Source organism: Chenopodium quinoa, unplaced genomic scaffold (genome assembly GCF_001683475.1).
Source record: "Chenopodium quinoa cultivar QQ74 unplaced genomic scaffold, ASM168347v1, whole genome shotgun sequence".
In the NCBI taxonomy this organism is placed as follows: domain Eukaryota; kingdom Viridiplantae; phylum Streptophyta; class Magnoliopsida; order Caryophyllales; family Amaranthaceae; genus Chenopodium; species Chenopodium quinoa.
Genome location: NW_018745448.1, coordinates 961,605 through 1,033,693, shown reverse-complemented (window position 1 = coordinate 1,033,693; position 72,089 = coordinate 961,605). Strand labels below are relative to the sequence as shown.

Genomic DNA, 72,089 nt, shown 5'->3' with positions numbered 1-72,089 from the left:
CATAATTGCGCGTAGGAGGATCATAAGTGCTAAATTGGCTGAGTTTTCCAGCAACGAGGAGGAGAAACCAGTGGTTTCTTCTAGATCTAAAAGGCCTGCTCCACCTTCCGAGTTTAAGATCTGGACCCACAACCTATCGTCGTCGTTCATCCTATTGAAAAACCTGCCGAAGATGATGTTTCTGTTGTCGTTGTACCTGCTGCTGGGGTTCCAGACACCGAATCTGAGACTGGGGAGTCTGAACCCGTTGAATTAACTGCTGAGGAGGTTCTCCGGCCACCTGAGTCCTACCCCATGATGACTGTGATAGATGTTGGGCCTAGTTCTAGTGCAAAGCGCATAAGGTCTGGGCTCCCTGCTGGTTAGGAGCCGGACGACGTGTACATGACTTATCACTAGATCTACTATCCCCAGTACTCAAATCCCCATAACTAATTGGGAAGTGTAATCTCTTAAACCCTAAATTCAATTTATTTGCATATATTCATTTGTTTGAGTTTGATAAGTGGCTACATTGCTGGGTGATAATTGGCTATGTATGTTGTTTGAGTCCTTTTTTAGGATGTGATTAGATTTTGAAGTTCATTTGTTATAATCCTGTTTCATTTGATTAAGCTATTCACAGGACACTGCTCCTCTGTATGTTGTGTCTATTGTGTTGGTTTGGCGTATTACCCTCTGTTTGTTGGCTTGATGATGTGATGGTAATTCCTGTTGTTGTTGGCTGTTTTGATTCTCACCTTAGTTGGCTGTGTTGGCTTTGTTGGTTGATACTTTACTTGGATGTGTTGGCTATGTTGGTTCTTGCCTTTGTTGGTTGTGTTGGTTCTTACCTTAGTTGGCTGTGCTGGTTCTTACCTTAATTGGGTGGACTGATTTAGGGTGGATTGTTGTTTATATGGGCTACCTGTAGAATGTTGATTTGAGTGGGTGTTCTTGTTGTTGCCTGATATGTGTATGTATGTGTATTGGCAAATGAGTCCCCAAATAGGCCCCTTAGATGCATTGAGTCCCAAAACATGTAATGCATCACTGACACTTACCTCTAAATGATGAAGGGACTCAACTGATAGCTCATTGTTCAGTGTGAATGCTCTAGTGACTTCTTTTTGTAGTTGTTGTTGAGGTACCCACTGTCAAGATTGCTTTGAGTGACAAATAACCCTGTCTGATGGACTACTTTAATTTTTTCATTCGTTCAAAAAATTGTTTTACTTACAAAAGTTAGGACAATAGTCTTTTGAGCCTTAATACATGACTGCCTATAAATGAGGGCTAAGTATTTACCAAAATACACATAACCAACACTTAAACTAAAACAAAAAAAGAGTTTAGGGTACCATGGTTATGTGTGGCTGTCTGTGAGTCCCAAAAGCATCTTCATTGTTCCAAGTTTGCCTAGTCTGCATCCACCTCCATGTTGGCTTCTTCATGATGGTTGCTATTTGTTGTTGCCACTTCTATTGTGTCCAAATACTGTATCACTGTGTTCAAAAGCTCCTTGTCTACCTGTAGCAAGTCTGGAAGTAGGCCTAGCCTGTCCAAGTGTCTTTTTTCATGTGTGGGGGGGGGGAGAGAAGTTGTTGTTACCCTTCCTTGCTAGAATTTCAAGCATGACAGACTGTAGGGTAATCCATGTATACTTGTTCACTGTTAGATCAAATTCCTCCCATGCTTCTTTCACTTTTTGAAGTAATTCATCAATGTTTGTAGGGAATGATTGATATTGAATTGATTGTATCACCATAAACAAGCCTAAATCTAACACATTTAAGTCTGGACTTTGTGCTGGTTGATACACAAACTGGATATTGAACCCATATGCTTCACATGCTGCTTTAAATTCTGTATCTTTAGGTACTTGATGTGGCCTAGCATTGTCCCATTGGATGATGATATCCTTTGGTAATTGGGGGGCCATTTCTCATGTATAGTTGGAATAACATGATTGAGGAGCATGTCCCTTATAGCATCCTTGTTAACACACTGGACTGCCTTTGTGTTCTAGTGTTCCCTTATCTCTGTTCTTGCTTTTTTTCTTTGCTATTTCATACTTGACAAAAGGGAACAACCCATACTTCCCATCATGCAAAAGGTTCTTGTTGTTATCATACAGTGGTTTCCCTACCATACCCATGAACATAGCCTTAAGTTTAAATCTCTTAGATTGTTGTGCTCTATATGGATCTTGTTCATTTGGTAGCGGATAAAAGGTTCTGGTTTCTGGGTTCAAGTAGAACCATTTCTCATCTATGTGGATTGTGTACTGCATGTCTCTAAATGTAGGGTCCCCTACAGCTGGAATAGGGTTCATAAAGCTTAGAACCCACTTCAATCTAGCAATTTTGTGATTGTCTGTCAGGGCAGGGTGATTGGTTGAAGTGTGTGTTCTAAGCCTACCTTTTTTTAACCTATGAATAACTGAGGAAGACACATGAAGGGCAGCAGCATAGCTCCTTTCAGTTGTCCTCTTATACAATGGGACAGAGACCAACCACTCATCTAAATAGACTTTGAGTTTGGGGCCTGTTTTGCCAAGTTTTTTGGTCCTAGCATCAATAACAATCCCCTCCCCTAAGTGTTTCTTAATTACCTGGAACCATCTTGTTGTTGTGGATATGTGAACTTTGTGTTTCTTGGCCAACTTGGATAAAAATCCAAAAGGCAATGAGTCCCCCTCCATGTTCACCAAGATTTCATCAAGTTGCCTTTTTTCATCTAGTGACATTTCTCTGTTGGCCCTTCTATGACCTTGTTGTTCTTGTGGAGTCCCATCCTCTTGTTCTTCCCCTGTTTGTGCATCATCATCATCTGCATCATAACCAATATCTGAATTTTCATTTTGTACTTCCTGGTTTGTTATGTCTGATTCATCATGGTATGTTTCATCATGAAGTCCCATGTTGTAATAATCCCAATGTTGTTGTTCCTCTTCATACAGTCGATGCATTCCAAAACAATCAGATTCAAAGAATTCCATGAGACCCTTTTTTTTTTTTTTCTTTTTTTTGCAGAGCAGGTGAAGGTGATGAAAGGGTGGCTGTAGTTTTTTTTTTTTTTTTTTTTTTTTTTTTTTTTTTTTTTTTTGCGGTCTTCAATGGAGCCTAATTTCAATACATATGGTTGTTGTTGGTTCTAACAGAGCATTTAGAAATTAGGATTATTAACAACTAATTGCAGGGAAAAGTAATTTACTAGGGCTACTTGTATCTTTTGAAGAAATAATGTGTTGGTTTTTTTTTTTGTTACTCTTTGAATTCCCCGCCCCCCAACCCAGGTATTGAGTTTGAAAATTAACAAAAAAAAGGGTTCATTTCAAGGGGAGGCCACCTTATAAAGGGGTCATTTTGGCTGAAAATTATGAAAACTTTTGAATTTGGGTGAATTTGGCAAAAAAATTGAAATTTCATATAAAAATAAGGGAGGGAAAAATTTACTCTCCAAAAACTCACATTCCCTTTCATGTGATGCAGAGTTAGGGTGGGATATTTCCCACTAAAAAAGATCCCCCCCACCCACATGGGTGGTAAAGCTAAATATGAGACCACTACTTTTCCCACCAATTTATCTCTCCTAATACTATACCCCTCACCTTAATTTATCTACTTTCAATCTTTTGCCTCGGCCTCCGCAAACATGTCCTTTGTTGCGAGTAACATGAAGTGGAGGGAGTATTATGATAGTACTTATTGAGACGAATACAAAAAGATCATACATGAATATATTTTTCCTTACATATTATTCACAAAAGACGGTCAAAGGAGGGATGGTGAATAGTGTAAAAGTCAAAACAGGTCAAGTAATAAAGAACGGAGGAAGTATATCTCAAACGCATATGATTAAATGAACTCACGCACTGCATATAATGTAACCCAACTACAAAAATAGGCTCAATTGGCAAAGTTTTCTTTTTTAAATACCTTAAATTGGTTAAAACTTTTTAATATACCAATGTGGTAAATACTACTCCCTCCGTCCCTAAATTACATTCATGTTTGTAAAATTACACGAGAATTAAGGAGGAAAAAAATAATACAAATAGCAATAATGAAATATTTCAATGGGAAATACAAAACATTAAATAATGTCTTTGAGTAAAACAAAGATAGATTAATGATGTATGATGTCATGTCATCAATCCTTTGCAAAAAAAAAGGACCAATAACATGCTTCTAATTGAAAATTAAGAACCAATCATATTCATTAGGTTAGTTATAAAAAGTATAAACTTGAGAAAAACGATGGAGACAGAAAATATGAGTGAGATTAGGATAGTAAGAGTGAGAAATCATTAAATATACAACAGAAAGAGAGAGTTGATTTGGAATATTTAGAAAAAAAAAATACTAAAAATGAAAAGGAGAAATGTAATTTTGGAATACCCAAAATAGAAACTAGGATGTAATTTAGGGACAGAGGGAGTATATATTTTTTTATACCAATTTGGTAATTTGGCCTTAATCTTTTTTTTTAAAAAAAATAGAACGATTTCCATAAAAATTGTTGAATTGTAAATTAATCCCCTATTTGCGTCGGTTTAAAAACTTATTCCCACAACATTGTCCACGTAGGATTGGAAGAAGTTTTTTTTTAAACAAAGAACCGCTAACGGTGATAGCGGTTCTATACTTGTTATAAAACCGCTAACGTCGTTAGCGGTTCTTATATTAAGTTTTAACTCGTGATGTTTTTTCATACAAGAACCTAATACAGGAACCGCTAACGACATTAGCGATTTTATAATTATAGAACCGCTATCACCGTTAGCGAAAATTGATTTTGGCACACCCTTTATTGATTTTGGCACACCCCTATGTGAGAAGAGCATAGAAAACTGTGCTCTCACATAGGGGTGTGCCAAAATCATTTCCCCCGTTAGCGGTTCTTTGCAATATATATATATATATATATATATATATATATATATATATATATATATATATATATATATATATATATATATATATATATATATATATATATATATATATATACGGGGAGGTTCCGCTAAAAACAGAGCTTATGGTGAAAACTAAAACTAAAAACAAGCAATCTTAGCCATTGGATGTTCACTAGATAATCTGATGGTGTAAAACAACCCAGGGGTCACTATATACAAAAATAAGGTAATTATATCAAATTATACTAATTTTGATGACATTTGCACCGAGGTCACTATATATAGAAATATGGTAACTATATCAATTTTTACAATATTTACTTAGAGGTCACTATATACAAAAATAGGGTAATTATATCAATTTTGACCACATTTACATAAAGGTCACTATATACAAAAATAAGGTAACTATATCAATTTTGACCACATTTATATAGAGGCCATTATATATTAAAATGACGAAGGTCACTATATATAAAAATAAGGTAATTATATCAATTTTGACAACATTGACCACATTTATAAAGAAGTCACTATTTACAAAAATAAGATAACTATCTATTTTGACCACATTTACACAAAGGTCACTCCCCAATCTCCTACACTTCGCTTCCATATACCGACTCTTTATCTCCAAATCCTTGACATACATCTTCTTCCTTTCCCTTGATCTCATCGCGACATCTCTATTTCTCAATTGTCTGAAACAACAACCATCTCACATTGTTACACAATCTTCGCAATAGAGACAATTCAATAATAAATGCTCAATTCCAATAGCAAACAAATTATCCCAGTCAATATGGATGAAGGATCTGCCATAAAACTCTCTCAGAAATGTGTTTTCAAAGTTGTTAGATATTAGTCGCGCAAGAAAAAAAATACCCCAACTCTATCTCCAAAAGTTAGTATGCAACTGCAGCATATTGACACTATAGATAAAAGAACACCAAGTATAATATACAATCAGTAACGAAATTCATTTTGTTTTATATAACCTCAACACCTGATAAATGATGACAGATTGACAAACGATAAAAGGTGGACAAACACAAGGTACAGAAAAATATAAATCGCTATAACACGGCGCCAAACACAAGGTACAGAAAAATATAAATCGCTTCCCATCTTCTCTAAGATCAATAATGTATGCCTCTGCAATCTAACATTCTTTAAGGGTTTCCTAGCAAGTTGTTCCTTTAAGTTTGGTGCACTCGGCTTTACAAACCCTAATTCCTTATCCGCCATCACCAATAACTCAAAACAGAAATTGAAACTTCTACCAAATTTCCACAGCACAAACCCTAGAATCTACAGAAAAACTATAACGTAATCATATCAACCGAAATCCCCAATTAACAGTATAATTAACACTTAGATGTTCATAATTGCAGAAAAATTCAACGAAATCCAGTTTTTCTTGAACTAAAATCGCAAGAAATTCTCATTGACATTTTAACAAACACTTAGCAGGCAATTGATAGACTGACCTCGAACAAAGGCTTTAGCAGCATTTTCTCTCATCAAGGATCGTTTCGAGAACGAGTGCGAGAGAAATATGTGAGAATTATTGCTCAGTAAGCCTCGATAAACATTCGCATTTTTCGAATTTCGACTCGTCTGCTCACTCGATCAAGAATTTCCAAATTTATATTCTAATCAATATTAGAATTGAAACAACAAAATTTTGATTTTAAAATTGATAGAGTAAGAAGATGAAGATGACATCAAACCAGAGGAAGATCGAAGATCGGAGCTCGAACCTATTGGAAATCAGCCAGAAATTGTGAATTTTTTAGAAAGAGAATGAGAAGAACTTAAAGAGAAGAGAGAGAAAAAGGACCTAAGAAGGAGATAGAATGTCAGCATAACTTTTTTTCCTCTAATCTCAGCCGTTGATTTTTATGGACGATGGAGATTGTCCGTTTTCAGTTTTTAGATTTAATCTTGTTTTTACATGATCCTCTTCCTATATATATATATATATATATGGAAAAAAGCCACATAGGATTCCATTACCCGATTGAGTCGGCAAAAAAAGTCCCCTTTACCCACATTTCCCCATCACAACATAACGGCTCTTTTTTCTAAGATCACACTCTCAACGCCTCTTCCCATTGCACTCCAGCTTTAAGGTAATTCATTTCCATTTCCATTTAGAGACAACACACCCCAACAAAACTAACCGTTAAATAACTTAATCAATTGACTGAACCTCTTCAGCTTCTCCCATTTTTGTCTCTCTTCTTATTCTCTACTCATCTTCTCTCCGTTCACTGCGAAACCGAGTCAGTGACTCAGTGAGTGAGTACGAGTAGGAGAGAGAAAATAATGTCTGTTGCTTATGCAGTGAGAACCCATTGCAAGAAACTCGCAAAATTGGGGGCTTATTTTCGACGAGACTTCAATTCTTCCAAATGGTATTTACCCCTTTTATTTTGTTTTTCTCTGTTTTATTCTGATTTGATTGAATTGAATTTGGTTTCTGAATTGTTGGGTTATTATAGTAAGACATGGGCTCGGATGACGACGGCTCGAATTAAGCTGTTGCGGAATAAGAGAGAGACGGTGGTTCGCCAAATGAGACGGGATGTTGCGTTGCTTCTTCAATCGGGTCAGGATGCTACTGCTCGAATTCGGGTAATTTTTCACCATTTTTGAATTTCTATTTTTAAGGGTTTTGGTGGGTTTATTTTGGGGTTACGAATTTGATGAGTTTTGTTCTTGATTAGTGTTAATTAGAAATTTTCTATATATGGAATTGGTTTGTTTGAAATTAGAGCATTGAGCCTTGATTAGCTTTGTACTTCCCCTGTTGCTTGTTGTTGGACACATTTTGACCTTAACACTATTTTCATGATTTACTCCGACTTTGTTCCGTGATTTATAAATATATACTAGTATTTATACATCAAGGGTATGTTTGATTCGTCTCAATGTATATTTTCCTTATATTAACTCGTTAAGTTATTGTAATTTTTTTCAATTAATAACTTTAGACATTGATAATATGGCTTTACTTTCATCATTTTGTATTTTTCTCTCTTTCCTAGCTCATTTCATCCTTACATTTTCTCATTGTATTGCTCTCCAAAACATAGCAAAAGCACACCAAAAGTCTATAAAGAAGCTTCTCAAAGAAGTTTTAGATATTGGGTTGAAAATTACACAAGGTGCCCTAAATTAATATAAGGAAAATTTACTCTTTGGTGTCCCAACGTTTAAGTAAATTCCACTTTGGTGACCCATGGTTTCAATATTCCCACTTTAGTGTCCTGTCATTAGATAATTGTTCAATATTAGTGCCTAATAGTTAACGGTGTTAAATTCTCCATTAAATTTTTTTTTTATGAAAAATATCATAATTTTTTTTTTATTAAACTAAAGCAATAAAGCCACATATTAGCATAAAAACGTAATCAGACCATTATATATATATATAAGATGTCCATATATATGTACATGAACCAATAGTAGTGGAACTTTTTTCTCCTCATGAAACTAAGAGGCCATGAAACTAAGATTACAGCTAATAAAACAAAAATATATCCTTAGTCATGCATAAATTAATTAAAAAGTCAATGTACTGCACTTTCAACATCATTGTTTGTAACCCAAAAAATTTCATGACTAAATGCCCAAAAAGTAATATTAATAATTTTAAAAAAAAACTAGAATACTACTGTTCAGTGAGGAACTTGGTGTATTGCGACGATACAACTGTTGTAAGATCTTGATTTGTTCAGGTTCTCGTCTGATTCCCACTGTTGTTTAGCTTGCTCGACTTTTTTTTTTTTTTTTTAGTTTCTCCTCCTTGACAACCTCTTTTTTTGTGTCCAAGACACTTGCAAATGCTACATCGAACAACTGTGGACCTTTTCATATTAGGAGTCTCACCTTTTTCTTTGTGCCTCTGAGTTTTAGGTCTCCCAGCTCTCCTAGTCAACTCGGGATGAGTAAGTCGTGGTTGATCATCTTCTGGCCACATATTTATGTCTGGAATTGGGTGTATGAAACCTTTGTAAGTCCTTAAATAGGCTTCCTTAGAGTAACAAAAATGCACAAAATCAGTAATCTCCTTCCTTAGATACCTGATAGCAAATGCAGCATGTTTGCAAGGGATTCCCACATTTTGCCATGCCTGACACATACAAGTCCACTTATTCAAATCCACACAAAAGTAAACATGCATATCTTTGACTTCAAATACTCCATAGCCGGAAGCAGTTGGTTTACAAAAATATCCATCACCCCAAGCCGAATCTACCATCTTCTTTACTCTAGGGCACAGTTTGCCATCCCATTTCAGTGCAAACCTTCTTTTTTTTCCAATTTCTTCATACATCGTTTTCTAAGTCCCTCAAGCATTGTCAAAATAGGTTGGCTTCTCAATTCTCTAATTTTTCCATTAAGAGACTCGACAAAATTGCTAGTCAATTCTGGAACCTATATTTATAAGAATGGGTTATGTTCATGGAATTTGGATGAAAATGATAAAAATATAGAAATTAAAACAATTAAAAAAAAATACTTGAGTTTAATAAATTTGATACCTTGAGTTATGTCTAGTCCATAATTCCAAAGGTACGTCATTCAAATAATTATAAGCATTTGTATTATTCTTTTTTATTTGTGCCATTGCCTTAAGGAATACATATGGAGAGTGTGCTTTTGTGGCTACCCAAAAGTAGTTCTTCATTAAATCTCTTGGCCATTGCTGCTTAAAATTGGCGTACAAATGCCTTGCACAAACCCTCCTTGATACTTCAATTGTTCATCCAACGCAATGTCTAACCCCTAACATCATATGTAAGTGATGCAAAAACGTTAAGAAAAAAATTTAATAAAAAGTATTGATAAAAATATTATAGGTCGTTACCTTTTGTCTGTCACTCATGATCACCCATGTCTTTCTAGTTTCCTCATCCGCCATTCTCTTTAAATGATAAAAAAGGACCAATTCTCTTTAGTTTCTTTATCCACCACCGCATATGCAATGGGAAGAATCCCATTGTCACCATCTAAAGATGCAGCAACCAGTAGAGAGCCCCCATATCTACCCCGCAAGTGTGTACCATCTACACCTATGAAAGGTCTACAACCACTAAGAAACCCATTATAAAGAGCGTCAAAACTAATGAAAATTTTCTTGAACATAGGATTTGCAGAAGGCACTTCAGGCGTTCTCCATGTAATCCCACAAATTGCACGACACTCTCTATGATCATTTGTATGTAAGTGGTTAACCTAGCATAAGACTCCTGATGAGACCCATCCATCATATCCTTTAATATGCTCCTTGCTCTATATAATTGACTATTCTTACACCTAATCCCATGTCTTTGTATAATCAATTCTTTCATTCCCTTGACCGTGATTTCAGGGTTGGCCCTAAAATCATCCTTTAGAGATTCAGCAATCCAAGGAGATTTTATTGTAGGGTTCTTATCAAGCCTCACACAAGTGTGCTCAGATCGAAAGGTCTTGCTTTGGAATGTAATACCATCAGCCAATAAACTTGCATATACTCTCCATGGACATGAACCCTTAATCTTGTTTCCTATTCTATTATCTTCAAGATCATATCAAAAACAATTTTCTTACAAGTGGCCCAAAATTTGACCTTAGTGCTTCTTTTTTTTTCAAGACAAAATCCCTCTTGTATTGCATAAGACTGAAGTACACTTAGAAACTTAGCCTTATTCTCAAACATTTGGCCGACTTCAAGTTTTATGGTACTGTCATCTTTCAAAGAAAACCACTTTCCATTCTTCGTAAACTTAGGAATATTATCTGTTTCTCCTTCACTATTACTTACATAAGACTTCTCATCATCCCAACCATCATCACTCGTATCATCTAAATGTATATCTTCCTCATTTCCCTCATACTCGCTAGATTGGGGTTCATCCTCACACTCTGAATCCCATGAATCCCACTCATCCCTGGTACTAACTAATGAATATCCGCCCAAATCAACCACATCGCTATGAGATCGTACAATTATACTTCCATCATCCTTAAAAAACCTTTTGCCTCTCTTTTGTTTACTTAAAATATGGTGTTTATTAGGTGTGTGAGTTGGTACAGGTTTTTTGATATCGATACAATGTCTTTTTTTAGGGGCTATCAGAGTTGGAGCTTCTAAGATGGGAACATGATCTTCAACTACTAATGACATAGGCTCACTTTGAACCCCACTACTATCAACCTCAGTATCTTTAGCGAACCATGTAAGCTCTTGTTCAGTAGGCCATAGTAGCTCTATAGGAATCTCATGAACTTCCGCCTCATGCATATAACCATTTTTAGGCCACGACACCTCCTCAACAATCTTCTCATTATCATGTATTTTCTTCCATTCCTCATAAGCCCTTCTTGCTCCTTCAAAATATAATGAAGATGACTCACTCTCCTCTATAATCAGATTAATTTCTTCTTTATTTTCACACAAGCTAAACACCATCATCAAATTTTTATCACAATCTATTGTCGAATAATTGTCAATCCCTTGTTTAAAAATAACTTTTGGAGACTTAGGATCATGCCCAATTTGGCTAGCTGCTTGTATCGGGATCCACAACATCAATAAGCAAATCCACACTGAATATTTATCGGGATCCACTCCTTGTATGATAAAACATTTCTCGTAATAACGACACAAAAGTTTATGCTGTTGCAATGTACAAAGCAGAGTATTAAATAAACAAATTATGATCCTAGACAATATACAATCATATTCAATAATCAAGCATGTTATCATGCATAAAAAAACTAAACATCAACGAATGACATTGATATTAATGCCATAGATTACATTTTACTTTGATTTTTCCACTAATATCGATCACTTCAAAACCATTAAATTGTTTACTGTACACATATAAATATAATTTTAAACTCACAAATTGAAGTTCCCAAACAAATTCATGATGATATCAACAGTTATGTATGTAATTGATAAATTATGACAAATTCCACTAAGAGATACCAACCTTAAATCTACTTTATTTTATAATTTAACAAATATTACCTTCATTTGCACCGCAATTGCTTGTTTGCTACTTTGCTTGGATTGAGTTTTACGATTTCGGCATTATCTTTACCAATGAATGAGACATATTTTATTTGATTAGAGGAGATACTTAGTTTGTGATGAATTATGGAGTTGAGTAGAAGTGTAGAACCCTAGAGGCGTAGAAGTTAGAGGGAAATTTTGAGAGAGATGAGGTAAAATGGTTTTGGGGGAAAACTAGACCCTAATATAACTAATTAATTATACAGCTTTAAGTTTTTTTTTTCTTTTTTTGTTAACGGAGAATTTAAAACCATTAACTATTAGGCACTAATATTGAACCATTATCTAATGACTGGAAATTGAAACCATGGGTCACCAAAGTGGAATTTACCTAAACGTTGGGACACCAAAGTGTAAATTTTCCTTAATATAACTAAAATGGGCCTCTCCACATAAGAAAGGACTCATAGCCTAATGGATATTAAGCAATTTGAACAACCGGAGGGATTCAAATACAATGCAAAGGAAAAGTGTGCAGATTCAAGATGATCTTATATTGCCTTAAGCGGTGGGTGGGTGGGTGTCTGTTGGGGGGGGGGGGACAAAGGCTATAAGTAGACCTTTTGTGATCGCTTTGCGCCTTTAAGAAATAATGTGACAAAGATTTTATAATTTTGCTACAAATGTTGGTAACATGCTAAAAAGGGTTATTTTTGGCCAGGCTAGGTCATTATATAATATATATTAAAAATGAGTTTTTTTACATATTAAAATTATGTGATGAAATTAATTAGTTACATATAGTGTAGTACTCGTATTATTTGAAATATATTTTTCCAATCACTATTAAAAATCAATACATATTTAGGGATACATGTATGAAAAGTAGCTATAGTTTTATTTTATGTAAGAGAAAATTAAATAAATTAGATTATTTTTTGTTATTATAGCTTGTTTTTGAATATCTATGTATAAAATTAAACATTAATGTTCAAGTTTATGAATATGGTTAAGTGTTTTGAACATAAGATGTGTTATTGAAATAGTGGTTAAAAATAAGTATAATTAGCATGAGGTCATGGGTTCGAACATTAATGTAAACAATTCATCATTTTTATTTGATGAATAACACTAATCATATGACGAAACTTAGGCTAGCAAAAAACATTTTAGGAGAACATTTTAGGCAAGCGGATCAATCATGATTCAGATTATAAGGGTTCAAGGTTGTGGTTGTCACACAAAACATATGTTCACAAAAAGCATATGTTTAGAAGGTTTGGAGTAAGCAAACCAATGAATTCTCCTTTTGCTTTGCATCATAGGCTGAATTCAAGCCAAAGTTCTATGGAAGAGAGAAAGCACGTTGCATATCCCATATTCTTTAGTCATGGGTAGTTTGATGGTTTGCACTGGGTTAGATATAGCTTGTGTGTAGTTAGTTGTTTGCGGTTGGGATAAAGAATTGGAATAATACGAAATGTATTATGAGATATCTACAAGGTATTAGCGATAAGCCTATACTTTTTGAGTATTTTGGTTCTAACTTGTTGGGTGATATTACTTGGCTCCTCTTTTTTTTAACCTATTTTTAAACTACTCAACAAAAAAATTAAAATATTATAGAAGGGTGCTTTTAAGTTTGAAAAAAACTCAAAGTTCCTCTTAAGCTTTAGGGGATCTCCACAAGCAATGTAGAAAGAGTAGTCGAGGAAGTCTACTTTGGGTTATTTGATCACTTTTGCATGAGGTTATAGATTTGTGTGGCATTATCCATCATTCAATTAGAGTTCAAAGAGAGGCATGTAAGTGATCGACTTAGGTTTACATAAAAGAGATGTGTGATGTATAGTGATGGTAAAATTGCTATTCATATTGCTAAGAATTTTTCCATTTATGCAAAGCCATAACACATTGATGTGAGCTATCATTGGATACAAGATGTTCTTGATGCTAAGTTTCTTGAGCTTGAGTAAATCCATACCGATGATAAATTACTCCGACATGATGCAAAAAGCATCGCCAAGAGGCAAGTTTTAGACTTGTTATTCGATTGTCGGAGTGGAAACCACCTCTATATATTTGGGAGGGGAAGATTTGTTAGGATATGGGTCCATTCCTATAAGAAGAAACTCATATTCCTTAATGTTATTTTTCCATTTATGCAAAGCCATAACACATTGATGTGAGCTATCATTGGATACAAGATGTTCTTGATGCTAAGTTTCTTGAGCTTGAGTAAATCCATACCGATGATAAATTACTCCGACATGATGCAAAAAGTACCGCCAAGAGGCAAGTTTTAGACTTGTTATTCGATTGTCAGAGTGGAAACCACCTCTATATATTTGGGAGGGGAAGATTTGTTAGGATATGGGTCCATTCCTATAAGAAGAAACTCATATTCCTTAATGTTATTTTTGGGGCAAGTTGTGTAAATTTCAGCTTAAGTTCTGACTTTTGGTGTGCAGTTTTCATGTACTGGGGGAGCACCAAAAGGCGTAGGGGTGTGTCTAAATTGAGGAGAAAAGAGAGGGAGAAAATCAGTGAAACCAGATAGTAAAATACAGATTTTTAGTGTAGCCATTTCATGTTTCTCAAAGAGCAGTCTCACGAATCACCTCCAATCGTAGTTCATCCGTAGACCGATGTTGCTCAAATGTTGACAACTTGTGTGGGACATCAAGGATTTCATCTTCACCATTATAATTGTTGTTTGTTGCGAGTAATTGTGAGATATTGCTCCTATACCACCCTGTTTCTTGTGGCAAATCTTAATTATTACCTTCGCAGAGTAGTTCTCAATTGCTGTTGTACCTTGTCTTCTAACATTCTTCTTTCTTTTTTTTTCTTTTTTTTTTTCTTTTTTTTTTTTTTTTATTTTTTTATAAAAAAAAAAAGAAAAAAACAAACAAATAAGAGCAATTGGGTAGAATCCCTCATCATGCTGTGGTTTTTACTTTTATAGGGGCTTTCCACATAAACATTGTGTGTCATTTGCTTGATTGTTTACGGTTGTTCAATTGCTATATTGTTGCATTTTATACGTTGATATTGTTGGTGTACTATCTTAGAGAACATAATATATTGCTTGTATTGGAGTGACGTTAAACTTGCTGGTAATTTCCCTCTATGTTGCAGTATCAAAGAAACAGAGGAAGTAATTTTCTGCACATAAGATACAATATTTAATCATTGCCTCAATGTCTTGAACAAGGCAGAGTGACAGCCCTTTGACCATTACCTCAAAGTACTGGACTGCTTCATAGTACAATTTATTTATAGCTTCCCAATCTGAAGCTATAAAAAATTGCGACAATCTTTTAGCCATACTCTTTATATTTGCAAAAACATTGATAATATTACTCTTCAGAAGCAAAATGAGAATTATTGAGTAGCTTATTGACGCATTCAACTTAGGGAAGTGTAATAGTAGAAGCATTGCCATTGCTTTAAATAAACTCTTAACTACATAGAGTTTTTAACTTTTTGTGGGAATACTTGCCTAACTGCACTTTCCTCCATAAACTTGTTATATATATGTGTTTACACTGAGTCAGTTGCAGATTTATCTGAAGCTTGAACTGTTGAGTAGCTGAAGGGTCTTTATCTTCTGCTGTAGGTTGAACATGTCATCCGGGAGCAAAATATGATGGCTGCAAATGAGATTCTTGAGCTCTTCTGTGAAAGGCTAGTTACAAGACTTTCTATAGTTGCAAAGCAGAGGTACGATCTTATTCCCAAATTTGAACCTGTGTTATTGTTAAAAAAAATAGACATTCTCAATTATTTTGTTTGTTTTTACTTGTAGGGACTGCCCTTCGGACTTGAAGGAAGCCATCTCTAGTTTAATATTTGCAGGACCAAGATGCTCAGACATTCCAGAACTTCTAGCAATACAGGATATATTTCAGAAAAAATATGGAAAAGATTTTGTAGATTCAGCTACAGACTTGCGTCCTGACAGTGGTGTAAATCGTTTGGTATATGATTTTGCTGAAATTCTTTTTGTTGCTTTGGATAAAATGTGTTAAGTAACAAAACTGCACGCCTAAGTCTTTAGTTAATATGAGACTACTCGATAACAATGACTTTGTTTCGTAAGTATTTTGTTGCAGTTGCAATTGCATATCATTCCCATCAGTTTCCTATTTCAATGATGGTGGTGAATTTTCCATAATTACCTTTGAGAATGATCATCCTTAAAATATGTTGTACTGATTTGTACTGATGTAATTTAATATTTTTTTTAGCCCTTTTAAGTATTTGATGCATATATGTTTGATCCCTTCATTTGCAGCTAATTGAAAAGCTCTCTGCTTTAAACCCTCCTGGAGAATTAAAGCTCAAGATCATGAAGGAAATAGCGAAGGAGTACCAGGTTCAATGGGATACAACTGAGACAGAGACAGAGCTTCTCAAGCCTCCAGAGGAACGCATTGTATGTTTGTCTTTGTCATTCGACTTTTTAATTCTCTGCTGTTGTCTTTCAAACTTAAATTTCTTCGTTGGTACAAATTAGTGCATGATAAAATGCTTTCTGCTCTGATTTTTGGATTAATGGACTGGGTACATTTTGAATTTTCTAAAGGCTAATATATGTACAAATTTAGCTCATGGTACAAAAACATAGAATCAGAGACTGTTGATCTTCTGAATTACAAACCATGTTGTAGTGATTCAAAGTTAATATCTTTTGCTTCTTAGATTCATTCATCAGCTCAAGCGAGATCCAATTAGACAGCTAATGAAAGGAAGTAATACCTAACAATCAGATAATTACTGACTTAAACAGCAAGAAAGGTTACTTTAGCCTTTTCCTTAGTTGATTTGCTACTAGCTAGTGAGATGAAATCAGTGTGATTAGTATGTGTTAGCAGCAGCTAGCTTCTACTTGTAGTTTTCAATTTGCTAGTGAGATGAAATCAACTGTGAATTTTTCAATTTGCTTCTTTGGTCATAGCTACTGGAATCCAGGTAAGGTTTGTTCCTTCCAAGTTACACTTGTAACATTATTATTATTATTCTTATTATTATTATTATTATTATTATTATTATTATTATTATTATTATTATTATTATTATTATTATTATTATTATTATTATTATTATTATTATTATTGTTGTTGTTATTGTTATTGTTATTATTATTATTGTTATTATTATTATTATTATTATTATTATTATTATTATTATTATTATTATTGTTGTTGTTGTTGTTGTTGTTGTTGTTGTTGTTGTTGTTGTTGTTGTTGTTGTTGTTTTCAGCTTCCTGAGCCTATGTAGCTTGTCTAGCTGCCAAGCTTTTTTGGCTTCCATATCACTGATATTCTGTCAGCCTTCAAAAACCAATTATCTTAATTGAATGTCAAATTCCAAACTTTCATGTGGAGATCCTTAGAGAATTTTATTAAGCTTTGAGCTGCTATCACATTGAGCTGATATATTTTTTGTAAAAACACAAGGGGCTTATATATTAATATCACTGATTAGGCTCCGTTTTCTTTTGTTTTTTTTTTTTTTTTTCTATTGTGATTTTGGCTACTTCAATCTATCCCAAGGCTATTGGAATTTTGGGCCTCAAGTTATTTATTTATTTTTTTTCCCTTTAGGTTGGAGTTTCTCATATCTTAATTACAATACTTGTTTTAACAATTTTGAAATATATTAAAAATTCTTAACAATTAATGTTGATAAGAAAGTCTTTTCAATCTTTGCTGGATAGCTGCTATACATGCTAACTTAAATTAGCAATGTATATAATTTCACTCTGGGTCCTTTAGTTACTGTTAATTTACACCCTTATGTGAAAAACGTATCCTTGTTCAAATTTGAACTTTGTCAGGAAGCATTCGACATGGATCAAGAAAGGAAAATAGGGAATGGTTTACCACTTTACCCAGAAGTTAATATGCAACTATCTTAATTCATCTTTCTAAATTGTTTTGTTTACAAGTTTATGTTCTTTCGCTGATTAGGAGGGACCACGAAAATTTGTTAGTGCTGGAAGCCTGCCATTGAATTCTGGAAGAGCACCTCTATCTGCTGAAGCTCAGAAGCCTACGACCAGGTCTGTGAGCTTCCAAGTACTAATTATCAATGCTTGTTTAAGCTGAATTATATACAATCAGGTCCGTAAACCTTAATATCTCTTTCTGGCCGTATTTCAGATTATCAAGTGGTGGTGGTAATGAGATGGGTATTGCAAACTATCAAGATGCAGCATCAGCAGCAAAAGCAGCTGCTGATTCTGCAAAAGACGCTGTTGCTGCTGCCCAAGCTGCTGCCCAACTAGCTCAGACATCTTATGATGTCAACACTACAAGTAATCAGTCACCACCACCACATCATGTGAACCAAGAGGGTAATTTGGGAACCCAAGGAAGGGAATACAGATCTTTCAGTTTAGGAGGAGCTGCAAATAATTGCCACAGCAACACTGACATGAACTCAGATGATATGGATTTTAACGTAGTAAGATGGCACAGCTACAATGTTCGTCATACACATACTGATATTAAATTTGATGAATCGGATTGTGATGAAGATATCGAGATGGAACAACAGCCTCCCAGTGGCATGCATGGTAAACCTGGGACTCCTTCTATTCATCCCAAGTTGCCGGACTATGATGCTCTCAGTGCTCGTTTTGAAGCTCTAAAATATCGCAAAACATAAAAGCCATTACATGAGGCAGTAGCCAGAAAGGGTTTGGCATTATATAAATCTTAATGTTTTGTTACATATATACATATATAGCTAAAGTGATTCTTTTCAAACAATATTCATTTGGTCAAATTAATTATGTTGTGATGCATCAATGTGGATTACTGTGATTGTAGAAGATTAAAGTTCTATTTATGACGATATTTAGAAGGTATATATGGTCTAGTGGTTCCTGAGGAGAAAATTAAACTGATAGGGATACATGTTACCTACTTTGTTTGGCTATTTTGTCATTATAAATTTATAGACAATGTTATTCAAATTATATTATCTATCAAACTATTTTTTCCTTCTACCTTTGTTTCTTTTAGTTGACATGTTTTGACTTTAGTATTATTCACACTTTTCTTCGATCGTGCTTATTGATTTATAAATAATGAAAAATATAGACATGTACGATCTAGTTAGATTTGTCACGATATATATTTTGAAAATATAAACCTTTTTTTATAATGTTTGCTTGTCGGTAATTTAAAATATTAATGGTTGGATATGTGCATTGGTAAACGTGACTAGAGAAATATATCAACTAAAGAAACACAGAAAGTATATTGTTAAAGCATAAACAGGGTCATGAGTGTCGTATCCGAGTAGGAAGAAAACTATGACCATAAATTTTTGGAAATTTTCACTTTTGCTATTGGGAAAATTTTTTATTTTATTTTACTGCCATTAAAAAAAAAACAAGTTTGTTAAAAGAGAAGGTTTTGAGTAGAACGGACTCACGTTAGTCCGGTTTATAATGCACACATTCATCCCCCTCCCAATGCCACTGCCTAGTCCCCTGTCAGCGGCCAGCGACCCTCCCCTCCTGGCGGCCGGCGACCCTCCCCCTCCCCCTCCATGCTATTACATTGATATTCGTATTCTTACAACATAAGGACAAGGATCTCAGTCGTTTACACGATTTCACCACTTTCTTTAGCCCTTCTGTCACGTTCTGGTTTCTGCAGATTCAGGTAGCTCAATCTGGGGCAGATCCTCCCCCCACTTAGTAAGCATCTGATCGTCTATATCCGAATATCTCAAGATCAACTTCTCTAAGACTGAGAACTCTGACTCCAAGTCATCTTCGTAATCTTTCAGAAGATAGCATCCACTTAAATCCAATTTCACAAGGCTTTTGTTGCACTTTAGAATGTCAGGGACATTCAATTGATCACGAGGTAGGTAGAGAAAAACATCTAATTTCTGACCAATATTATCTAATACATGATCATTATTATCTAATTTCTGATACTTATTATCTAATACCTGACCAATATTATCTAATTTCTGACACTTAGCATCTAATTTCTGATACTTATTATCTAATATCTGACTAATATTATCTAATTTTTGATACTTATTATCTGATACTTGACAAATAATATCTAATTTCTAATACTTATTATTTAATATCTGGCCAATAATATCTAATTTCTGACACTTATTATCTAATTCCTGATATTTATTATCTAATATCTTACCATTATTATCTAAATTCTAACAATTAATTTTTTTTGGGTATGATTGGACTCACATGAGTCCGTTCTACACAATACTTTTCCTTGTTGGAATTGCGACCACTTAACAGAATCCGTTAAGTTTATTCAAAAATTAAAGAAATTTTTTAATTTTTTTTTTTAAAAAAGAAAAACCCAGCCACCACCTTCAACTGCCAACCACCTCCCGTCAGCCACCCTCCTCCTGTCGGCGCCCAAAATGTCACCCGATGCCGGTGACTACGCTCCCCTTCCTCCACCTATGCAGCCCCACCCTCTTCCCTATTCCCTTCTTGTTGCCCAAGCCCCTCCCCATCCCCCCACCGAATTCGGTCCACCTCCCCTTCCCCACCCAAAATCGCCACCCCTAACCCTTAAAACACCAGGTCGAAACCACCCTAAACGGGATTTAGGGTTTCATTTATGGTGGTGTCGACCTGATGTTTAAGAGTTAGGGGTTGCTGTTTTGGGTGGGGGAAGGGGAATGGGGTCGATTCAGGGTGGGGGAAGGGGAGGGGGGCGATTCAAGTGGGGGTGGTGAGGGGTTTTTTTCGGTTTCAAGTTAGGGGTTGGGGCAGCGAGAAGGGGGATAAGGGAGGGAGGTGGGCTGTCGCCGGTTCGGCACGAGAGAGGAGGGGTTGCTGGCAGCGATGGTGGCTGGGTGTTTTTTTTTTAAAAAAAAAAAAAATCATGGTGGATCGAAGATGTCTGAGGAGGGAGGGGTGGCAGTGAGGGTTGTTGATCTCACTAACGAAAATTGTAACTGAAAGTGTAAAGTGGTAACAAAATTAAAATTATGTGATTTTGTGTGGTAGCAAAAATAAATTAAGCGTTTGATGGGTAGCAAAAGTGAAGTAGGGGGTGTTTAAGTGATAGCAAAAGTGAAATTTTTCTAAATTTTTATTTACCCATTTTTATCTAAGTTATTCTTAGTTAAAAGGTGAAAGATGAGAAGGAAAAAAAAAAAAAAAGGCTACGACATAACGAAAAGATTAAAATAATATCTAATCAAATTTTGGCTAAGAATATCTAGTTTTGTAGATAAAAGATAACTAATTTCGGCTTGGCTAAGAAATATTTCATTAGTTTGTGACTTTATAAGATTTTGAGTGGTGCTCTCTGACTCTGTAGCAGAGGAAGAACCAAAAAAATATAATAATATAAATTAATTCCTTATATAAATTAGTTTTAAAACTATTTCTCAAAATACCGTTCACGTAGGCTCGGTTTCAACGTTTGATTTTTGTAAGTATAAAACCGCTAACATTGTTGGCGGTTTTAACTAATATAGAACCTCTAATGGTATAAAAGGTTATATGCATGGAACCTCTATTGGTATTAGCGGTTCTAGAGGTTCCATGCATAGAACCTCTATTGCTATTAGTAGTTCTTTACGTAAAACCTCTAATACCATTAGCGGTTCTATATAAAGAGGCTCTAGTGAAAGCTAAAGTGGAGGTTCTATCCATAGAACCTCTAATGGTATTAGCAGTTTTATTTTTGAACCTTTAATGGTATTAGCGGTTCTATTATAGAACCCCTAATAGTATTAGTGGATCTATATATAGAACCTCTATTGGTATTGGCGGTTCTATACTGCCAAATTCCAATCCTATGCAGAGGTGTCTCAAATATTTTGGAGGCCTTGTTCTAATTTTAAATATTGGGCCCTATTTAAAAAAATGTGTGCAATTTACGTATTATACGAAAATTCTATTAAATTTATATATTAAAAATATCTAAAAATCAATTTAATATATAATTAATTCAATTAGATGCCAATTATCAGGTAACCAAAAAATTTATTGATTGAACATTTTTTTATTTTCAATCCTTTAAAATGCATGGTTCAACTCATAATTTCAAATTACATTTTAGTACTCATAAGAGAATGCTCTGTAAGATTAATGTTTCTCTTAATTATTACCTTCAAATCAATTCAATAATAAGCTCATACAATAGCCATAAATAACAACCTAAAAATATCTTATATTTTAGCCTTTTTAGGGAAATTCCTATGGTACACCCTGGGTTTTGACTTTTCCCAATGGTACACCACTTAATTTTTGAATTTTAAATGATACACCCCAGGTTTATGCTTATTAACCAATGTGATTAATTTGTTAATCATACGTTAATAAACCTATAATTTCGAGGTTTAAGTTAAAAAAATAAAAAATAAAAAGACTAAACTACCCATTTTTAAAACTCTCCCCTAAACCCTTCCCCTCCAACTACTTTATTCAACACAATTACATCATCATTTATGTCGATTAGACTTCTCTGAAGAAAACTCTCCCCTGTTCCATTCAAAAAGTTCTAGGGTTTGTTGCAAGTTGAATTCAAAAAGACTGGACTATCATTCCTGATAGACAAAAGGTAAACACTCTTACATTCACTTCCAATTTTTATTTTCAAACATGCATTATTTTTTACCTATACTATATGTTGAATGTTGTAGGGGGTTGATTTGGCACTTGAGCAATTATGGCCAGAAACAAAAAGGAGATATTGTTGTAGGCATCTAAGCAGGAACTACAAGAAAGTGTTTCCTGGCCCTTTGATGTACATACTGTTTTTGAGGGCTTGTAATGCCACAAGTGCCTTCACTTTCAGAAAGGCTATGGAAAGGTTGAAGAAGGAAGCTAGGGAAGATCTGATGAAGTGGTTTGCAGATTTGGGAGATCAATCCAAGTGGAATAAGCACAAGTTTGACCTAAATTTTTGAAATGATGCAAACACTTCAAACTTTGTGGAAAGCTTCAACTCTACTCTAGGAGTTGACAGATGTAGGCCAGTTTTAACATTGCTTAAAGGTATGAAATAATTTTTGTTTGTCATTTTAACTAGCTTAATATGAAAAGATAACCTTGATGCAATGTTTGCAAAATGCAGGGATAAGAAGGGTATGCATGGTTAGGATTGCAACTAGGCATGAAAATGTCAGGCATAAAAAGGATTAAAATGGAAAGAAGATGATTTCTACCCTAAAATTGCAAAAATGGTTAAGGAAATTGGCAAGGCAAACTCATCATGTAAGGCTTTCAAGTAAAAAACAGGGGAATATGAGATCCATGAATTAAAGTCACAGTTCCCTATGAGCCTTAAAAGCAAGATATGTTCTTGTGGGGGTTAACAATTATCAGGGATACCCTGCAGGCATACAGTAAGAGCACTGATAGATGCAAAATTAGACCCCCATGCCTATGTCAGATCCTGGTTTTATGTGAAGACTTATAGACAGACGTATAGTGTTCATATCAACCCTATTCCTGATACAGAACAATGGCCAGAAGATAACTCACCTCAGCTTGTATTGCCTCCAAAAATGAAGAGAGGGATTGGCAGACCTAGTAGGAATATAATAGAAAGAGAGAAGAAGGAGAGGCGAAACTAGGAAAAAGCTCAAGGACAGTCAAATGCCAAAATTGTGGATGTTTTTGTCACAAATATGAGAACATACAAAGGGGGTCTAACTAGAAAAGAGTTAAGAGGAACAGATGAGCCTGTTGTAATCAAGAACCCAAGAGTGAGAGATCGGTCTAATGCAGCAAAGGCAGCTAGGGCAGTAGAAAAAAAAGGTGAGGCTGCCACTAACAAAGGGAAAGGGAAGCAAAATTAGTCCACTCAGAAGAAGAGAATTCAGCTTGTTCAGAAGAAAGACAAAGAGCCTGCTTAGAAGAAAGAAAATCAACCTAAGCAGTTTGCTCAGAAAAGCTAGAGGAAGGAAAGGCAAAAACTTTGAAGCTGCAACACAATTGAATGCTTCACAGCTACAAAGTCAACCATTTTCTCAGTCTCGGACTCATATGTGAAGAAAGTAGTCAATGACAATGTTTTTTTTTGTCAAAATAAGCTTAGTCATTGACAATGTGAAGATTTTTTTTTTTTTTTTTTTTTGCAAACTCTGGTTTTTGAATGTAGTGAGCTTGATTTTGAACACAACACTTAGTTTTTGATGCTGAGATGATTAACTCTTAATTAGTCTTTGAGCATATTAGTAAGCTTTTTATGCTACACTTTGAATTGGTTGTAATGAACCTGTATTGAAGCAATTAAACTCAAGTTTTTATTGAATTTCATGTGTCTCAGATCAGTTTTGGCAAATGTATTAAAGAGTGCAATAATTTAAATAGCAAAACTCATTCATTTTCTTATTCAAATACTCATAAGGTAATACAAGATATTCCATACATAAACTTCAAACACTGACATGACTTATTTTAGGGAAACTACCAATACAATCGCATACATTACAATAGAATTCCTAACAACCTTGTGAATATACGCTGCAAACTCTTCTGCCTTCTATGTGAACTCAACAAAACTCTTCTCTCATCACTTTCACATACGACAATTCATCTAGATTAGCAGAACTAAGCTCTGTTTCCCTTATAATCTTGTCTTCATCAACCCATAAGAACATACCACAATGCCTACACTTGTAATAAGGCCTCCCTGGATTTGATATTGTGTCAAAAAAGCGAAAATCAGCAACCCTAGCAGGAACACAGTTGCTGCATATGCGTCTAAACCACATGCCCCTGCCCTTCCCCCTACAAAACGAAGCCATGGATTTTGAGCAAATGAAAACAGAAATGAAAGGAATGGGTGGTGAGAAGCAAGGGGTATTGCAGATTTGCAGTATATAAAGGGGGAGAAATTCGTTGAAAATTGGAGGGATTATAAAAAAAGGTGAGAAAAGTTGGAGGGAAAAGTTTAAAAGGGGGTAGCTTAGTCTTTTTACTTTTTTTTAGCTTAAACCTCAAAGTTATAGGTTTATTAACGTTTGATCAACAGATTAATCACGTTGGTTAATAAGCATAAACCTGGGGTGTATCATTAAGAAGTCAAAAATTAAGTGGTGTACCACTAGGAAAAATCAGAACCAGGGGTGTAACAATGGGAATTTCCCTATATTTTATAATTAAAAAGGAAAAGTATACCTTGGATAATGGATAATCGTAATCCCATATATCCAGCAATGAGCAAGCAAGCAAATTTTTTTTTTCTTTTTTCCTTTCATTTGTTACAGAAGAAAAAAGATATTGGGTTAGCTAGGAAAACTATATTTCATACAAAGTATGATTTAATTAACGAGAATATAATTTTTTTTCACTGAAAATAATTCAAGAGTTAAGAAGTTATAATTCAGAAATTTCATATTGTATTTGGCTGATTGAGAAGGAGAAGAATAGAGGTTTTAATGGGAATTTGGCAAATTAAGAGTTAATGAAAATTTAAAGATGACTGGAATAGAAAGGTTATACAAATTTTATGGGAAATTGCAAGATTGATGACGTAAATATGGAAATCTTGAACTTTGGAAAGTTGATTTTCTTCTGTATTGAATGATGATGTGATTGCATGAGAAACAACGTCATTTTTTATATTTTTTTCATAAATGGGCTGTAAAATTTTGGGCCCTCCAATTTATGAGGCCCTGTGCTAAGGGTATGTTTGGCAAGGTCCTTAGTCGGCCTTGATCTTATGTGAACAATATTGTTAAAAATAGTTTTTAAACTGGCTTATATAGGGAATAATTTATATTTTAGCATTATTTAGGGCAATCACTCGAAGAACTCAAAGAAAGTCGTATGTGTATAAGATACTTTACGGTGACAATTTTTATTCAATAAGTATAATTTTTATTTTTACCATTTTAATTTTACAGCTATAACTTCTATGAAAATTGTATTCATTTTTTTCATATATATAAACTATTTACAATACTATTTTGGTTTCACTTATATTATTACTAGATGAAGCCCGTGCGATGCACGGTTTGTTAATATTTTTTTAAAAAAATATTTTTCACATTTATGTCATTAAAATTGTTATTATATTAAATTAGTTTTAAAATCTTAGATATAATTCCTAATCTCAAAAGATAATATTTAGTATTTAATTAATTTAAAATCTCATTCGTCAATTTTGCTTACGTGGCATTTGAATTATTTAATTGTAAAAAAAATTAATATTCTCTTTTTTAATTGGCTACAACGTAAATTTATAATCATACATGACGCGCTAAAAAATTACATCTTACGTGGCTCTCTAAAAACTCGGGGAAAATCCCCTTTTTGGGTAATGCTATATATATATATTAGATTTGATTAAGGATCCAACGATTGTGCCGTAATTGATCCAATGATTGTGCCAAATAACTACAGACACATGCAACAAAAATTATGCAAGTAATTTTTTGGGTAATGCTATATTTAGCCCATAAGATTTAGAATAGTACTCATATTAATTTAAATATCACGTAATAATCAATGTAATTAATGTTATATATTTGCGTGATTTTTCTATTTTTAGCTCCTTATATATAAGACTACGTATAAGAAACTAACTTATTTGTAGGTAGTCATTATTGGAACTTTAGTTGAATTCTCTCAAAATTATGGTAAAAAAATACAGTATTGTACAAACTTGGTACACTTAGGCCTTGTTTGGTTGAACAAAAAAAAAATGGAGGAATTGAAAAATCATGGAAATTTAGAAATTGAGGGTTTGTTTAATTGGCTATAAAAAGTGAAATATGTAGGAATTGCAAATTCATGGGAATTTTTAACCCCCCTTTTTGCCATTAGCAAGAACTTGTTTTAATTGCATATCATAAGGAATTCGAACAACTGCTTCAAATACAGTATCCGGAAGGACCGCTCGAACAGTTGAGCGGCCGCCGGCCTGCAACTTCCTGGCTTTCGTCTTCCTCCTTTTCCTTTGTTGTTTCGCTTCAATTCCTACAAAATGTGGTAAATAAATTACCAAGGCCCCCCTTGGTAACTCAAAATTCCCATGAACTACAATGTCCTTTATAGCAACCAAATAAATTTATGCAATTATTAGGAAATTGAATGTGGGAATTTAATTCCAATGAAATGCAATTGCCTATGGAAAATAAAATCCTATATCAACCAAACAACACCTTAGTAGAGTTTTTCCTTAGATTCTAAAGTTAGGATCTAATCCTACCAAATGATGATAATTGGAGGTGACAATCCTCTTACTTCCAAGTATATGTATAGCCCGCAAATGCTAGATCGAAAAACCTATTAGGCTTGGGATTCAACCTTGTACTCACAAATTAGGTAAGCATGATAGCGTATCTAATCCATGAATTGAATGACCTACATGAGACCTAATTACCAATCAAATTGTGTTTTAAAAAAAATAAATTACCGATCAAATCGAGAATCATTTTAGATATTTTTTTTTTTTTTGAAGACATTTTAGATATTTCTTATCATACTAATTTCCAAGTATAGCCTTCGAGAAAGGATGCTGATTTTGGCAATCCATTATGGATTTTAGCACACCTTTAAAAGAGGAATATGGAAATTTCTGCTCTCATAATGGGTGTCAAAATCATTTCCATGTGAGTAATTGCACAACTACCTAATTCATCAATACCAGGAATAATTTTGCGCATTACTTTTACTAGTGTTGTCACCATTCTGATCCAATCAGAAGCAATGCAACAACTCAAATCCCATCAAAATACACCAGAAAGGGCACACAATGTCATTTCTGGCATACGGTGATAGTAATTTATAACCCAGGCAAAAACCACATATGTCCATGGACTTTTACAAGGTGGCCAAACTAACGAATTAATACTATGATTCTTGAGCACTACAGGCACAATGTCAACAACAGCGGCAGCATAAAATATCAGAACATGCAAGAGATTGGCTCTTGACTTCAAGATCTCTAGCTGTTGGCAAACGTTCCAGATTATATATGCTAATTTGAGCACAGCAGAAGTTGTAAAAATTTTGGCACATGCCGTTGCTGAAAGGATATACTCTTTCAGGAATCGCTCTGCAATTCATTTGAATATTCTCTAATGAGTGTCGCATTATTAAAAAAAATAAAAAATAAATAAAAGTGTAGCATGACTGATATTGGCACAAGTTTTTCAACACACCACATATTACACATTCAAATCTAAAAATAATATGATATCACCAAATACCACAAATTAAATCATGCCTACATCATCTGCCCTATGTGGCTCTCTAGTCTCTATACACCAAGTTAAATAGAGCACATATGGTATGCACATACCAATAACCAACTTAAGTAGATAAGGGTTAAGGGGGATAAACCTATACCTACCAATCATGGGCTCCTAATTTTGATTTGGCATGAAATCCTTCAGAGCAGTTCCTCCTTCCTCTAAATTGTTAGGGTGCTAATTTGTGCTGGCGAGTGTACAACTAGACAATTAAAAATTTCATTTGCTGGAACTCTTGTTGAAATTGATGTAACAAAGCCTCAGCTTGAGTCTTTAATGTTGGAGATCAAGACAGGAATGCGTATAATGAAACTCCATTCTTTCATAAGAGTATGCAATTAGGAATTAATTGTGATTATCTGTTAGAGCTGTGTTCAAACCAAAACCACCCCAGAATATTCTGTCATAACTAATCTACATAGCAGATAATGGAAGGTTAAAAGACCTATGGATATCGACATAGAGGAAGAAAGAAATATGGAAGATGATTAAGTGTTTTTACACATCAACTACCTAATAATATATAGTTGGAATATCAAGGGTCTTAATGACCCAGTGAATATTTGTTTTGATACTAAAAAAAGGAACAGTTGTAACAATGAAAAAATTAAAAAGAAGTTTGGTGGTAGTTGGCTTTGCAAGACAAACTACTCATCTTCTAAGCGATAGATGTGGATAGGTTGGAAGCATCAAGTCATTAGCTTAACTGTTCTGCAAGGTACTAATCAATAAAGCACTGCAATATATCTGCTAATACTGGACGTTGTTCTTTCTGCTTCTCTGCAATCTATGGCCTACATACTGCAATAAATCTACTAATACTTGTATCGGGTTGTGGTTTCCCTGTGTTGTGTATGCTTTGAGTGAAGTCTTAGAGAAATAAATTTGGAGTAGAAGCTAAAGAAAGAGCACTATTTTTTTGAATAGAGAGAATTGCAATAGGGAACTTGAGTTCTTAGAAGTAATCAAGTTAGGCCTTGTGTCTAATAGGTTTGTAACCGTGCTGCTGCTCTATTATAGAGAAGAGTGTTAGTTGAATCCCTCCCAAAAAGACTCCCCGTAAAAATCTTTCTTGCGCTTCATGTTCCTGATAGTGTTTGTTTAAATTCTGCACTAACTACAGGTTCCCGTATATAATTCACCTACTTTTGTAGCATTCCATCCAAATAAAAGAGGGGGGGGGGGGGGGTTCAAAAGTGCAGTTTTCCAGCAATTTGTTGCACACAGCTTGGTTTTTTAGTTGGCTACGGGGAAGGGGTGCACCATCGTGGTGTACTACATGGTGGGATGTGTACATTACCATGGAGAAGGCAACGGAAACAGACGTTGGGGTTTAAAAAGGAGTGGGTGGCATAGGATGAAGAAAGGAGATTGAGAAGACAATTTAGAGCAAAGCAGCCCTTGCAGCCACAAAGGGCAGAAGAAAGGAGATAATGAGAAAGGAAAAGTAAGGGGGGCAGCCTGCGGTGCTTCCCCAGCAATTAAGTGCGGTTTAGTACGGAGTGGGCATGGTTGTTCAAGACAGCAATTCATAAGGCAGAATAATAGCGAGAGGGAGAGGAAAAGGGAAGCAAGGGCAATTAAGGAATTTACTTAGTTATGTTAACCATGGTTAACATTTAAATGAAACATTAACTCAATTATGCATCATTAATGCCATAAGTGAGATTAAATTTGCTTTTAGGGTTAATTTATAACAAAAACAAGCCGGGGTTAATCAGGATAGCAAAATCAAGAAGCTAGGGTTCGTTTGGCATCACTGTGGTTTTCTGTTTTTGATTTTTTGTTTTTTTAAAATCTTATGATATATGTCATATAACGAATTAAAAATTAGTCAAACTGATTAAAATCATGATAATTTTGAAAACTGACAGTAGAAAAGTGGAAACACCTTTTTCTTGTTTCCTGTTTTTGGTTTAAAAAAAAAAAACAGAAAACTAAAAACAAAAAACGATGCCAAACATTTTTCTTTCTTTGCTCTCAACTGGTTGAGGAGCAACTAAACATGATGCTAGTAGCACTAATTAATTTTTAGCAATTGTTAAAAGGTGCTAAAAATAGTTTTTAGTAGCTCAAAATCAACAATTGGAACACAGCTTGGTAAATTGACAGCCTCATTATGTTTGTTAACTTGATATAAGAGGCGTCGTCATATAATATTGACATAACATTCTCTTTATACTCCCCCGGTCCCCCCATAAGTCCATAACCCTATCTCATAATTTGATCATAATTCCATTTTTATTTAAGGTTCTATTATTCAAGGACCCCCCCCCCCCAAAAAAAAAAAAAATAAAAAATAAAAAATAAAAAAACTCATAATGTGATTTATACTTACGTTTTCATTTAAGGTTCTATTCAAGGAATGACCCCTTTTATTACATTTTAACACTTTTCTTTTCCCACAACCAAGCTTGACCTCCACACCCTCATACAGAATGATAAACAGTTTAATTCCACTAAGGCCTAGCAAAACACACTTTATCAGCAAAATGACAAATCAGCAATCAAAGGACTATTTATCACCTTGCTATGAAATGGTATTTTGGGAGGGGTAAAAAAGGTAGTGCAATATACTAATGTTAATTGTATCCCGAGAAGGAAAATGAGTGAGTTAATTAGAGGAGTAATTCAATATATAAGAATAGATAAGGGAGAGGTTATTATGCTGAACATTAGTGAGTAGTTACAATAGTTTGGTGTACATCTTGGGAGGGAGCAAGCCTCTAGAAGACCTTATCCTGTGTGTGTGTGTTCTAACTTATCCTGTGTGTGTGTGTGTGTTTTTTTTTTTTTAATTATTATTATAAATGATTCTCTTCATCTTCTTCCTTAATTCTTCTCATTTAATTACTAAATTCAGTTCAAAGATATATTAACTCAGAGCATACCAAAGTAAAGAGAGCTTCTGGGACAAAGGGAGTATGCCTTTTTCTCGTGACATAATTAATCAGCTTTCTTACAACAACAGGTCAGCTAACAAGAAAAACAGGACAAGAGCGATAGGAAGAAAAAGTAAAAAAATATAAAAAATAAAATAAAAAAGGTTACGTTGTTAATTTCTCCTTACTTCTTTCACAAATTTATCAGCCATAGGGGAAAAGGGGATATCACAAGATCACCGCAACTACCTAGCAACAACTCATCGTGCTAAAAAGCACAAAGGAGTGAGGGGGATAATAAGTGACAAAAAAGACAGTATAGTAGTAAATGTAAATAGTAATCATACAAATTATTAATTTCCTCACACCAATATCATAGTAGCATATAGGGTATGTTAGTTTCGACTTATTTTATTTCATGTTGTCTCAAGTCAAACAGATTAAGCTCTGATGAATTCAAATAATATAATTTATTTAGACAAAAAAGTTAGAACCAAATAGAGCTTTGACAACGTAAACAATCATTCAATTAAAATGAATATAGACACTTTAAAGGAAAAGTGCACTGACCGCATGTATGGGATTCGCCTACGTCTTACAAGCTCATATGTAGTTTGATTTGTTAAAGCAAGATAACTGCAGAGATATGTCACCATAATGCAATATCAGAAACTACTAAAAATAATAACCTGATAGCTAAAATAATCATTAACAAATAATTAATATGAGGAGATGCCTCTCAAAAATAAACCACTGGGGAGATAGTCACAAACACCAGATTATTGGATAAAATGTTGGATACAGTTGAAAATACAATAAAATTGTCTGAGATTACAAAGATTGTTCAAAATCATAGAATAAAATATTCCCTCTTATAACAAATAAAAATCTGATACAGCCATTCCAACAAAGTACTTTAATTAGACATCCATTATACACATGCTCCATATATCCCATACTACAAGTATTATAGACAATTATTACATAAGAGTAATAGACATGCAACAAAGGGACATAATCATTGATACAACAAGCCTAATGTCTTTTATCCTTGTTTGCCTCAGAAGAAAGAACACTTCTGGCCCACTCATTCATCTGAGAGCCTAGAATAGAAGGCTATAAGCCCATGATGGAAAAGAAAGATTAAATATAAAAACACATAAGAACGACAACTCTTTCCTTAATGACTTAGGTTAACTAAGGATAGAAAATCCAGCTTCAGCAAGTGATGCTAAAAAACACAATATATATTTCCCCCACCCTTTCCTAAATACATTAATTGGATAATTGAATTGCTTTTTTAGTCACTACTTCTTGAATACTCAGAGGCAACATTATGCTGTTCAAAACTTCAAATAAATAACTGCTACTATCATACTTCAAAAACCTGATTCAAAATGGACTTTTTGCACAAAGCATTACAATAGCATGCTTCACAAGGACGGTACCAGGAGCATGTCGAAATGAATACCATGAAAGTATCAAGAGTCAGTGTAAAGTGAAAACACAAAAATAAGGATGATATGCAAATACATAGTAATTACCTGTGAAATAAAAGCAAAAGCACCAGAAAGACCAAAGATATTGACAAAGTGATGAGCAATACTATCATGATTGCATCCATCCACCTGACAAAAGATAGATAAGATCATATAGAGAAAAATGAACTAAAACACAGAATTAAACTTCATATGTTTCCCTTAAATTGCAACAATTCAACTTTTAAACTGTTCACATACTTTTATATTGTTTTGTAATGTAAAAGCAGATGTACAAGGATAAAGTGGGACCAAAACAAAGGTAGTAAAGAAAAAAGTTAATACCAAGATCTAGATATGTTAGCCTTGAGATACGAAGCGTACAAAATCCCAGTCCAAAGGCATAATGCTGTCTCTTCACAAATGTACCACCTACAATAGTAACAAATATAAGGTCGGGAACATAGTAGAAAGTCCCACATAAAGAATATGGAAAAGTAAAGAGCATTTTGTCATCATACTTGTCAACATTGGCAAATGATGAAGTAAAGAAAACAACATTCATGTTGTTTGTCCCAACATTTGTTCACCTCAACTAAATGTAGAACTCAAGCAAAAATTTCTCAGTACAGCAAGTATAATGTTATAGAAAATTGACGGACTATGTGGGATAAGAAAAGAATGCAAACTAAAACTAAATTAGTTTATTTTTTCTAAGATAGAAAGTACATATGCTTTCCCTTGTGTAAGAAGTAAATTACAAGCAGCCCTTTAACAGTTTGACAACATTCATACATTCAATTACCTCAAAACTACCAAACAGTATATAATATTACATGTTAAACCCTTTTTCTAACATAAATAAAGCATATTTATGATGGCAGCAGCACCTGGAAGAGGACTGATGCCATGCAAGTCAACAAGTTGACACCATTTAATTACAGTAAAAAGGAATTAGATAACAATGACATGGTAGAATGATCCCAGCTACGGGGGAAAAACATCTGATTATGAGAGCCAAAATTTTATATGATGTTTTCCACAAGCCAAGACAAGTTCCTAGCGGCTATTTTGGAATAAGGTAAGAAGTAAGACAGAACGGCATGATTTTAAGGGTAATTTGAAAGGAGTATCTCACATAGGCAATGCATCTCTACAAGCAAACATGTGTTACTCATACCCATCTCCAGGTAAATTAATGAAAGATATTCACTTCATCCCAACATTATTTTCCTTACTTTCCTTTTTTCCCAAATTAATTTGCACAGTGCTAGAGATTGCAATGGAAAACTTTTTTTCATAATTACCTTTATTTTCCCAATTAGAACCAAGGTCTCAAACTCTCTGACATCCAAAATAAAAATACTCCGCTAGCTCAAATCACATCTATTTGTTCATCAATATAACATGAGTTTACCAAACACCTAACACTATGTGCCATTGTGCCATAATAAGTGAGCAAAACATTCAGGGACAGAGAGAGTGCATAATATAAATGCGGATGCACAACCTTGAATTTTAAAACACTTGCAAGTTGCAACCTTAATACCATTCCCTTTAATTTATTTACTTACACTAACCAAAATATAAGTGCTTTAAATGGAATAACCTTGACAACAATAATCAACCTACCTTGTTTCTATCTAGCAAGCAGCAAAATTAAGATCATGGATCAAATTATATATATATATATATATATATATATATATATATATATATATATATATATATATATATATATATATATATATATATATATATATATATATATATATATATATATAAAGTATTCCCAGGTATCTGTAACACAGACAACAATAATATTTAATACATATTATAGACCTTTTACTCACCAAAAACGACAATGATTACCCTGGCCAATGCATGTTCCAAGCCAAACACAATGATGGTCAAACTGAAGAACACACTTATCACAATCATGGCAATGCTTTGCTCGAGGAGGCTGCATATATGTTCCACAACAATAAGAATCAGCCATACCAATAATAGAAGTAGGGAAAAAAATATACAATGAAACACATTGCAGATTCAGTAGTTAAACTAAAGTAATGAATGTAGAGCTAACTAAATTGATATCTAACCCTCTTTTCCAGCCTATGCTTAGAATTCAAATCTGACTTATTTATAACTTCAGATTGGAGGGTCTTGATTGTTAAATGGTCTTGGCCAATTAGCAACAAGTAGGCACCCAGCTCCACACCTATCCCAAAAACTATAAGACTCTTATACAAGCAAGAAAATTATAAAAATAAGTATAAATGGAGGCCACCAGTACAACCACCAACAGATCTCACCAGCTAAGCTAGTTAACATTGACTAAGACAATGAAACTTCTGATTATTCAAAACCACAACTTAAGTTGTGCTGAGATAAATCATGCGCTAAGCATAATTTTAAAAAGTCAATTTCCAGAGACTTATATAGGAGACAGCTAACTACTTTTCTTCTAATAATTCTAAACACCATTGACAAGAACAAAAAAGAAATAAAAGTGGCAAAAAAAAAGCATCTAAGAGTTTCAATTTTTCTAATATCAACTTATGTAACGTATACTGACTAACAGAACAAGACAATATTTACCTGTAAAACATTACAATATGAGCAGGTCAACTGTCTGCCAAGAAAAAGGATAAACACAAAATAAGAACAAATATCACCAAACATAAAACACATTACACTAAGTTCCATGTATAGAGCTTATAGAAATGCAGCAAATACGTAACTTAGCAGACTAAGATTTTGTCATGAGTCCCATTAGATTTGCCATAATTTGATGTGCCAAATAACAGTGGAGTTTCATTAATTTTTTTTTTTTTTAAAAAAAAAAAGGCCAGAGCATTGCAGCCCACAAAAACTTCTGACAACATGGAAACATGCAATTAAATTGTACTGTATTTTTGTATTGCAATTCACATAACTAAGCTGTCCATTAATGATAAATAATAATTACCACTTAAGACCATAAGCACAAACACAGTACATGCAACTACAGATAAAATCACAGGAAATGGACAGACAAAAAAAAAATATTGGCATACCTTGTCGAGGTTCCAGGAGGATACATCTCCATCACCAGCTGGGTCCAGGGTGGTGCATTACTTCCAAGGAAGCTTCTTCCAATAGTATTAGCATCCACAGGAATAACTATATTCCCATTATTACTCGTAGCAGGCTGTCTTTGCTTGATCATCATAAACGAGTAATATTTAAATAAAAGTTAGAAATTACTCAATATTGTATGTCTCACTAACACATCTTTTATACACCACTACTCACTAAGTTGCTTATGTTAAATTCAAGCACAAAACAAAACCAGGACAATTACAATGACAACAGGACAATAGTATAAGACAAAGTCATTAAGCAGGTGACTTGAAATTGGTTTGGCACTTACTTTGAGTTTATACGGAGTACCCTAAAGGAATATCCTTCATTAGCAGCCCTCATGGCATCAATCACATAACTTGAAAAACAGGTTTAGAAAAAATAATTTAGATTCCTCAATTTGACGTATTATAAAGACAGTAGAGCAATTGGATTTAGTAAGTTACCCAGGAGAAGAACCAGAAGTGACAAAATATTGTATCAAGGTTGCTACAAAAAGTAAAAGATATAGTCCAATGTACCTGGAAGAAAGTACCACAAGAAATCATGCACAAAAGATACTAAAAATCCATGTATGTTCAACAATAACAAATGAATGCAAGTATCACAAATCATTGGTTCCAGCAAATTTGATTTGCTATAGTAAAACAAGGCAAGCAATTCCATCACATGACAAGGAGCCAAGGACACAAAAGAAAAAAAGCACATGTATCAACTCTTTTTAATCTCCTTACCAAAAGATCTGGACCAAAACACCTTTAAATAAGGTGAATTAGCCAAGTTTACAATAAATAATTTTAAGAAATTAAAAAATATATATGTGATTACACCATAAAATCCCTCGATAATCTAAAGTGGTAAGCAACAGAATCATGAATAGATTAAAGTTTGCTCTATATGTGTTAACCAATGATAGCTCAACAATACATTTCAAGTCCTCAGTGATACATCCCCCCCCCCCCCACCCCCTCTACCCTTTCGCACCTCCCTCGAACACAAACTTCAGATTTTACTATCACCAAGCCCTATACTCGATACATCATTGACCTCGTTTGATCCTTTGTAGATTGAATATCCAATGAACAAAATATGATTGCAGTTGTAAACTTGTAATCCCAAACTCTATATACTTCGTATTAAAAATCAAAATCGAACAATATATGAATCTATTATCATACAATTCTAAAAACCCACAATTCGGAAAAAAAACACCAAAAGCTAAAATGCGTTGTATCCTCCCAGCTAAGCAAATAAACATCTTAATTACTGCCACAATTTCTAATTACCCAAAATTCCAAAAAAAATAAAATAAATTAATGAAAATAAATACAATTCGCAACAAAAAAATACCAAGGGTTTATCTTAGCAGTTTGGATGAGATTATTTGAATCAGCAATCAATAAAACACCCAGATAAATGAGATGAATCATAACCAAAGCAACTTTCAAACATATTGACGATCTTCGACCTGAAAAAAGAAGAACAAAGTCAAAACCTTGAGAAATCCCACTAAAAGCGGAGAAAAAGAGGAGAGAGAAAGAAGAAAATAACCTGGATCAGAAAGACAAGGAAACCAGTTTAAGCAACGGTCAGATAATTGATCGCGATATTGCCGGCAAAACGAAGCCGCCATTTTCATGTATTTACAGTAGAAGATGATGAATGAATTTTGTCACATAATAGGGATGATTGGATGAACTACTGTAGCATTCGAATTTGAAAATGGAGGAATTGAAATCCTAGGGTTTATAAAGAGGGAAATTGAAAATTGGAATTGGAGGTTTGATAATGGTGGTGAATTGGGATGAAAGTCGCGCTTCTTCTGTGTACTGCTGTTGTACTTGAGTTGAGTGGTTTGATCAAGCTCAATAGATAGATATCCATTCGCATTGATTGAAGAGTAAATTTACTTATTTTTCTAAGATTGTTTTACTAATATTAAAACAAAAAATTATTAATTGAGTCACAAATCATTTATCTACTTTTTAATTCTAGAAAAATGTTTTTTTTTTCCTGAAAAAATTGAGAAATGAATTTTGTAAAAAAAAATGTACGGAATTGTTCTTTTCTAAATTTAGAAAATTTGCTCTTTCAAAAAAAAAAAAGTAAATTTGCTTTTTAGAATTTATCTACTTAATAAATAAATCCAAATCGATTTTTATTTTGCAAACATAATTAGATTAAGAAAAACATAATTTCAATTGACACCTTTCTATTACCATGCTTGCCAACGCATGGTTTTAACTCTTAATAACTTCAGTTATCAACATTGTAAATTATAAAAAGTGAATTTAATAAAATATACATATAGACGATTCAAACAAAATTTCACATGATTATATTTTTATCGTTTTTTTTAAATAACAAAAGCGAATCAAAGTGTAATGTGTAAATAGTGTAATAGTCAACCGGTGTTAACTAAAAAAAACAGAAGAAGTATTTGTTTTTTTTTTTTTTTACAGCTAATTAGTTGAACATGGCGCGCTATCTCAAATCAAGCACTTCAAGAGATTCAATTGACCCACGACGGGTTGGGATAATTTGAATTGAGTAATGACGGGTCATTAAATAACTTGACAAATTAAATCAACTCGAGTCACGTTTACCTGGGACAAAGTTGGGTCTAATTATGAACGGATACAAATCGGATTTTGGTCAAGACCTATCGAGTTTAGGTGAACCTGGATCTAGATCTAACCTCATTTATTTGAGTTAAAATGGGTTCATCTATAGACTTTAGATCAGGTCATTTCAGATTCAGTTCAATCTTAGTTCAAATATTTTTGGTTAAAGTCAAAATATGAGTCGGTTATTTTGATTATTAGCTCAATTTCAATTCAAATAATTAATTTTGGTTAAGTTTTAATTTTTGGGTTAAGTAATTTCCTCCACATTTATTGCCTATATTATAAAATATCATACAAACAGACCTATGACATAAAATAATTATTATAAAATATCATACAAACAGACATATGACATAAAATAATTATTATAAAATATCATACAAACAAACATATGACATAAAGGTCACCGATACAAGGGCTATATAGATCGCACGCATTGTAATCCCTAGTTTTCATCATAAATAATAAGGAATGAGAAACATATAATTAATAATGAGTCGGTGTGGAGGAGGAAGTATTTTGTAACAACATCGGACAACTTTTTATTTCGTCCCTTAAAAAGTTTAAAAAAGGTATACTTTCTATTAATTCTCTCATTGCTTCAATTTATCTAATAAATTGGGACTAAGATATTAAAGAGAAAGTTTTAAGTAAGATTAAGCAAGAATAATGTGTCAAAAAAAAAAGATTAAGCATGAATATTGGAGTATTGATCAATGCATAATTTTGTCATATATTTGAACAATATAATAATACTTTTAAAACATATTTAATGTGATTATGAGTTGTTTATATCATAACAAAAAAAAAATGCAAGTAATTAAAAGTGTGAGTGGAATTTATTTTGAAGGGTTTTCCTAAATAAATTCCTAAAAAGTTGGTCTTCCATCAAAGATACACAAAAAAACCAAGCAATTGAATAGAAAATAGGAAAAGAAGGAAAAGAAAAATTAACATGCAAACAAAACCTTTCTCTCTCCAACTCGCCCCATCTTCAATGTCAATAACACCTGAAATTTTCGTACTTTTCAAAATTTGTCTACACACTTGGCCGCTGGAATTATACAAGAAGATGGGAGAAAAGAGATTCCCAGTACTCTCATCGCTTTTAAGCATTGTTGTTACAAATTCAATTTTATAGCCATTTTCATTCATCTTTAATAAAAATTAAAAACTAGTAAAAGATTAATAAATTGTGGGATAAAACTAGAAAATGGATGTTACACGAAAAGTATTATGTGGGAATGACTTATTTAACCCAGTAATAGCAATGGGTTTGCAGGCATCCCTACTTCTTTCTGTTTCTCACCTTCTTCAAATTGGTGTTAAGTCTATTGGCATTCCAACGCCTATTCCTCAAATTACTGTACGTCCATTCTATTTCCTCTTAATCTTTTTATATTTTAGTCATTTTACATTTGTGCAATTTCTAAAACGTATTTTAAGCTTAGTAATATATTCTGGCAAAAAAATAAAAAGGACAAAAAAATCCTAGTAATAGATTTTGGTGTTTGGTTGCTAGAAAAAAAATACTCTGGAATATCTACTCAATCCTATAATATAATTCTTATTTGTGTTTTTTCACGGTATTTAAGAAATAGGAAGAAAAAGTGGATGAAATAGATTAATAAAAGTAAAAAGTATAATTATAGGCAACAATTAGAGAGACAAAGTGAAAAAAGTACATGATATGTGTAAAATTCAAAGGTAAATTAGGAATTATAATGAGTAAAGTAAAAAAAGTGATGGTATAATCGTCTTTACATGTTATTTAAAATTAGACACTGAGAAGATTCTTAGAGAGAGAAGAGAGAAAATCAAGGAAGAAATATTTTATGTAATGATAACTCAAATTGATAATGATGTATTACAGCCTACTAATACAACAATTATTACAAAAAATATATGTAACAAACTTTTTGAGCATAGCAAAAAGAAAAATTGATTTTGGCACCCTTTTATTGATAATGGCACACCTGTATGTGAGAGGAGCATTAAAAACTATGCTGTCACATAGGGGTATGCCAATATCATTTCCAAGTATAACAAACTAATCCTAGTCGGCATATAAATATCTTCTATACAATTGTATTAAATACAACTTAACAGAAACAAGAACAATATTTTGGATCTTCAAAATAGGAACTGTATTATGGGACGAAGGGAGTAGATGTTTTTAGTAGTAATTATTGATTCTAAGAATAATTAATGCTATTTTTCTTAAAACAGGCTGGGTTGTTGATCAATCAATCACTTTTGGCTAAGATAAAGCCGTTTGAAAAATACCTCCTCCGTTCGAACTCATCTGACTACTATAACGTGTTGGCGTTTTTTGGTAGAACGTGTGTTGTATTTTTAATTGGTCTTGAGCTAGATCTATCTTATATGAAGCGTCACCTACGTGCTGCGAGTATTATTGCATTTGCTGCTGCATTACCATGTATTCTCATAGCTGGAGCTATCTCATACTTGATGTTTCAGTATTTTATAAAGAAACATGAAAGTTTTCCATCGTTTATGTTCCTTTTTATGTTAGCAGTAGCTAACTCGGCCTCTCCTCTTGTTATTCGCTTTATAGCCGAATTAAAGCTAGGAACTTCTGACTTTGGCCGTTTAGCTGTATGTGCTTCATTGGTTAATGACATCGCGTGTATCTTATGCGGGGGCCTTGTTATGAAGACTGTTGAAGGTCGTGGATTTAAGTGGGGTGAATGGGTTTGGTCTTTGCTTTTCACAGCCGTTGTTAGCTTTGTAGTGAGACATATAGCCATTTTGCTTAACAAGTTAAGTCCTGATAGTCAGTATCTAAAAAATACCCAAATTGCCCCTTTGTTTCTTTTAGTCCTTCTTAGTGCAAGTGTTGTAGATAGATGGGGATCTGCTAATAGCTTGTTAGCTGCATTGGTTCTTGGAATGACTTTCCCTCGCAAAGGAAAAACTGCTCGAACAATGAGCCACAAGTTATCTTATTCTGTGTATACCTTTGTGCTCCCTATTTACTTTGGCTACACTGGTTTTCAAGCTAACATCGAAGATGCTACTATCCCTAAGAATTTGATAGGCATTGTGGTGGTTTTATTGTTAAGCATTGGTGGCAAGATTTCGGGCACTCTCATTGCTTGTCATCGATTGAAGATTCCATTGAAAGAAGGGATTGTTCTTGGTTTGCTACTTAATCTTAAAGGTCACTTTGACGTCATTATCTTAAGCGCTATAAGATTGAAAACGGTAAGCATACCTGCTCTTAAGACAGATTATACTTGCACTCATAATGTACATGTATCGTTTTGGCAAAATTGTTAAAAGTTTCTTAAATTCATTATATAGATTTCTTGTGAATCTAATATTTAATGTTACACCTAATTGATCTTCACTTTGACTCTGCAGGATTGGAATAATAACTTCGTTGAGGTAATGTTAATAACAATAGTCTTGAATACGCTAATTTCAGGAATCGCCATTACTTTTATTGTTTTGAAGGACAGTCATACCTTCGCTTATAGGGCAGTACCCCTTGAGCAACAGAATCCAGAAACAGAGCTACGGGTGCTGGCATGTGTTCATGGTCCTCGTAATGTTTCAACTATGGTCAAAGTTATCGGATGGTTAAATTGGTCAAAAGATTTACCGTTATGTGCTTACCTTATGCACTTGGTTGAGCTTCTTCCAAAGAAGAGAACGAGTAAGATGTATCACCAGTTAGAGGATGACGAACTAAGTGATGATGATACCTATGGTGGAAATGATGCAGTGGAAATCAATGATGGTGTAGATGACTTCATACATGAGACAGGAATATTTATTCGCCAATTGAAGGTTGTCTCATCCATATCAAAAATGTTTGAGGATGTGTGTGACGTAGCCGAAGATTTACGAGCATCAATTCTAATCCTCCCTTTTCATAAGCATCAGAGAATAGATGGAAAAATGGAAAGCGGTAAGGAGGGTATACGAACAACTAATCAAAGAGTGCTACGCCATGCCCCTTGCACAGTTGCCATTCTTGTTGATCGTGGACTTATGGGGTGCTCGCAATCAGCTAATTTAAACTCAGAGCCACATGTTGCAGCTTTGTTTTTTGGTGGACCTGATGATCGTGAAGCATTGTCTCTTAGTACATACATTGCAATGCATCTCGGCATGAACCTTACAGTCATTAGGTTTCTCCAAACATCTTCGAATGAAAACACTCCAGAGAGGATCAATATTGCATCACATGATAAGGAGCAAATATTAATGGCAATGCCAAGTCGTGGAGCTCAAGATGAGGCCGATGATGCCTTTCTAGAGAATTTCTACAACAGGTATTGTGTGTGAAGCTTTATGATTTTTTTTTTTTTTTTTCATCTTATTCATCATGACATGACCTTCATTATAGACAATAGACATATTACTCATATGCACACATGTAAATTTAAAGCATGAAGGTGATTAATTGTGTATTTATTTTGGCAATATTTGGTTATTAGGTATGTTACTTCTGGTCAAGTGGCATACATAGAGAAGCATGTGAAGAATGGAGCTCAAACAGCGACTGCGTTGAGAGACATTATAGATATGTACCAATTGTTTGTAGTTGGGAATGGGGGACGCCGAAATTCACCCATAACTACTGGAATGAGTGATTGGGAAGAATGCCCGGAACTTGGCAATGTGGGTGATCTCTTGGCTTCATCGGAATTTGACCCGAATTGCTCAATATTGATTATCCAACAATATAAGCCTCCATTAGATTGACTGACAACTTGTGTATGTCTTGTGACGAAGATTTGTTACTTCTTATGTTCAAGTAAAGACAAAGTCATGGGTCGGAGGTGTACATTCGTACATATATTGAGTTCTTGACTCACTATTGCAGATATTATAGTCTAACAACCATCTCTTGATTATGTGGTGAATAATTCAACCAATCTTTTAGCTGTGTTGTTGTCTTGGTCAAGACTGAGAATATATTTGTTTAGACATTAGCTAGATATTTATCAGATAGGTCTATGTAGTTTAGTTAGGAATCAATTAGAGTTGCTATTTTTGTACTTTTTTTTTGCCTTACTTAGACTCAATTAGAGTACAACATTATTACTAGCTTGGAACTCTTGCTGCTCGTAGAAATTTATAAAAGAATTGATTTTATTACGGGTAGCCCGGAAATGTTAGTATTATGAGTATTTTATTTTTCTTGAATCAAATATTATGTAAAGTTTTAAATTGGTTGCTGTAGACACCCAAATGTGTCTCCTCAAAATCAAACCCAGTGATGAGTACCTTTCACGTCGAATCATAATCGAATGAAGTGAAAGTGTGGAAAGTCTAGTGTTGCGGTTAGTTTTTAATTCTTTTCAATCTCCCTGTTTTATGAAAATGGCCAATCCAATTTAGTTTGGTCCATGAAAAGGGTCCAATAATGGTGTAGTTGGATCGGGTTCGAAAAGAGCTTTCCAACGATATATTATAAGCACAATTCCGATGAATATTGGGGAAGTTATGACCAAATTTCTAAACTGGGCTCGGTTTGATCTTTATATGCGGCCCAATGATCTAGAGGATGGCCTATTATGATTTATCATTCCTAATGCAATTAGGATTGATTATAGTCTTATAGAATCTTCTAGAAGGTTCTTTTGAATCCTAATGTGATTAGCATTGATAATTGAGTATTAAAGTTTTATTTAGAATAAAAGAAGTGTTTTAAATGAAATTACAGTTTTACCCATCGTACGCTTAAATTTTATCAAAATATGAAAACGCGTGGAAAAACTGACTGCATCGCCACACTACAGGCTGTCGCCTGGCGACAGGCCTAGCGCTGCGGCGACAGGGGCGTCTGTGGCGACAGCGTCGTGTTTTATTCTTTTCGAAACTCTGATTCTTTTTTATCATAATTCGGCTGATTTTCGTTATAAATAGCCTCCTAAAACCTCCGTTTTCAATCACTAACTTTCATCAAGAAATTCTTGATTTTCTCTCTCTCTCTCTTTTCTTAACTAGCCTTTTCTCAAATAAAAAATTCCGCATTCACAAGATCTAGACACACCTAGCCAAGTTCGAAGTAGCCTTCACCCTAAACGTGAAATGTTTGATTTCTGAGGGTTTGGTCCCAAATATAGTCTAAATTTTCTTAATCTTTATTTAATTTAATTGTTTTATTTTATATTTTCCTTGAAGTTACTAACGTGTGTATTTTGTTATTAGAAATAGATACAAGGCATCAAAGTAAGTGTTTTAATTGTTTTCATTGTTATTATGATATAGAAATCATGCTTAGATTGTTATTTTGTTTCCTGGTATCATGTTAGGATGTTTTGATTGCTTCCTAGTATCATGTTTAGGGTGACAACAATAAGTTCCTAATATTAATTATGCTTATTATGATGCCTCCTATTTTCTTTCCTAATATTCATGTTGGTATCATGTTAGGGCTAAATATTTGATCTTTAATGTTTAGTGACATGCTAAGGTTTGTGTAGGGAATAATTTCAAGCGTTAACCCCTAGCTTGAACCCCACTGTGATCATACACTAAAGTACGGTGGCGTCCAAAGGGAAGGAAGATAGAGCAAAAGAGTCGCCAACAAGTTTTAGGAACTTGTAAACCGTTCACAGGGTGAAGGTTACACCCCTTAACGATCCAAGAGATCGTCAACTTCATAAGGTCTTGAACCAAATAAGGGTTCGGGGATGAAGGTACAAATCCAACCTAAAAGAGATTGAACCTGCCCTAATAATAGGCCTCTACTTTATTCTGATCGTATTCATGTGCGCTTTTTAATTAACATACAATCAATAGGATTAACCCTAAACCTGTTTATCTATGTTGGTTGAATATTAATGCACAAATAAACTATTATTGGCGATCACTTGAAATTATAATCAAATTAAACCTAAACAAGATTATTAATTATCTTATTAAGCGTGATTACAAATACCAATTCCCTTTAAACATGCATAAAAGGCGTGATCAAGCAATAAAAATAAATAATATCAAGCAACATAATAATAATAAACATCATCATAATGACAATCATATTAATCATAATAATCATCATTATAAAATAATAATCATCAAAATAATAATAATAATATTCACAATCATCATAAATTATAATCATAATCATAATCATGTTCATGTTAATATTAAAGCATAATAATAGAAAGATCCTAGGCATGATACTAACAAGATTAATAGCAAACCCTAGCATGTCACTAAGCATTAAAAATCAAATATTTAACCCTAACATGATACTAGCAATCATAAATATTAGGAAGAACATAGGAAGCATCGTAACAATCATATTTAATATTAAAGTTACCCTAGATATGATACTAGGAATATCATAATAACAATATAAACATGATTTCTACATCATAACATCAATAAAAACCATTAAAGTACTTACTTTGATGCCTCGTACCTCTTTCTAATAACAAAATACACACGTTAGTAACTTCAAGGAAAATAATAAACAAAACAATTAAATTAAATAATTGAAATAGAGATTTGGGACGAAACCCTCAGAAATTAAACCTTTCACGTCTAGGGCGAAGGCAACTTCGAATATGGCTAGGTGTTTCTAGATCTTGTGAGTGCGGAATTTTGTATGTGAAAAACAATTTTTGAAAAAAGAAAGAGAAAGATGAATTGATTAAGGAAATCTTGATGAGAATTAGTGAATGAAAACTGATTGTAGGTGATTATAATTGAAAATTGGTTGTTGATGAATGAAAACGGAGTTTTTAATACGTTATTTATAGAGAAATCAGCCAAAAAGATAAAATTAACAAAACAGAGTATTGGCGCATAGAAAACAGAGCTGGCGCACCTAAAACAGAGCTGGCGCCAGCACCAGCTAATTGGCGCCAGGCGCCAACTCCAGCGCCAGGCGCTAGGCCCTAGTGTCAGGCGCCAATGCCTGGCGTCAGACGCTAGTCCTGTTTTTGACGCGTTTTCGAAAATCAGATAAATTTGCCATACTGGAGGATAAAATCGTATCTTTTCCTCAAAAATGCTCTTTGATTTTAATTAAAACTCTGAAAAGTCAACAAAAGTCAATTTATCAATGCTAATTGAATTAGGAATGAAAAGAACCTTCTAGAAGAATCTAGAAGACTAAAACCATTCCTAATTGCATTATGAATGATAAATCATATTAGGCCCTCCCCTAGATCATTGGGCCGCATATAAGGCTCAAACTGGGCCCAGTTTGGTAAATTGGCCATAACTTCCTCAATATTCATGGGAATTGGGCTTATAATATATCGTTGAAAAGCACTTGTCAAGCCCCATCCAAATACACTACCATCGGACCCATATCATGGACCAACCAAACTGGATTGGCTGTTTTCTTAAAATAAGTTTTCAAAAACAGAGAGAAGAGAAAAGAAATTAAAACTATCCGCAACACTAAACTTTCCACACTTTCGCTTCATTCGATTATGATTTGACGCGAAAGGTACTCATCACCGGGTTTGGTTTTGGGGAGACACATTTGGGTGTCTACAGTTTGTTATTAATCTTGTTAGTATCATGCCTAGGATCTTGCTAATATTATGCTTTAACATGATTATGATAAACATGATTATTATGTTGCTTAATATTGTTATTGCTTGATCACACCTTTAATGCATGTTTAAAGGGAATTTTTATTTGTAATCACGCTTAATAAGATAATTAATAATCTTGTTGAGGGTTAATATGATTATAATTCAAGTGATCGCCAATAATAGTTTTATTTGTGCATTAATATTTAACCAATATAGATTAAACAGGTTTAGGGTTAACCTAATGATTGCATGTTAGTCAGAAAGCGCACATGCATATGAGAAGAATAAAGTAAAGGCCTATTATTAGGGCAGGTTCTTTCTCTTTTATATTGGATTTGTAACTTCATCCCCAAAATTCCAGTCTTGGTTCCAGACCTATTGGAGTTAACGATCTCATGGATCGTTAAGGGGTGTAACCATCACCCTGTGAACGGTTTACAAGTTCCTATAACTTGTTGGCGACTCTTTTGCTCCAGCTTCCTTCCCTTTGGACGCCACCATGCTTATGTGTATGATCACAATGGGGTTCAAGTTTGGGGTAATTCTTGAAATATTGGTAGGCTGTGGTTTACTGCTTTGTTGTTCTACGTATTTCATGTGCGTAATTTTGATTAGCATTATTGTCATATGCATAAAAAAGATCTCATTGGAAAGACCATCCGTAATGAGTTAAAAACATAGGATTTTTTTACACGTAGGAAATTTGAGGAATATCTTTCACACTAGGATCGAAATAATGTTGCGACAGAAAGCTGCTAAGGCATGTAGGAACTGGTGTCTAGCAAACAGAGCCTGTCGCCGAAGATATGGATCTATCACCGAGCGACAAGGCTATATCACGGTGACAGTTCCTGTTGGCTGGCGCTGCGTTCTTCCAATACCGAGCTAGAAATATGAGTTCTAATTTCGACCAGTTCTAGCACTGTGGGCTCAATTCTACTTCCTGATTGAGTTTTTCTCACTTTTCCGAAACCCATATGTGTTCTACATATGGACATAACCCTCTGGGAATTCATGCTCCATCTAGTTGATTGAACGCTCTGTGCAACAAAGGGTACATCCGAGAATGTTAAATTCACCAAACCATGGAAGCGAGTGTAACTCGCGGGGTCCCATCCACTCGCGCCAACCCTTCCAAAGGTAAGGCTTCCGCGCGTTGCATCCAGACTCATAATCATGGACCCCTTTTAACTAACCCAAATCCCGAACTTTAGAGAACTAGAGCCATGGTTAGGTTACAAACGCATTGCATCATATTGCGCTTACTTGACTAAGTGTGCATTATTTGTGCATACTCTATGTGTTTTTCCTAACCGTTTGTTTGACTTGTGTTTAAGCTTTAAATAAACTAATTAATGGCTAAAAGGAATTTGCCTAATTAATTAATTAATTAGAGTAATTTAAGTTTAATAATTTAATTAGAATTGACTTAGTACGACTTTAGGTATGTCCCGAAGAGTAAAAATACTGAAAGCAGTCCCAGATTAATGCTCCAGTAATGGCGCAAAAATTTGGACTGCAGTTGCACATGCTGCTGTGCAACACCGAGCGACAACACTGTCGTCTAGTGCTGCACTGCAGTGTGCGGCGACAATCCTATTGCTTTAGCGACAATTCAACATTTTTCTCGAGTCATCTCGACGAGTCTAATTAAACAGTTTGCTAATCAGTTCGATTATTTTGTTATAACAATACCTTTGTTTAGTCCTTAATTGAGTCTAGGCGCTAAGTCCCATGGTCTTACACAAGAGTCAAAGCATGTCACTTGCACTCACAAATAAAGCACACACTAATATGTATATACACTTTGACCATGTCTAGAGAGTTTTGTATGTGCGTGTTTTCCGTCATTTTTTTAGGGGGGTAAGTCGAATATTAATCCTCCAATTAAACCACTTGTTTCAACCCATACACTTACTTGATTCCCAAAAATTATACACCCTATTTTTGTTTTTTTTTTCTTTCTCTTTATAAACCCGTAAAGTTATAGTCAATTTGAGTCAAGTCATTAAAATAAAAAATGGTTTAATTTACAACGTGTGGTCAAGAAACGAAGGGCGTTTGATCAGAGACAACTTTTTCGTTCAAGTACAGATTTTTGACAAACCAATCGGTCGGAAAAGGAAAGCCAAGAAGATAATGGGGAGTCAAGAAGAAGTTAATGTGCTTAAGAAGCAAATGACTGGTGTTACTGAACTATTAAAGACCTTAACCCTCCAAATTAATGACTCTGTGAAGCAACAACAAATGGAGCTCATGCAAGAATGCTTGAGCAAGATATCTAATGATTACAAGTTCCAAGGCATTAGTTCATAAGGGGTCTCGGTGGACAAGGAGCTTCTTATACAGAAGTTCAATGCCAACGACATCCCAAAATTCAAGGCAACCCTTACTTTAATTTAAGAGCTTTTGAAACAATAATGAATATTAAGGGTATCGATTGAAAAGTATTTCACTCTTTATTTTCCTTATCTCTTGAAACCGTTTTCCAACAATGGCTCTTCTCCCTTGACAAACAAAAAACCTTTACTTAGGAATCAATCGTAAACACTTTCATTGATAGGTATATATAAAATGCAATATTCAAGTTGAAACTGATCTTAGGGAACTTGAAATACTTAAACAGAAAGAGAATGAAGGGTTCACTTGTTTCTTCAATAAATGGAGAGAAACCTCTGCTAGGATGATTGAAGTACCGAGCGTAAAGGAATATGTGAGGTTGTTTATCAAGAACCTTCAAGAAAAGTACTCCAAGCATCTTAAGTATCAAAACAACCTTCATACCTTCAAGGTCGTCTATGATATTAGGATTAACATTGAAGATGACCTTGCTAAACAAAAAGCTGCTAACAATAACTCCAACAATGGCTGGAAAGGCAAGAAGAACGACAATCCTTCTTCTTCCAAAACCACCCACTCAAATAATGTTACCACCTTTAATTTGAGTGAAGTCCTTGATATGACCAACCAAGGACAAAAGAAACCATTTAGGAGGAACTTTACTCCATTGGTATGAGTTATGACACCGCATTCGATCGACTGAATGCAAAAGGTCTTATAACTCCTATTGGACCATTTGGGGACCCACCAGTCGAAAAACGAACAGCTAATTAGAACCCCAATGCACACTGCAAATATCACCAAGGTAGGGGTCATCTCACTGAGAATTTTTGGAAGCTTAAGGAAGTCATCCAAGATTTGATTGATAACATTAAGCTACCATTGCCCCCTACAAGAAAGAAGCCAAGCATCAACAATGCACCTCTCTCCGATTCCTTGCTATCTCTAATGAGGAAAATCATGTTGATCCCTCATCTCTTATCAAACCTGTTGAAGAAATTCATGCTATCGAAGAAGAGGAGGAAACCTTTTTCGATGCCATGGATGATTTCCCTTCCGAACAAGAACTTGCAACTAAGGAAGAAGTACGGATTCTTATATGGTCAACGTGGGAGGGAATAGACTTACTACGTGAAGCTATTGAATTAGCAAAGAAACAAGGAGAGGAACTTCAAAGAAAGTATGCTAAAGTTCCACCCATGAAGAAGGAAGCATTCCCTTTCCAAGTTATTGACACACCCAAGAAGATTAATAAACTCTATACTCCAATTGGGATTTCCTATGCTAAAATGTTCAAAATGCTCTCCGAGAATGGTAAGGTCAAACCTCTCGAACCGAGACCATTTGAATCTCTAAAGAGGACAGATAGGTTCTACTGTCCATACTATCAATCAAGGGGATACACCATTGAAAACCGTTTTAAATTCAAAGATTTAATTCAGAAGATGATTGATGACAAGAAGCTTGTTCAAATCCCACAAGTACAAGACATTAGCATTAATGGGGTTTGGGACAACGGTGATGTAGACGTCTACCTTAAGGACATGGAAGACCTCCACTTTCAATGTCATATTCAATAGGTTATTTTTAGGATGAAGAAGATTCACCGATAGACGTCCTTACAAGATATGGGAGAATGCAACCTCCCATATCTACACAACCTATTCCTACTGTACAATAAGTTCCCATACCAATTGTAGAAGACAATGACATTGTCAAACAATTCAAGAAGACCAAAGTCGAAATGAACGTATGGAAACTTCTAGCTACATCTCGAGAACATAGGTTGGCGGTAATGAATGCCTTGGATAAGATAGGAATAGATTCCGACACCACTACTGAGGGGTTGGCTAACTTCCTTACGAGTGATCTCCCTAGTCCTATCAACTTGATCACCTTTTCTGACAAAGATTTACGTCTAGAAGGTGACAAGAATTACAAGGCCCTGAACCTCACAGTAGTCTGCAAGAGAATGAACGTCTCAATGACTCTTGTAGACAATGGATCGGCAATTAATGTTTGTCCACTCAGAATTGCGAGGATGTTAGGCATAAGGGATGAAGACTTAACCCCGTCTACACAAGGAATAAGAGCCTACGACAATACTCGTCGCCAAGCTCTTGGAAAAATCACTATGAATGTAACGGTGGGAGCAATAGAACATGCCACTACCTTCCAAGTGGTAGATATTAAGGCTCCCTTCAACTTATTGTTGGGTCGCCCTTGGCTTCATGACCTCAAGGTCGTCCCTTCATCTCTTCACCAACAGGTAAAAGCCATAGTTGGAGGAATCCCCATCACAATCGATGCTTAACCTATGAGAATTAAAGCTGTTGAAAATTCGATCATTAATGTGGAGCACGATGAGGATGATGAAGACTTGTGGAGCTTTAATGAAGAGGTCTCCGTAATCAAGGAGGATGAAAGGACCCCTATTTGTCACGCCCTCCAGTCCAATATGACAGTAAATGCTATTCTCAAGAGACAGGAACACTTTCCTAGAATGACTCTAGGAAAGAAAAAGGAGATAGCAAAACAAATGGAATTACCTGGCCTCCCTAAGTTAGATACTTTCGGACTTGGTTTCGAACTGACTCAGGAATATTTTAAGCAAGCCCAGGAAAGGTCTAAGTGCGTAGGAACGCTCGCAGCCAAAAGAAAGCAATCCCAATGGATCAATATCCTCTTACTCTCATTGGACAGTTCATAAGAGAAGGAGAGGACTATCCATGCTATGAATTTCCTGAACCTTTTGTTGTAAATGGCATAAGGCAACCTGGGTTCAAAATCTTTCTGGATTGCTACTTTCTAGATGAGATCCCAACTCCTATTCACAAGGAGAAAGTACCCCCATGCTTTGACTTTAATTCATCGATCATCCAAACAGTCCTACAAAGCGAGAACTTTGACCCTTCGAAGCTCATCACTACAGCGAAAGGATTAGTCCAAGGATGGCGCAAGACGGTCAAGATGACTACTCCGAGTGGAAGAAAAATCTCAATAACAACGGGGCAAGGACCAATGTTTGAAGAGTCGTCTGAGTTAGAGTCAGAGTTAGAGTCTTTTCCTGTAGAGTCTTTCAATTCTTTAGCTATAACATCCCCTGTTTCTTCTATTTTTACTCCTAGGATAGTTAGTAATCAAGTCCCTCAGAACATTTCTCTTTTCGATGTAATGATTTCAAAATTTAATAATATGTCTTCTTCCTCTTACTCCTCGTGTTTTTCATTAACCTAAGGTGATGAGCATTGCTTAACTAACAATGAAAATGACAAAGAAATTATTAAAGCAATGGAAACACTTGAAAAGTAAACACCGATAATTGAGGATACTGAGACGGTTGATATCTCAAATGATTCAACCATTAAAAGAGAAGTTAAAATCGGATTAACGCTTAATAAACAAGAAAGAACCGATTTAATTAATCTACTCAAAGAATATATCGATGTATTTTCTTGGTCATATGAAGATATGCCAGGCATTAATAGAGAAATAGCTCAACACACTATACCACTAATTCCAAGAATGAAACCTGTAAAACAAAATCTGCGTCGAATGAAACCCGACGTAGCTCTTAAAATAAAAGAAGAAGTTCAAAAACAAATAAATACAGGTTTTATCAGGGTATCCAGATACTCCGAATGGGTGGCAAATGTGGTCCCAGTTCCAAAGAAGGATGGAAGGGTAAGAATGTGTGTCGACTATTGAGATTTAAATAAGGCAAGTCCAAAGGACGACTTCCCTTTACCACACATCGGTATTTTAGTAGATAATACAGCAAACCATGCGCTTCTCTCATTCATGGATGGATACGCGCGATGTAATCAAATTCTCATGGCAGAAGAAGACATGGAGAAAACAACATTCATAACACCATGGGGTACTTACTGTTACACGGTAATGTCATTTGGGTTGAAAAACGCGGGTGCTACTTACGAACGAGCAGCAACTGCCCTTGTAATCCCCCATATTTTTAAAATATATTATAAATGAAATTATATATTATTTATAATATTTATTTGTATTTTTCCGGAATTTAATTTCAAAAGTTTCAATTTTTAATTTTGGGTCAAAAATTATTTTGGTACAAATTTATATACATACCTTCATTCTATATTTATGTCCAAACAATCAAAGCCAATCTCACTTTACATACTTGATTGGCCCATTAATTTTATGAGGCCCAATCTTACAATTTACCCTACACCACTCTCTCTCTTATAAATACCCCATACATCCCCAAATTTTTCCCCACACAAAAAGGTTAGTAAACTCTCTTCTCTTTATTTTATTTCTCTTATTTTCCCTTTATTTTTCTTTTCTTTTATTTTTTTCCCCTTCTTTTTCCTTTTTCTTTCTTTTCTTTTTCTTTCTTTTTCTTTCTTTCCTTCCTCCTTCACGTGAGAAATACCTCACTGCCGCCCCCAAGTGCTGCTGCCGCTTGCCGCCGCTGCCACACTACCGCCCGCCGCCGGCGATCCACCAGCCCAACCACCACCGTGGCTGCCGCCCTCTCTCTCTCTCTCCTTTGTTTTATTTCATTTATGCTTAATGTTGATTAATTAGTTTTGGGTTTTGATTTTATAGTATAAAGTTTATATTTTTAGTATTAAAATCTTATTTTGATGTTTTAAACTAATAATTTCAAATTATAATGGTTGTTATAATTTTCAGATTTTATAATTTATAAACCTAGGGTTTTAATTTAATCAAATTGGGATTTTAGGGTTCTAATGAGCAATTAATTTGGGGCTTTGGTTCCTATTGTATTTATAACGATTAATTAACCATAAAAACATGTTTTTAATGGACTTTTAAGGAATTTTAATCTAAATTATGTTGCTGGAAATTTGGTTAAGTATTAATTTATTGTTGTTGGTTGTTTTCTAGGAATTGATTATTTCTTAGGAGACTTTTAAGTGATTAAAAGTGGCACAAAGGATTGTTTATACGAGGTACGTACATGTCTACTTCGTTGTAAGTAGTATCATGTTTAGGTACCAAAGAAAAGAACTTAGTTTCATGATTAGAGAACGCTTGGATGAAAATTGTTTGGTTATATATTTAATTAATTCATGTATTTATGTTTATGATGCATGTTTTGCTGAATTAATTATGCTTGTATGGAATTATGGGTGCAAGTATGTTGAATTATATTGGATTAATTATTTGTATGGAATGTTGATACAAGCATATTTTTATTGGACTGGTTTGTTAACCACATTTGGATTATTAAAGGATTGGAATTGAATGGTTTAAGTGGAATAAATTTATTAATTATTCCACAAGGTTATTATTATTTTATTTATTACTCGAGCATGACTTGTTAGTATGTTGAGTAAAAGTGGATTAAGCCGAAATAGCTAGGTGGGTTGACTATGTTCAACAATTTGGATAATTTGGAAGTTTAATGGATTTAAAGGTCAATTTGTGATGTGATCACCATTGTCCTAAATAAGATTAAAAGTGAATTGATGTATGATTTTTTTTTATGTATGTTCTACTTGATTGAGTCGGCTATTATTTAAATTTGTAATCACGTAAAGTGAAACATGGATGAGCAATAAAACTCTGGAAAGCGTGCACTTCTAGAGTATTGACAATTATGGGTTTGGGTACACGGTGGTAGCCCGTGGCTTTCCGAGGTTTGTTTGATCAACATGTCCTCTTTTCTTTTGGTATTTACATTTTATTTTATAATGAAAGTTAGATGGGATCCTAGACTAACTTTGTGAGAATGGAGTCGCGCTCATTCTTGCATCACGCTAAACTTTTATTTTAAATGGTCATTTAGGACCAAAATGATTTGGTGGATTGGACAACCTCGTCTATTGCTTACTCCAAATTAAATTAATTAAATTAAATATAAAGAGTCGAGTGTTTGGAAATGGTCAGAAGTATGTTGAGTCAACTGAATTGTTTAAGTGTGGTGTCTTGATTAATTAATTTGTGTATATGTTTATTTATTTTAATTAGTTGAGCATGCTAGGTTTTGTGCGTTGTAGCTTGTATGTACTCAGCTTTGCTGATTGCGTGCTTTGTGTGTCTTTATTTGGTCATGGCCTTCGCCTTTCAATGACCCTGTGATGATCCAATTATTACACTTGTATTATTGGGGAGCAGTATTGCACAGGTTAGCTTGATGATGTGAAGTTCGGGGATTTGACATACGCATTGTCAAGTGATTGGTGTGATTGAGAGTATTCGTTCTTTGTGTTGAACTTATTTATGTCTTACTACTTCAATTATGTTTTGGGACTTTGATTATTGGTTTGGTTTTAAAAAGGGCTTTTATGGTTCCAATTTGTAAGCTTTGACTTATTGGGTTTCTAAATTATATTATTTTAATATTTAAGTTGGATTTCCGCTGCAATACTTTGATAAAGCCTTAACATTTTAACACGTGGCGGTAACATGCCAATGATTCTCCTCTATTTTTATTTAAAGTAAGTGGTTTGGAAAAGGGAGAATTATTGAGGTGTTACAAAGTGGTATCAGAGCTTAGGTTAGATTTAATTCCCACTAAAGCCAATTTTAAAGTTTTTAGGCGCCTAACGTTTTAAATTTAATGAGTTTTATTTAACTACCTTATTTAAAGTTAACTTAAGTTTTCAAAAAAAAAATTGTTCTATTCTATTACATTTATTTCGGCATTTATAAAAAAAAAGTATTTGTTTATTTTATCTAATTTTCAAATTATTTATTTATTTTGAAATAAAATTAATTAATTAATTTATTTTATTTTTTTAACTTCCTTGCTTGTTTCATTTTATCGGTGAGATTTGGGTAGCTTTAGAAAGGGCGTATAGGATAGATTATTTCTTTCTATATGCATTGAAATTAATTCTTTTGTCTTTTAATTATTGTATGAAGTGATTCTGCAAGTTATTTAATTGTGTATGTTTTATCTAAAGTTGCTACTTAATTGTGATCACCTAGTATCATGTTTAAGGTTTAAAGCATGTAATATGGAACTTATATGTGATGATTTGTGCCATATGATATGTGTAAATTAACTTTATGTGAAGCATGTAATTATGTGATTATTATAATGTGTTTATTTAATTATATTATTTACTTAATGCTTGGATTTTGGAAGGGATTTAATCAAGGGAATTATTTTATTTAATTTTTGTGTGCGTAGGAATGATTAAAATTAAATAATCATTTCCTTTAAAAGTGATTTATTAGGGGTAATTGTGTGGCCGTGTCCACCCTTCTACCTGAATATATATTTGATGAATATGAATGTGATTTATTGAGCAAGTGAGTTCTTTCGTGTTGATGTCGGCCTGAGAGTGTGTTACATTTCTAGGCAGAGAAGGAGGATGGCTAACAACGATGCTTTAGCTGATGCTATTAGGCTCCTAGTTGAGAACTTGAACCAAAACCGCAATGATAATCCCGATCTTGCTGGTGAGATGTTTAAGAAACTTGCACAAGTCAAGCCACCATACTTTGAGGGAGGTGGAGACCCAACTTTTCTAGAGAATTGGATTAGGGAGTTTGATAAGATTTTTGCTGCTTTGAATTGTCCTGTGAATATGAGAGTGGATCAAGCTGCCATGTATTTGAAGGAAGAGGCAGATATTTGGTGGAGGGATAATGGAAACGTGATTCGTGCTGAGGTTAATTTTGGTTGGGAGACTTTCAAAACCAAACTTAGGGATAAGTTCTATCCACCATTCTTAAGGAAGCAAAAGGCTCAAGAGTTTATCAATCTGCAAATGAACAATATGTCGATTACTGAGTACTATAACAAGTTTATGAACTTGTCGAGGTTTGCTCCTGAAGTAGTGCCTACTGAGGAGTTGAAGGCTCAAAGATTTGAGCAAGGTTTGACTAAGCAGTTACAAAAGGACTTGGCTGGAAAGACTTTTAAGACTCTTGATAAGGTGTATGGGAGAGCAGCGCACCTGTATAGCTTGAATGTCAGGAGTGCACTTGAGAGTGGGAGTATTGGAGAAAAGCGTAAGGATTTTGGGAATTCGAGTGACCAAGGTAACTTTAAGAAGCCAAGGAACGAGAATTATATTATTTTAATATTTAAGTTGGATTTCCGCTGCAATACTTTGATAAAGCCTTAACGTTTTAACACGTGGCGGTAACATGCCAATGGTTCTCCTCTATTTTTATTTAAAGTAAGTGGTTTGGAAAAGGGAGACTTATTGGGGTGTTACAGCCCTAATCCATGACATGATGCACAAAGAGGTTTAAGTACATGCAGAAGATATGATTGTGAAATCAAAAGATCGCCCAGGACATTAAATAGCCTTAATAAAATATTTCGAAAGGCTAAGAAAATACTACATGAGGTGAATCCATATAAGTGAGCTTTTGGAGTCACCTCAGGCAAGCTCTTGGGATATGTCATAAGCTCTAGAGGAATAGAGATAGACCCAACCAAGATCAAGGCGATCATGTCAATGCCACCGCCCATAACCGAGAAATAAATTCGAGGATTCATTGGCCGGTTGCAATATATAAGTAGGTTCATATCGAAGCTAACAATGATATGCGAACCAATATTCAAGAAGCTTAAAAAGAATGTGCCAGTAATATGGGATGACGAGAGTCAAAAAGCCTTTGAAAAAATCAAAGCCTATCTCGCAAATCCTCCCGTATAAGCACCAGCGCTCACAGGGATTCCTCTTAGGTTGTACTTAACAGTCACTAAGGAGACAATGGGGGATATGTTTACACAAGAAGTAGAAGGTAAAGAAAATGCAATCTACTATCTAAGAAAAAAGATGCTCGAGTATGAAGTGCGCTATACACCGCTTGAAAAATTGTGTCTCGCATTGGTGTGGGCCACAACAAAGCTAAAACACTATATGCTCGTGCACACAGTCTTTGTAGTTTCTCGAATGGATCCACTTAAGTATCTATTCGAAAAGTCTACACTCAATGGGCGCATATCAAGATGGATAGTCAATTTAGCCCAATTCGATGTAAGATTCATGCCTCAAAAGGCTATCAAAGGATCTGTGGTCTCGGATTTCCTAGCGGATTTCCCAATAGAAGATGGTACGTGACAATGAATTTCCAGGCAAATATTTGATGGTCATGGAAGATGATACTTGGACTTTATACTTCGATGGAGCCTCAAACCAAAAGGGATGTGGCGTTGGAGTATTATTAGTATCACCTTAAGAAGAGCACATTCTAGTCTTTATAAAGCTAGATTTCGACGTTACCAACAACGTTGCCGAATACGAAGCATGCGTGGTAGACCTTGAAACAACTTTGGCATTCGGACTGAAGAAATTACGAATATTCGGAGACTCTTCACTGATCATCAACCAAATTTCTAAAAGATGGAAAGTAAGGAGTGAAAGTCTGGCTCCTTACTAAACTTATCTGGAAACTCTCACCAACCAGCTGGAAAAGGTAGAATACACCTATCTACCTAGAGAGGAAAACCAATTTGCTGATGCCTTGGCAAGACTAGCCTCAATGGTTAGGACTCCTACGGAAATCGAGCAAATGCCTCTAACCATAGAAAAAAGGCATAAACCGGCTTACATTCAAGCCATAGAAGATGATGAAGTGGTCCATGATGATGAAGAAGAAGAAGAACCGTGGTATACGGATATACTTAATTACGTCACCAAAGGAGAATACCCTACTCATGTTGACAAAAGAGCAAAACGAGCATTAAGAATCTTGGCTTCCCAATACGTACTCATAGACGACGAGTTACATAAAACGGTACCTAAGGGTCGAGCTCTCTTATGTGTAGGGAAAAATGATGCCCAAAGAGCTATGAGGACAGTCCACGAAGGCATTTGTGGAACCCATGTTAATGGCAAAATGCTAGTCCAAAAGATAATGCGAGAAAGGGTACTATTGAACTACCATGAATAGGGATTGTCATCAATATGTAAAAAGATGCCCTAAATGCCAAATTTATGCCAATTTACAACATTTTCCTCCATCTATACTTTACACCTATACTTCACCGTGACCATTCTCTACATTGGGGATTAATATTATTAATAAAATTACCCCTCCTGGGACAGGAGGTTACGAATACATCTTAGTAGCAATTGATTACTTCACAAAGTGGGTCGAAGCATAATCATATGCTAAACTCACTGCAAAACATGTAGCACTCTTTATCAAAAGGAATATCATTTGTCGATACGGAGTCCAACATGAGATGATAAGTGACAATGAAACTCACTTTCAAGCTGAATGTGAAGAATTGTTACAAAAATATGGCATTCAACACCATCATTCTTCCCCTATAGATCTCAAGCAAATGGAGCAGTTGAGGCAGCTAATAAAAATATAAATAATATCATCGAGAAAATGACAGAAAATTACAAGGATTGGCCTGACAAACTCTATTTCACACTTTGGGTTTATCGCACGTGAATTCGCACATCAACAGGAAATACGCCATTCTCTTTGGTTTATGGAATGGATTTCGTACAACCTGTAGAGCTAGAGATACCATATCTACGCATTGCATTAGAAAGTAAACTCAATGAAGTCGAATGGACTAGAGCAAGGTATGAAGAGCTAGTTCTACTTGATGAAAAGCGACTAGAAGCTCTACATCATACCCAATGCTATCAAACCTGTATGGCTAGGCATTTTAATAAGAAGGTAAAGACAAGAAACATCAAATTAGGAGACTTGGTGTTAAAAGCATTAAGGAAAAATGTTTTGGACCCAAGAGGCAAATTTAGACCTAATTGGTCCGGACCCTATATTGTCAAAACCATTCTATCAGGAGGTGCAGCAAAACTAACTGACATGGATGACAATGAGTTCTCAAACATGACAAACCTTGACCAACTTCAAAAGTACTACCCATAATTACTTGAGTAGGATACTCAAGAGAGCTACGTTTGGCCTGATTACTTGGGAAAGGATACGTAGGCAACCCTTTACAGGGTGCGGCCACTTTAATTTTTGAAAACCTTGCATCCCAGAAGCAATAGACATTCGATAGAATAGCAGCGCCACAGATAGAGGTCTGTCGCCGGCCGACAGACTGCAGCGCAAAGCGACAGCACCTGTCGCTCGGTGACTGACAGAAAAGATTAACGACAGCTGCAAAACGGCGGCGCCGTTTTCTGGGAATATCTGGGCAAATTCCGGTGTTTTTAGGAAAATTTTCGACTTCCGTACTCGAAAATTTCTAGAAAATAAAATAATATAATTTGTTTTCATTGCTTTAATAAATTAAATTTAAAGAAGTTGATTTAATTAAATAGCTGAAATTTCATTAATAAAATAAAATAAAAATTACATTATTGATGGAATTTAAATGAAAGCTTAATAAAACAAATTAACTTTAAATTTAAACTAGTCTAATAAATTGGAAATTAAGCAATGCTTCAATCTTTCTTCTCTTTCTTTGCCCTTTTCCAATTTTTATCTGCATCCTCTTCATCGTCCATGACTTTAGCTTGTAGGCATCCTTTAGAGGACCTACCTTCAATTTTAGAGTAAATGGTTTCTCCCTTAGCTAGAACTCCATGTTTCTTTTCTACCCAAACCTTCTTTCCTGAAGTGTCAACTTTTCTTTTCCCTTTATCCTTTGTAGAGTCTTTCTTCTTAGGCATCACAGGTGTTTTGAATTCAATCTTTTCACCCAAGCGTTCCTTAACAGGAATCACTTTGTCACATAAACGATTCTTCACATTGGTTCTACTCTGATTTTTCTTCATGTCCTTTGAAGGCTTATTAAGAAGCCATCTCTTCACATCATTGGGCAAGGAAGGAGGAACCTTTTGGGTAAGCACTTCTCATAAAGCCCTAGCACTCCAATATGTGTCAAATTTCTCTACTTCTTGTGAAACAGGGAATTCATAGGGACGACGGAGATCCCCAGAAGGAATTGTTTGAAGTAGACCGTACTGCCTTTTTACCCTGCAGGGATAATAAAAAGTCATCTTGGTTAAGCTAGGAAGACGGCAGAAGGGTTACTTGTTGACACGAACCATCTTCTTTATTTTCCACCAGGGGACGACCCACTTGATAGCAAAGTTGTCAGAGGCAAAGACTTTATTCCACTCATGGCGCCCCATCTTAGAGAAGCGTTTCTTTCACCTCACAAAGCAATTTGCAGTATATTTTTCAATATTGTCAGGAGGACTAATTAATTGTAGTCTCTTCATTAGACATATCTGCAAAAAATTCAATGCAAATAAATTAGTATTACTATACAAAAAATATGTTTTTGATTTTTGTAATTAAAAATATTATTTTTCTACATGTAATAAAATTGGAGAGCCCCGAAAAGGTGCTTTTGGATTTTTCTTCAATTCATCAAGATCTCTCCAACAATTAATGGCAATGGATTTCTTCCAGATTCAATTTGCTCCAAAACAATTAATATAATTGCTTGACCCTCATTAGTTTTACCACGAGTGAGAAGATATTGATTAAACATGCAAAAGAGAAAATCCCTTCTTCTATAAACATGAAAAGATTCAGAATAAGGTCTATCAAAGTAGTGGCGTGCAAATTCTTTTAGATTAAATACACTACCATGTACAATATTTTTCAGATTTCTGTCTCTCAAATTAAAGAAGCGCTAAAAATCTTTATAATCATATTCATTTATTCTAGGGATACCGCAAGATCTAATGAAGGGAAGCCTACGATGGCTCCAAATTCTTCCGGTAAAGGGCTAATTTCATCACACCCTAGTCTAAAGCAATGTGTATCTGTGTCCCAATATTCTAAGGCAGTATGAATAAAATCTATATCAAGATCTACCCCCTTAACACCATAAATACCTCCCATGTGAAAAAAGTCGAGTTCTTTTCTCTCTTTAGCAGTTAAAGACCGACACCACTCACGAGTGAAATTGCTAAAACTCTTAGTAACTAAAGACATGATTATTTGTTGAGAAACTAAGATTACAATTAATCTGTTCAAATTATACAGAAAATTGGCAGATTAGGGGGCTATTTATTTACAAAATCGATGCAGTTTGGCTCCGGAAAGGACTCGGAATCAGCGCACTGCAGCGCCAAACGACAAGCCTGTCGCCTGGCGATAGCGCTAAAAGCGTGGCGACACGTGGCGCTGCAGCGCTTCCTCAACGAGTTATGCAAACTGCGTTTTTCTGGTTACGATTCGAATTCGTACAATGACTTTACAATTTTGCCTTTTGTTCAAATATCCCACATATATTTATTCAATATATTTTCCTTCTATTTTCTTTTTGGATTTATTCAAACTTAATTAAATTTAGGTTTGTTTTAAGTCTAATTTATTTTTCATTTTTTTTTCTTTTTAGGGAAGAAAGTCGGATACCCTCCATTAGTAATAAAAATGACGGAAATTTTTGCGCAAAATTTATCAGAATTTTTTGCACACACACATATGCACATAAAAATGAAAAATAAATGCAAAGATAATACAATCATAATAGATAATAGTCTGTATATACAAAATATGTCTAACAAATGTAGATAACAAATGTGTCAGTCAGGCAAAGTCCTATAAAAGTCAAAATAAATAACAACACAGGTACAACTACGGCGCTGGAGGACGCAGATGATGAGGAATGTTCATCATATCGAAGAACTGCACAGATCGAGGAGTATACTCCCCACCTGCTCCGGTCTCTCCAGGAGGAGGGAAGCTCAACTCAGGACCCGTCCACCCAAGGTCGCCTTGGTGATGAATCAGCAAAGGCTGAGGCTACGGAGGCTGCTGCGACGACGAGCCAACCTCGTACGTCCCACCACCTCTCGGAGCTGAAGTCGCCTCTCCTTGGCCCATCGGCCTAGCCTGTGCACTCTCAGATGAAGAACCCAAGACCCCCAACACCTCAGTCCGAGCAGCATCAAATCGACCACCCCGACCACCGGAAGTAGTGCGGGGACGCCTTGAGCTAGACCTAGCCGGCTCTCTATGAAACTCAAGTCTCATCCGAGTACGGGAAGGAATAGGCTGTCCATGCAAAAAGAAATCAAGTCAGAAGTAAAGAAAATAGAAATATAAACAATGTAGAAATAAAGAGGAAAAATACCTCCCGAACAGTGTCGTCGTGACGACTAGAAGCCACGTTCCTCATCCGCATGAGCTGGCTTTGAAAGGTGTCTATACACCTCGCCATCGCCGTAACCACCTCGCGTAAGAACTGTCAAAGAAATAAAATCAGTAACAATACAAGACATATATAAACAAATAGCAAGTAAATAACTTACCCGAGTCTGGCTGCGAGGGATAGATCGCTCAATAAAACTTTGATCCTCGGGAGCCGGAGGGATCATCTCCTCAATAGTCCCGTATGTCCCCTGATAGTGGTTGGACATATGAGGGGGAACAGACTTAGTAGGCTCGGTCTGGCAAAAAGCAAACCAAAGTGAATAAAATATCACTTGGGGGCTACTTAGCAAAGAGATAAAAGATAAAAATCATACCGTCGCCTCCTCAGACACAACAGGGGCCGGAGCTAACAACGGCAGCGGGACCTCCTTTTAGCATTGCCCCGAGCTAGCATGAGATCGCCAAGGGGTACCAGCAAGCGACCCCTCCAACAAGTTGAGCAGCATCGCGTCATGAAATATATGACGTGGCGGAGGAGCAGGGACGTCAAAAATCTCTGAGGAGTGCTGAATATCAAAACTCTCTCCGATGTACACCGCCGCCTCGTACGTCCCCTGAAAGTAGCGACGCTCAGCAGCGTACTACGCAACCAGCGCAGGAATAATCAGGCTGCCCCATGGCTGGTATAAAACATCAGGCTCCTGTAGAGAATGCCTATAAGGTAAAGTTTCTACCAAAAGCGATGCAAATACGTTAACTATGCAAAAGAACATACTGACGTGGGGTGAACTAGGTCGTTGGACTAATCCTCCCTAAGCCAAAAAAAAATTATAAACACTTAACTAACCTAAAAGAAGTATAGAGGTAAGTCAAGGGTCGAACCCAAAGGAACGGTAATGCCTAAGTGCTTTCAATTTAGGTGCCTAAGCTAGGTCGAAGACGAAGGAAAGGAGGTGACACTAACAACTACTTAAACGAAGAAACCGAACAAATAAAGTGTTAGGGATTAGGAATCACATATAATAGCAATGAACAAAGCAAATTGGGATAGGAAGTTGACTAAGTCGAGTGATGCAAGGGAAAACCAATCATGCAACCAAAAGAGCATATCAAGCTATTTTCCTAGAGGTCTAATTAGCGTCAACTATGATAAACTCTATCTAGGAAAGTCACAAGACACCTCAATCGTTAAATGCAAGCCACAAATCAATTGTCCGTATCAATGTGAACTTACAAAGCAATCTAGTGCAACAATCAAAGTTGGCCATTCTTTAATCAATTACACTCATGCACATGATCAATCGACCAATTTAATCACATCATCAACTCCATCAATTAACCCCAATTTACATCAATCCATCACATCATATAAGCTTCACCATCACCCTAGCAAGCAAACTACTCTAACAACATCATCAAATCAACAAACAATTATATAAAACAAGAATCAACAATCTATCAAGATCAATTACTCTAATCAAAGATCAAACATCAAAATCCAAACAAATCCAAAACAAATCAAACAAACATGAATATTAAACAAAGCATTAAATGAGATAGAGTTTAGAAATGCTCATTGATAATAGAGAAGATCTCCAATACAATTGTCACCATTGAATCTTCAATCTCTCAATCACCATTGAAATTCCTCACTTTCTCTCTCTAAAATATACTCCTAAAACTAACCCTAAAACTAGAGAGATAAGCTGTCCACTAAGCTAAGAATATGATCAAAATTTAATATGAAACTTATTCTAAAGTTGCCCTAAAAATCGGGTTACAAAGATTTTTATAGAGGCGCGAAAACACCAAAAACCGAGCAACAAATACCTAGGGAGCGCGCTCGCACCATGGGGAGGTGTGGCCGTGCCACCCAGTGGTGCGCCCGCACCAAGGGGTGGTGCGACCGCGCCACGTTGTGGTGCGGCCGCACCCGAGATTCGCACGCCCGCGCTTCATTGGGTTTCTTCAAAATTCTCGCGGCTTCGTGCGTTCGCTAAGGTCGCGCGACTATGATGATGATGAACACTAGGAGTGGCAGTAGCTTAAGCTCTAGATTAGTGGGTACACCACTTCTTAATGGTATCACGGCATGAGAGCGTAAGAGCCAAGACTTGGAATTTCTACTTCCTTGCATCTTGAGCTTTCCAAATGTCGTGAGCTTGCTCCAAAGGCTTTCTCCACCTTATATATCACCAATATCAAGACCCGAACCTCGTACAATACCTACAACCACAGAAATAGAGCAAATAAAGGAGAAAAGGCTAGAAAACCAACGAAATACACAAAAGCTACAAAATAAGAGAGGAAAGGTAAAACTAAGCAACAAAGCATAAAACTAAGCATTTATTGAGCAAGAAAGATATGAAAATAGGATGAAATAAACCTAAGTGCTCATCAAATGGGTGCCATTTATGACACCCATCACATACCGAGAGGATCAGCTCTCGAACACGGACAATAGCCTCCTGGTTACTGTAGTGACCTCCTCAACAGGTGCCAAAGGGGAACTCGCGTGGAGATGGTCTCGCTGATGCAAGCGAAGGAAAGTACTCGTCGAACCAAATCTACAAAGATAAAAGATATCATCAAGTGCTAATAAGAGCTTAGAGCTAACTTTGCTAGAGACGGAGTATACCTCTACGACTCTCAAGAAGCTAGACAAAGCGATGTCTCCTATGTAAGACCAGTGTCGACAGGAGTCTCGCAATCCTCGCAGAAATTCAGCATAGGCCAAGCTGGCCCAATCATAATTCCCGATCAGCTAAATATCGCGGACAACAGGAAGGTAGTAAAGCAGCACCCTACTACCCTTGTCAGGGGAAAACGTCAATGACAGCAAAATAAGTGTAAAGATGTGCACCCGCTGCTCTCGGGTGGTCGTATCGTCCTCAAAAGCCATCGCCAAAGTCGATCGGCGAATGCACCTGGAGCTAAATCGTGATGGCTCTACCTCAACACGGGCCCGAACAACAATCGGACCCAACAACTCATTAAACTCAGGAGAGAAAACATTGATGGAGCTGTCGAACAGCAGCGCAGTCGAACTAAACTCTAGTCCCGAGATGAGACCGAAGTCGGTTAGGGTGACAGTCATCTCACCCCAAGGAAAGTGGAAAGTGTTGGTGGTGTCCCAGAAGAACTCCATCAAAGCACGAACCACGTGGTGGCTCGCATCGAATGAGTGCATGGCATGCGTGGCCCGAAATAGGGCAGTTAGCCCACAAGACTCCGAAAGAAGGCGCAACCCCTCATCGTCGTTGAAAAACTTGTCGTACAGCTTGCCTAGGGCGTCGTTGCCCAAGCCGTGGCTGCGCGTCCTACCGCTAGTGATCCCGCGACGCACCTTCTCTGAAATGTGGTGCTCGGGGGCAAAAAACAGCGTCCGCTCGTCCCACTTAGCGAAGGGACCGAGAGAAGTGTACGGGTTAGCGTCCTCCTGAACGGGCTCGTGCTCCCGTTGTGTGTCTTGGGACCGGGAGCCAGAACCTCGCTGTCTAGCCAGACTACATTGTGAAAAATCGATAAAAATTAAGGTTCTATAGTATCTAAGGTTCGCCTAGCTGCATGATACTATGTTCGCAAAAAACAGAGTAAGTAGTACTAAAACAGAACACAATTTCAATTCAAGCATATATGGAATTTTTCAAGCAACCAAACAATTTCTTACAATATCATAATAATTATTGTGACAAATTAGACAGGAATTGCTAGCAAAAACATCAAGAACGAGCCACAGTGTTTTCCCGACCTTAAGAGGTTCAACAATGGTGAATCGTTCGTTTCTTCACCAAATTGAGTCAAACAAGTTTTAAAATACTCCCAAGGCAATATATAAACATAATCAAGTAATTTCATGGCATAAAATGTGACAAACAAAGCAAATTGAGCAATATAAGTTTTGAATTTTCAAGAAATTCGTGAATAAACATGAACAAAGTTCATCAAAATTCGAGTGAGTTAGGAAAAAACTTACATAGATCAGAAAACTAGATGAACAAAGCTTTGATTTGCAACAAATTTGAGCAAATGTGGTTGAGAAACGAGCAAGAATGAGCAATTTGAAGTTTTTTGCGGCGAACTCGAGTAAAAGAAAAGCAGGAGCAGCAAAATGAGGAAGAAAGGGGATTTATATGAAAATTTCGACTGCATGGTCGCACGACAGCTCTATCGCCGAGCGACAAAGTACAGCGCCTGGCGACAGGGTAAAATCGCGGCGCCAGAACACTAAGCCTCTCAAAATGATTATTTCGACCTTAAACAACAATCATAGGTTCTTTGGTATGCCAGTTAGCCCCTATAAGCAAGTTGACATGATTTAGTAATCGGCTCAGTTACAATCGCATTAAGTGATCGACCTGATGAATGATCGTCTCACTTAGCTTAAAGTGCCTAAACATTGGCTCACTGCAAAGGCAACGACATAATGGTTCATAAACAAGCAGAAGCACCGACATACTGGTTCACAATTCAGAAGCATCGACATACTGGTTCACAATTCCGAAGCACCGACATACTAGTTCATAAGCAGCAAAAGCGCCGACGCACTGGCATAGCAAAAGCAAAGTTCAAACGAACTTTAAAGGATTGACATACGTTGGTCTTTGGTGATACTCTTCAGAGTATTATCGCAACAAATGAGGATAGGTTCAGGCGAAGCAATCTTCGATCATGTTCCCTGGCTTGCGGAAAATGGTCCCAAAGCGCTAGAAGGTCGTTTCAGGCGAAGCAATCTTTGATAGGGTTCTCTAGCTTGCAGAAGACTATCACATCAGAAATGGAGGCAGTTACAAGCATAGCAGTGTTCAGGCGGTATCCCCTAGCTTGAGGAAGATCGTCAAACAATAAGAAGCTCTTTGTTTAGAGACGCGTGAACATATCATCGAAGCTCTTTGCTCAGAGACGCGTGAGCATATCATTCAAAGCTCTTTGTTCAGAGACCCGTGGAAATATCGACATCAAAAAAACGGGATGACATTCCCTAGCTTGTGGAAGGTTGTCAACAACTAAAATAGCAACAAATCGGTTACTCCAGATACGTGTGCTCGACGGTGCAAGATACGCGTTTCTTTAACTCTTTTATCTGTTTTAACTAAAGCTAGTTTGAAGGTATCGGTGTTAAAATAATGATTTAGGATCGCAGAACGTTCTAAATCATTCTCCGTCCCTATCGATACTTTGATTTTTGTTTTCGAAACTTGCGTTTCTCCAAACTTAGTTAAAGTGGGGGCTTCTATAGAACACCAAATGTGTCTCCCCAAAACCAAACCCAGTGATGAGTACCTTTCACTTCAATTCATAATCGAATGAAGTGAAAGTGTGCAAAGTATAGTGTTGCGGTTAGTTTTTAATTCTTTTCAATCTCTTTATTTTATGAAAATGTCCAATCCAGTTTAGTTTGGTCCATGTAAAGGGTCCAATAATGGTGTAGTTGGATTGGGTTCGAAGAGAGCTTTCCATTGATATATTATAAGCCCAATTTTGATTAATAATGAGGAAGTTATGGCCAAATTTCTAAACTGTGCCCGGTTTGATCTTTATATGCAGCCCAATGATCTAAAGGAGGGCCTATTATGATTTATCATTCCTAATGCAATTAGGATTGATTATAGTATTCTAGAATCTTCTAGAAGGTTCTTTTGAATCGCAATGTGATTAGCATTGAGAATTAAGTTTTAAGAGTTTTATTTAGAATAAAAGAAGTGTTTTAAATGAAATTACAGTTTTACCCCTCGTACGCTTAAATTTTATCGAAATATGAAAACGCGTGGAAAAACTGACTGCTGCGCCACACTATAGGGTATGCGACAGTGACAAGCGCACTTTAGGGCGCGCTTTAGAGCATATTTTAGGATTATTTTGGATGTATTTGGGGCCGCTTTGGCCGATTATTACCTTGTTATGCTTACGTTCCCCATATTACGTGCTTCACGGGTTTTCGGTTTGTTTTTGATGTGTTTTCAGGTAATATCAACCGAGTTTAATCGGATCCCGAGCCCTTGATGCGTAACCGAGCTAGCCTTGACCGGAGTCCAAGGAGTTAAGGAAGTTCAAGTGTCGTGCATTGATTACACAGCACAGGCAGCACGGCCGTGTTACCATAGGCACACCCGTGCTTGCCTATAAGCAAGCAACCCCAGGCAAGGCAGCACGGCCGTGCAAGCCAATAGCACGGCCGTGTCAGTATCCACGCACCCGCACGGCCGTGCAGGCCATTAGCACGGCCGTGCCAGATGTTGCCCGTGCCCGTGTCAGCTTTAGTATGAGCCCCGTGCTAGAGCATATTCAGCACGACCGTGTCATTTTTAGCACGGCCGTGCCAGGAAGCTGCACGGCCGTGCCATATATAGCACGGCCGTGCCAATTTGAAGAAGAAACCCGGTTTACTTACTAACAAGCTAGCACGGCCGTGCCAAATACAGCACGGCCGTGCTGATCCAGGGTTAACTGCGCGCTTGACTTCTCCGCATTAGAAGACGTATATAAGACCCAACTTTAAGAGGATTCCGAAGACAGTTTTAGAGATAGTTTTGAGAGCCTTTGTAGAGAGTTATTGGAGAACGTTCTTAGTATTAGAGATTCATTAGTTTTCTTAGAGATTATTCTAGCGATTTTAGTGTTCTTGGATTGATTTGAAGCAAGATTTGTGAAGATTCTTTGAATTATTCATTGACGACGGATATCAAAGTTCTGAACTTTTCCATTGATTCGCATCAATACAATTGGTATTATTCATTCTTGTTTATTAATCAAGCTTTATTATTCCTTAATCAGAATTCATGTTTATATCTATTATGCTTTTGGAATTCATTATTGCTTTGATTATGAATATGTGTGAGTAGTCTCCTAGCTAGGGTTTCGGGATGAAACCCGGCCTAGGTAATCTATGTAATTGAGGATTGATTTTGATAAACGGATTGTGATTAAATTGATTCTATGCGATTGCATGTTAATTCATTATAATAGGAGTAGCTAACCTAGAATCTTGAATTTGATTGCATGATATCCTTGATTTGAACAAGAGATTGTGAATTGAGTATTTCATTATTGAATGTGGTTTGATTATGTATCGAGTAATGTTAAGTGCATGAGAAATCCAAGCTTAGTATTGCCCGTTGTCTTCCTATCACATGATATTGATCAGACTTATAGTCTTTGCATATCCCGTTTGTCTCTGTGATTCCTTGTTGCTTAGTTACCAATGGTTAGGCGGATTCCCGTTCTCCCTAGTGTCTTAGTTTATTGATTTATTCCATCTTATTAGTAGTATTTTAGAACACCATTTTCCATTGATTTCGAACTAGCTTAGGTTTAAGATTGATTTGCAATTACTCTCGTTCCTCGTGGACCGAACCTTTATTTGCCATTGTACTTGGTTATAGGGTGTTCGTATAAGTATTGTTTGATTGAGAGTTAGATTGTAGCGACCGATTTAACCCTTGTCAGACAGGCATGGCGCTGCGGCGACAGGCTCGGTCGTTTGGCGACAGGGGTGTGTGTGGCGACAACGTCGTGTTTTAATCTTTTTGAAACTCTGATACTTTTTTATCATAATTCGGCTGATTTTCGTTATAAATAGCCTCCTGAAACCTCTGTTTTCAATCACCAACTCTCATCAAGAAATTCTTAATTTTCACTCTCTCTCTTTTCTATACTAGCCTTTTCTCAAATACAAAATTCCGCATTCACATGATCTAGACAAACCTAGCCAAGTTCGAAGTAGCCTTCGCCTTAAACGTGAAAGGTTTGATTTGTGAGGGTTTGATCCCAAATCTAGTCTAAATTTTCTTAATCTTTATTTAATTTAATTGTTTTATTTTATATTTTCCTTGAAGTTACTAACTGTAGACACCCATTTGTGTCTCCCCAAAACCAAACCTAGTGATGGATACCTTTCATGTCATTTTATTATCGAACGAGGTGAAAGTGTGAAAAGTCAATAGATGACGATGTTTTTATTAAAATATCTCTTCTTTCTGTTTTTGAAAATATTTTTTTTCTTTCCTTATTTATGAAAAACATGCATTCCAGTTTAGTTTTGTCCATGATAAGGGTCCAATAAGAGTTTAGTTTGATAGGGCTTGAAAAGACCTTTCCAACGATATATTATAAGCCCAATTCCGATGAGTAATGAGGAAGTTATGGCCAAAATACTAAACTGCGCCCGGTTTGGTTTTTATATGCGGCCCAATAATCTAAAGGAGGGCCTATTATTAATTATCATTCCTAAAGCTATTAGGATTGATTATAGTCTTCTAGAATATTCTAGAAGGTTCTCTTAAATCCTAATGGATTTAGGATTGATAATTATGTTTCAAAGAGTTTGAAATTGAATAAAACTACTCCTTTTTAGAATCCTTATTTTGTACGAATTGGAATATATTCAGATTTTATTTCCGTACCTCATAATATTTATCCAAATTTTATATAGTTGGATACATCTTGAAGTTATATTTCCAATGATATATTATAATATTAAATCTGAGCTGTAACGAAAAAGATATGAATTAGATATGAAACTCTATCCAAAACTAACACCCTTCCACTATTTTGGCCATATCATTTTATATACAAAAGATTTTAATCTGATTCTAATTGGGTTGGAAAGTAGACTTTAAGAGATTTCCAAAGACATATTATATAAGTTATTTGGACTTTTGGATCAAAAGATATGATAAAAACAAAATCCGCAAAAAACTAATTTGCAGCGCCGGACGCAAAGACTAGCGTCTGCGCCAGACCTTGCATCTAGTGCTAGAGTCCAACGTTTGGCGCCACGCGCATGTTTGACGCTGCGGTCGTGTTTTATTCTTTTCGAAACTCTGATTCGTTTTTGTAGACACCCATTTGTGTCTCCCCAAAACCAAACCCGGTGATGAGTGCCTTTCACGTCGAATCATAATCGAATGAAACGAAGTGTGGA

The 72,089-nt window shown here is 35.5% G+C and overlaps 5 protein-coding genes across 5 annotated transcripts; 3 read left to right on the top strand and 2 right to left on the bottom strand.

Moving 5' to 3' along the window:
* Positions 1-1,978: 1,978 nt before the first annotated feature.
* LOC110713571 lies at positions 1,979-2,980 on the bottom strand. The gene has a single exon (XM_021892020.1). It carries the CDS (start codon positions 2,978-2,980, stop codon positions 1,979-1,981), a length of 1,002 nt encoding a protein of 333 aa, XP_021747712.1.
* A 3,996-nt stretch (positions 2,981-6,976) lies between these two features.
* LOC110713659 (IST1-like protein) lies at positions 6,977-18,809 on the top strand. The gene is made up of 7 exons (XM_021892120.1): positions 6,977-7,320; positions 7,408-7,540; positions 15,541-15,644; positions 15,730-15,901; positions 16,219-16,359; positions 17,897-17,988; positions 18,089-18,809. Exons 1-7 carry the CDS (start codon positions 7,232-7,234, stop codon positions 18,594-18,596), a joined length of 1,239 nt encoding a protein of 412 aa, XP_021747812.1. The 5' UTR covers positions 6,977-7,231; the 3' UTR covers positions 18,597-18,809.
* An 8,735-nt stretch (positions 18,810-27,544) lies between these two features.
* LOC110713613 (protein S-acyltransferase 10-like) lies at positions 27,545-37,534 on the bottom strand. The gene is made up of 11 exons (XM_021892063.1): positions 37,192-37,534; positions 36,991-37,108; positions 36,087-36,161; positions 35,930-35,998; positions 35,574-35,711; positions 35,116-35,149; positions 34,368-34,477; positions 32,860-32,946; positions 32,581-32,664; positions 31,607-31,672; positions 27,545-27,958 (listed from the first exon to the last, which is right to left on the bottom strand). Exons 1-11 carry the CDS (start codon positions 37,277-37,279, stop codon positions 27,784-27,786), a joined length of 1,044 nt encoding a protein of 347 aa, XP_021747755.1. The 5' UTR covers positions 37,280-37,534; the 3' UTR covers positions 27,545-27,783.
* A 1,946-nt stretch (positions 37,535-39,480) lies between these two features.
* LOC110713859 (cation/H(+) antiporter 2-like) lies at positions 39,481-43,169 on the top strand. Its single transcript, XM_021892297.1, has 4 exons — positions 39,481-39,633; positions 40,497-41,495; positions 41,655-42,571; positions 42,737-43,169. Exons 1-4 carry the CDS (start codon positions 39,481-39,483, stop codon positions 43,002-43,004), a joined length of 2,337 nt encoding a protein of 778 aa, XP_021747989.1. The 3' UTR covers positions 43,005-43,169.
* A 13,303-nt stretch (positions 43,170-56,472) lies between these two features.
* LOC110713570 lies at positions 56,473-60,973 on the top strand. Its single transcript, XM_021892019.1, has 2 exons — positions 56,473-57,145; positions 60,963-60,973. Exons 1-2 carry the CDS (start codon positions 56,473-56,475, stop codon positions 60,971-60,973), a joined length of 684 nt encoding a protein of 227 aa, XP_021747711.1.
* Positions 60,974-72,089: the final 11,116 nt, after the last annotated feature.

Bases quoted from the DNA above. Each gene is read 5' to 3' on its own strand.
- LOC110713613 (XM_021892063.1), bottom strand. From the start codon at position 37,279: ATGAAAATGGCGGCTTCGTTTTGCCGGCAATATCGCGATCAATTATCT. The intron at 37,109-37,191 runs GTTATTTTCTTC...TTCTTTTTTCAG, and splicing joins TCCTTGTCTTTCTGATCCAG to GTCGAAGATCGTCAATATGT. The intron at 35,150-35,573 runs GTATGCCAATAT...TTTTCTTGGCAG, and splicing joins CCTCCTGGAACCTCGACAAG to ACAGTTGACCTGCTCATATT.
- LOC110713859 (XM_021892297.1), top strand. From the start codon at position 39,481: ATGGATGTTACACGAAAAGTATTATGTGGGAATGACTTATTTAACCCA. The intron at 41,496-41,654 runs GTAAGCATACCT...TTGACTCTGCAG, and splicing joins GCGCTATAAGATTGAAAACG to GATTGGAATAATAACTTCGT. The intron at 42,572-42,736 runs GTATTGTGTGTG...TTTGGTTATTAG, and splicing joins CTAGAGAATTTCTACAACAG to GTATGTTACTTCTGGTCAAG.
- LOC110713659 (XM_021892120.1), top strand. From the start codon at position 7,232: ATGTCTGTTGCTTATGCAGTGAGAACCCATTGCAAGAAACTCGCAAAA. The intron at 7,321-7,407 runs GTATTTACCCCT...GGGTTATTATAG, and splicing joins GACTTCAATTCTTCCAAATG to TAAGACATGGGCTCGGATGA. The intron at 15,645-15,729 runs GTACGATCTTAT...TTTTACTTGTAG, and splicing joins TCTATAGTTGCAAAGCAGAG to GGACTGCCCTTCGGACTTGA.
- LOC110713570 (XM_021892019.1), top strand. From the start codon at position 56,473: ATGGCTAACAACGATGCTTTAGCTGATGCTATTAGGCTCCTAGTTGAG.
- LOC110713571 (XM_021892020.1), bottom strand. From the start codon at position 2,980: ATGGAATTCTTTGAATCTGATTGTTTTGGAATGCATCGACTGTATGAA.